This window comes from Oncorhynchus clarkii, unplaced genomic scaffold (genome assembly GCF_045791955.1).
Source record: "Oncorhynchus clarkii lewisi isolate Uvic-CL-2024 unplaced genomic scaffold, UVic_Ocla_1.0 unplaced_contig_12117_pilon_pilon, whole genome shotgun sequence".
Classification (NCBI taxonomy): domain Eukaryota; kingdom Metazoa; phylum Chordata; class Actinopteri; order Salmoniformes; family Salmonidae; genus Oncorhynchus; species Oncorhynchus clarkii.
This window is the reverse complement of record NW_027261150.1, coordinates 1-72,089: the sequence shown is the minus strand read 5'-3', so window position 1 is coordinate 72,089 and position 72,089 is coordinate 1. Positions and strand designations below refer to the sequence as shown.

The 72,089-nt window shown below is 44.3% G+C and overlaps 1 protein-coding gene across 1 annotated transcript; it reads right to left on the bottom strand.

Annotated features, from left to right (window-relative positions):
• Nucleotides 1–29,826: 29,826 nt before the first annotated feature.
• On the bottom strand, nucleotides 29,827–56,653 carry LOC139405472 (stromal membrane-associated protein 2-like; the record flags this gene model as incomplete). The annotated part of the gene is made up of 9 exons (XM_071147802.1): nucleotides 29,827–31,095; nucleotides 31,339–32,039; nucleotides 34,629–34,803; nucleotides 34,889–35,034; nucleotides 44,679–44,742; nucleotides 44,837–44,896; nucleotides 45,257–45,335; nucleotides 45,525–45,610; nucleotides 56,520–56,653. Coding segments are annotated over 9 exons (1,574 nt in total), but the record flags the coding sequence as incomplete, so codon positions are not given.
• Nucleotides 56,654–72,089: the final 15,436 nt, after the last annotated feature.

Below are 72,089 nucleotides of genomic sequence, written 5' to 3'. Positions count from 1 at the left end.
TCCCCTCTCAGAATCCCTGTCCCATCTCAGAATCCCTGTCCCCTGTCCCATCTCAGAATCCCTGTCCCATCTCAGAATCCCTGCCCCCTGTCCCCTGTCCCTTCTCAGAATCCCTGTCCCATCTCAGAATCCCTGTCCCCTGTCCCCTCTCAGAATCCCTGTCCCATCTCAGAATCCCTGTCCCCTGTCCCATCTCAGAATCCCTGTCCCATCTCAGAATCCCTGTCCCCTGTCCCATCTCAGAATCCCTGTCCCCTGTCCTGTATCAGAATCCCTGTCCCATCTCAGAATCCCTGTCCCCTCTCAGAATCCCTGTCCCCTCTCAGAATCCCTGCCTCCTGTCCCGTCTCAGAATCCCTGCCCCGTTGAGTGGATGCCCCATTCGACATTCCCTGATCCCAGAATTCCAAGGTTGTGTCCCAAAATGGCAGCCTATTCCCTCTATAGTTAACTACTACTGACCAGAGGGAAAAGGGTGCCATTTGGGACACAAGTCAAGGCACTACTTCTCATCCCAGGGTCAGGTCATTCCGAAACCAGTTTTTAAACTCTCTATGCCAAACTAAGAAGAAAAACGACTTTATTTTTTAAAACCAAAGCAATTTTTATTGTTACTATCAGGAGTGCTAGTTATACAATATCTACGTATTGATATGTAGCAGAGTCTATGAGTTAGAAGGAATGCAAACATTGTGTTTAAGCTCTTCTAAAAACACACAGGCTGAACAGGAGAAAGAAAGGCCACGTTATTAACACAAATCGACAGGATGTTTACATAATCACTATTATGTGAGGTAGCAGCGCTAATCTTCTCATTTTCACAAGCCAGAGTTAATAAGTATATAGATGTTAGATAGATAAAATATAGAGATGTGTGTTCATGTGTGTGTTGGCTGCATCCTACACGTTTGCTTGCAACCCTTATTGAGACATTTTAAAGTTTTTTTGTTGTTGTTTTTTTTGCTTGCCTTTAAGACTCTAATCAGATATGTAGATGCTACTTTATTTATTTAGCTAATCAGTCACTGTCTAAAGAACATGAAGAACGTAACACTCGAGTTTTAGGAGATGGAGGGACATCGTTTCCATACAGAACAAACAAATTCCAAACCTACCAGCAATCTCTCGTAAACAAGCGGCGTTGTGGGACACAGGAGGACCAACTGACAAACTGACAGGAACCATTCTCCTCCTTCCGCAAGAGCATTGAACTCAAAGGCTTCTGGGTAGTCTGGGCTATAGTCGTCGGTCATTGTAGACCCTGTTAGTACGAACCACACTGGACTTCATATCCCAGAGGCGATACTGTTTGCTTCTGCCCCACAACATGTCTACTGTAAAGACCAGCACCTTTTGGATCAACTTCCTCTTGATTTCCTGTTTAAGTTTCTTATCTTCACTTCCTGTTTCTGACCGTAATTAGGAAGTGGGAAGCATTGGTAAGATAGAAGTCTTTCTGATGTCTGTGGTAGGATCTCCCACCCAGGACACACCCACGCATGGATGTCCCCCAAAACACATAGGCCGGTGTCTGATTAATGGGTACTGACTGCCACCTGGGTCAACATTACACTTTAGCCCCTGAGGTTATGTGGTCACGTCACTGTTCTCTCAGCAATGTAAACCCCAGCAGCACAGATATATATTGTATTCTCAAGTACCTTCAACAACCAGTAGATGGCGTCTGATTAGTTCCTGTTCAACCAGTAGATGCCATCTGATTAGTTCCTGTTCAACCAGTAGTTGACATCTGATTAGTTCCTGTTCAACCAGTAGTTGACATCTGATTAGTTCCTGTTCAACCAGTAGATGGCGTCTGATTAGTTCCTGTTCAACCAGTAGATGCCATCTGATTAGTTCCTGTTCAACCAGTAGATGGCGTCTGATTAGTTCCTGTTCAACCAGTAGATGACATCTGATTAGTTCCTGTTCAACCAGTAGTTGACATCTGATTAGTTCCTGTTCAAACAGTAGATGACATCTGATTAGTTCCTGTTCAAACAGTAGTTGACATCTGATTAGTTCCTGTTCAACCAGTAGTTGACATCTGATTAGTTCCTGTTCAAACAGTAGATGACATCTGATTAGTTCCTGTTCAAACAGTAGATGACATCTGATTAGTTCCTGTTCAAACAGTAGTTGACATCTGATTAGTTCCTGTTCAACCAGTAGTTGACATCTGATTAGTTCCTGTTCAAACAGTAGTTGACATCTGATTAGTTCCTGTTCAAACAGTAGATGACATCTGATTAGTTCCTGCACAAGCTCAAACTCAAAGTGTATTGTGATCTCATTTGCTGATATGGACATTTCTCCTAGTCAACAGTTTCGCATATCATCATGGGATCTGGACACACCGATCACTTATTGGCCAGGACTCTTATACCTCTTCTTAAATCAGCCCTCTCTAAATTCTTATTGATTGCTGCTACACGCACACAATCATGTGATTATTGTGAATAAGTCAGATTAATATAATAGTTTGTTTAAGTGTTTACATGCTTTGTAAGAAGAACAATTTCCCTAATAATCCCGTTTACATGGACACATCTGAAATCAGACTAGACGATGGGATTTTGTTGATAAAAACAGGAACATTTCCAATCCAAATAATTGTTCTACCAGAGCAACCGGGTTATTTTTGCAAAAGCCAATTTGATTCTGAGCATGGACATATAACGTTTGTTTGTCAAAACCATTTCTAAGATGATACATACTACTACATAGGTTTTTCTGTGTTCACTCATACATAAAAGGAGGGCTTGAGCTGCTGGCAGATCAAATACACAGCTGGAACAACGCCGATTCAGCCGTCCCAATAATTTGAACGTTTGCTCAGAAAATCAGGAAATGCTTACTTCGATTTTAACCGTACACCGATTAAGATAGTAATGTGTGTACATGCTTTTTCCATACTCGACCTTCTGCCATAATGAGTTGAATATGGCATCTGTTCGGGCAATACTTTTTGGGGTGGAAGGTAGCCTAGTGGTTAGAGCAGGTAGCCTAGTGGTTAGTGGAAGGTAGCCTAGTGGTTAGAGGCAGGTAACCTAGTGGTTAGAGCAGGTAGCCTAGTGGTTAGAGGCAGGTAGTCTAGTGGTTAGAGGCAGGTAGCCTAGTGGTTAGAGCAGGTAGCCTAGTGATTAGAGCAGGTAGCCTAGTGGTTAGAGCAGGTAGTCTGGTGGTTAGAGCAGGTAGCCTAGTGGTTAGAGCAGGTAGCCTAGTGGTTAGAGGCAGGTAGCCTAGTGGTTAGAGCAGGTACCCTAGTGGTTAGAGCAGGTAGTCTGGTGGTTAGAGCAGGTAGTCTGGTGGTTAGAGCAGGTAGCCTAGTGGTTAGAGGCAGGTAGCCTAGTGGTTAGAGCAGGTAGCCTAGTGGTTAGAGGCAGGTGGCCTAGTGGTTAGATCAGGTAGCCTAGTGGTTAGAGCAGGTAGTCTAGTGGTTAGAGCAGGTAGCCTAGTGGTTAGAGCAGGTAGCCTAGTGGTTAGAGGCAGGTAGTCTAGTGGTTAGAGGCAGGTAGTATATTGGGTAGAGCAGGTAGCCTAGTGGTTAGAGGAAGGTAGTCTAGTGGTTAGAGCAGGTAGCCTAGTGGTTAGAGCAGGTAGCCTAGTGGTTAGAGGCAGGTAGCCTAGTGGTTAGAGGCAGGTAGCCTAGTGGTTAGAGCAGGTAGCCTAGTAGTTAGAGGAGACAGGTAGCCTAGTGGTTAGAGCAGGTAGCCTAGTGGTTAGAGCAGGTAGTCTAGTGGTTAGAGGCAGGTAGTCTAGTGGTTAGAGGCAGGTAACCTAGTGGTTAGAGCAGGTAGCCTAGTGGCTAGAGCAGGTAGCCTAGTGGTTAGAGCAGGTAGTCTAGTGGTTAGAGCAGGTAGCCTAGTGGCTAGAGCAGGTAGTCTAGTGGTTAGAGCAGGTAGCCTAGTGGTTAGAGCAGGTAGTCCAGTGGTTAGAGCAGGTAGCCTAGTGGTTAGAGCAGGTAGTCTAGTGGTTAGAGCAGGTAGTCTAGTGGTTAGAGGCAGGTAGCCTAGTGGTTAGAGCATTGGGCCAGTAACCAGCAGGTAGCCTAGTGGTTAGAGCAGGTAGCCTAGTGGTTAGAGCATTGGGCCAGTAACCAGCAGGTAGCCTAGTGGTTAGAGCAGGTAGCCTAGTGGTTAGAGCATTGGGCCAGTAACCAGCAGGTAGCCTAGTGGTTAGAGCAGGTAGCCTAGTGGTTAGAGTGTTGGGCCAGTAACCAGCAGGTAGCCTAGTGGTTAGAGGCAGGTAGCCTAGTGGTTAGAGGCAGGTAGCCTAGTGGTTAGAGGCAGGTAGCCTAGTGGTTAGAGCAGGTAGCCTAGTGGTTAGAGGCAGGTAGCCTAGTGGTTAGAGGCAGGTAGCCTAGTGGTTAGAGCAGGTAGCCTAGTGGTTAGAGCAGGTAGCCTAGTAGTTAGAGCATTGGGCCAGTAACCAGCAGGTAGCCTAGTGGTTAGAGCAGGTAGCCTAGTGGTTAGAGTGTTGGGCCAGTAACTGAAAGGTTGCTGGATTGAATCCCCGAGCTGACGAGGTAAAAAATAATGTCGCTCTGCCCCCTGAACAGGCAGTTAATTAACCCACTGTTCCTAGGCTGTCATTGAAAATAAGAATTTGTTCTTAACTGACTTGCCTAGTTAAATAAAACAACAAATTAAATATCACATTATTTGTGTGCATGTAAATGTACTCAATGTTTCTAATGTCCTATGCTAGTTGGCTGCAATGACCAAACTTCCATCGTGAAAAAATATTTCAACAAATGTTGTTAACGCTGTTGATTGACTGAATTTCAGTTCAGAGTTAAATTTATCACATGCTTTCATGGAGACATTGCATACTCAACAAATAATGTCATGAAGGAATTCTTCACGCAGTAGCTTTTATTTTGTGACCAGGAGGAATATCATTGAGACCAAACATGCCCATTTAAGATGAAGGCTGGCATACCGTAAACAATCTTTAGTGGTTCTGTAGATACCGGCCATTGGAACCTGTTGTGATGAGAGATTCTGGAGACACTGGCCATTGGAACCTGTTGTGGAGAGAGATTCTGTAGACTCTGGCCATTGGAACCTGCTGTTGAGAGAGATTCTGTAGACTCTGGCCATTGGAACCTGCTGTTGAGAGAGATTCTGTAGACTCTGGCCATTGGAACCTGCTGTTGAGAGAGATTCTGTAGACTCTGGCCATTGGAACCTGCTGTTGAGAGAGATTCTGTAGACTCTGGCCATTGGAACCTGCTGTTGAGAGAGATTCTGTAGATACTGGCCATTGGAACCTGCTGTTGAGAGAGATTCTGGAGACACTGGCCATTGGAACCTGCTGTGGAGAGAGATTCTGTAGACACTGCCCATTGGAACCTGTTGTGGAGAGAGATTCTGTAGATACTGGCCATTGGAACCTGCTGTGGAGAGAGATTCTGTAGACACTGCCCATTGGAACCTGTTGTGGAGAGAGATTCTGTAGATACTGGCCATTGGAACCTGCTGTAGAGAGAGATTCTGGAGACACTGGCCATTGGAACCTGCTGTAGAGAGAGATTCTGGAGACACTGGCCATTGGAACCTGCTGTAGAGAGAGACAGACAAAGACATTCCGGGAACGCTTTAAACTCTGTTCAAGAATAGCATTTGACATTCTTATCAAATGTCTTATCTCACAGTTTTGTCAGCACTTTATCGTTAGTGTTGATTGTTATATTTAGTCAGGGCTATGGAGCACTTTTTAACTCAATCAGTGAATAATGTACTGTCATGTTTATGAAGTAGTTTTAAATGTACTTTATTTATATATATATATATATATATTATGTGGACAGCTGGCACAACGTATTTGTATTTGTTTTCTTCAACGAAATGCACGAGTGACTGCTGATAGAAACACAAATATGTTTATTGGAAAGAGGAGAGGAAAGGAAAAAAGACAAACGCAACGAAACTTCTATTGAAATAACTTTAAAACTGTTTAAATGAAAACAAGAACAGCTGGATCTTTAGTCCCATTGAACTATTGAAAATGTCTCTATAGATATTTTGCGATTGACATGTTTGGGAACTCGTATGAGGTTGCATGGCTCCCGTAAATATATATTGAGTAGCTAGTAGCTACACAATTTTCACAACAGAACTTAAGAAGTTTGAAAAGAGGAAGAGTGTGAATGTATAGTACCAGTCAAAAGTCAAACGAGTCTACAAAAGCTGTCATCAAGGCAAAAAGGTGGCTACTTTGAAGAATCTCAAATATAAAAATTATATTTTGATTTGTTTAACACTTTTTTTTGGTTGCTACATGATTCCGTATGTGTTATTTCATAGTTTTGATGTCTTAAATATTATTATACAATGTAGAAAAATAGTAATAAAAAAAATTACGAAAAACTCTGCAATGAGTAGGTGTGTCCAAACTGTTGACTGGTACTATATGTGTCCCCTAATATAAAGAGACTGCTCCTTTTCATAAGTATATAAGGTCTTTTCCGAGCGTGTCCGAAATGGAGGCCATTATTGCTACCAACAAAGGAACAGTGTTGACATATTGCTTTTCTCCAAAAGTATAGTAGTAGTAGTGTGATTTGTCTTTGAAATGATATGTATTGCTTGAACTATGTGATGTTTATTAATTCAAAGATCAGACAGAAGGGCCAAAGGTCATATGTCAGCTACTGAAGAATGTGTAGTTATTTGTTATTAGGGCCACCTGTAAATTCTACTTCACTCGAGTTGTGGCACAATTACCTGTTAGTAGAAAACCCAAGCATTGATATATGCTGAGTTGCAGACGTGGTCAGGCATTGTTACGTTGGTTCATTTTACTTTACAGTCCACCTGGTGTATTCTTACATTTACATGGTCAAACGTTGGGTTTCTTTGGTACCAGTAACACAAATGTTTTGAATAATTTTTATTAAGTACCATGCAGAAAAACTGGCTTAACTGAAAGCACCAAGACTGTTAAAATGAAGCAACAGGACTGTAAAGTAAAGCAACATGACTGTAAAGTAAAGCAACAGGACTGTAAAGCAACAGGACTGTTAAAGTGAAGCAACAGGACTGTAAAGTAAAGCAACAGGACTGTAAAGCAACAGGACTGTTAAAGTGAAGCAACAGGACTGTAAAGTGAAGCCACAGGACTGTAAAGTTAAGCAACAGGACTGTAAAGTAAAGCAACAGGACTGTAAAGGGAAGCAACAGGACTGTAAAGCAACAGGACTAAAGTGAAGCAACAGGACTGTAAAGTAAAGCAACAGGACTGTAAAGCAACAGGACTGTAAAGCAACATGACTGTAAAGTAAAGCAACATGACTGTAAAGTAAAGCAACATGACTGTACAGTAAAGCAACAGGACTGTAAAGTACAGCAACATGACTGTAAAGCAACAGGACTGTAAAGCAACAGGACTGTAAAGCAACAGGACTGTAAAGTGAACCAACAGGACTGTAAAGTAAAGCAACAGGACTGTAAAGTAAAGCAACAGGACTGTAAAGCAACAGGACTGTAAAGTAAACCAACAGGACTGTAGAGTAAAACAACAGGACTGTAAAGTAAAGCAACAGGACTGTGAAGTGAACCAACAGGACTGTAAAGTAAAGCAACAGGACTGTAAAGCAACAGGACTGTAAAGTAAAGCTACAGGACTGTAAAGTAGAGCAACAGGACTGTTAAGCAGCAGGACTGTAAAGTAAACCAACATGACTGTAAAGTAAAGCAACAGGACTGTAAAGTAAAGCAACAGGACTGTAAAGTAAAGCAACAGGACTGTTAAGGTGAAGCAACAGGACTGTAAAGTAAAGCAACAGGACTGTAAAGTAAAGCAACAGGACTGTGAAGTGAACCAACAGGACTGTAAAGTAAAGCAACAGGACTGTAAAGCAACAGGACTGTAAAGTAGAGCAACAGGACTGTTAAGCAGCAGGACTGTAAAGTAAACCAACAGGACTTTAGAGTAAAGCAACAGGACTGTAAAGTAAAGCAACAGGACTGTGAAGTGAACCAACAGGACTGTAAAGTAAAGCAACAGGACTGTAATGCAACGGGACTGTAAAGCAACAGGACTGTAAAGTAAAGCAACAGGACTGTTAAGTAAAGCAACAGGACTGTTAAAGGAAAGCAACAGGACTGTAAAGTAAAGCAACAGGACTGTAAAGCAACAGGACTGTAAAGTAAAGCAACAGGACTGTTAAGTAAAGCAACAGGACTGTAAAGTAAAGCAACAGGACTGTAAAGCAACAGGACTGTAAAGTAAAGCAACAGGACTGTTAAGTAAAGCAACAGGACTGTAAAGTAAAGCAACAGGACTGTTAAGTAAAGCAACAGGACTGTTAAAGGAAAGCAACATGACTGTAAAGTAAAGCAACAGGACTGTAAAGCAACATGACTGTAAAGTAAAGCAACAGGACTGTAAAGCAACAGGACTGTAAAGTAAAGCAACAGGACTGTAAAGTAAAGCAACAGGACTGTTAAAGGAAAGCAACAGGACTGTAAAGTAAAGCAACAGGACTGTAAAGCAACAGGACTGTAAAGTAAAGCAACAGGACTGTTAAAGGAAAGCAACAGGACTGTAAAGTAAAGCAACAGGACTGTAAATCAACAGGACTGTAAAGCAAAAGGACTGTAAAGTAAAGCAACAGGACTTTAAAGTAAAGCAACAGGACTGTAAAGTAAAGCAACAGGACTGTAAAGTGAACCAACAGGACTGTAAAGTAAAGCAACAGGACTGTAAAGCAACAGGACTGTAAAGCAACAGGACTGTAAAGTGAACCAACAGGACTGTAAAGTAAAGCAACAGGACTGTAAAGTAAAGCAACAGGACTGTAAATCAACAGGACTGTAAAGTAAAGCAACAGGACTGTAAAGTAAAGCAACAGGACTGTAAAGTAAAGCAACAGGAATGTAAAGTAAAGAAACAGGACTGTTAAAGGAAAGCAACAGGACTGTAAAGTAAAGCAACAGGACTGTAAAGCAACAGGACTGTAAAGTAAAGCAACATGACTGTTAAAGGAAAGCAACAGGACTGTAAAGTAAAGCAACAGGACTGTAAAGCAAAAGGACTGTAAAGTAAAGCAACAGGACTGTAAAGTAAAGCAACAGGACTGTAAAGTAAAGCAACAGGACTGTAAAGTGAACCAACAGGACTGTAAAGTAAAGCAACATGACTGTAAAGCAACAGGACTGTAAAGCAACAGGACTGTAAAGTGAACCAACAGGACTGTAAAGTAAAGCAACAGGACTGTAAAGTAAAGCAACAGGACTGTAAATCAACAGGACTGTAAAGTAAAGCAACAGGACTGTAAAGTAAAGCAACAGGACTGTAAAGTAAAGCAACAGGAATGTAAAGTAAAGCAACAGGACTGTAAAGCAACAGGACTGTAAAGTAAAGCAACAGGACTGTAAAGCAACAGGACTGTAAAGTAAAGCAACAGGACTGTTAAAGGAAAGAGTTTTATGTATCAGGTAGAGCATCTCTGCTGAAAGGGGATGATGGTCTTTGTGAGTGAGTTGAGCTGGGTGACGTCATGACATCGAGTCCTAGTCAGAAGGATGACCTTAGCACACCCCCAGATGGATTGAATGGGAATAGGGTGAAGTTGCTCCTAGACACTGATCTTGGTTCAGTTTAGCATTTCCCCCACTAATGGTTAAGGTTAGGGAATGGGAAGCTGATCCTAGATCTGTACCCAGGGGAAACTTCACCTTGGAGCTGGATGGATGGTTGTAGAGTGTTGATGTCTTCATTCAAGCAAAAATGGATTGTCAACACAGGGTTTGATGAGAGTGATTTAGTGAGAAGAAGCATATGTGTGAGTGTGTGAGAGACATAGCAGAGAGGCTGACAATCAGAAAGGGGAAAAAGTGGATGGAATTACAGGTAGTTTGTTTGTATTTTCGTGCATGGCTTGGCATGTGACGGAATGTTGATGCTCCTGAACAGGGAGTTAGAATGAACGGGGTATATTGACTATTTGCAGCTATGCTTTGTCAATGTTGAAGAGCCAGATATATTCTCCTGCATCTGTTTAGCCACAGCTTTAAGATACTACACAGTGAAGTGGTGAATGTCTCCCCCATACACTGACGATGTCTCCTGTCGTGGTTAAATAAGAGCCATTTTTATAGAGATTATTTCATTGTTTTGTTTTGTTTTGTTGTTGCTTGAAATGTAACCGTTCACGAGCTTGCTCTCTTCTAGAATGTTCACTTAGACATGTTCTAGAACTTTTCTCAGTGTTCTGAGCGACTGGTTTATTAATGTCTGAAACCAACTACAAATGTTTTGTCTTTTAATGAGTATTATGCTGCCATTTTATTTTTGTAAATGATGGGAGAAAATCAATTTTAGATGAACGAGTTATGGAACCATGACTGCAAGGTGATGATGAGGAAATGTGTATTTATATTCTCGTTTAAAAAAAATTAGGGCTTTGTCCAGTTTACAGTGGCCTTATTTTCGTTAGGAGACGTTACTCTACTGTTGTAGCACTGGTACACGATTGAAAGTTTGAACAAAACACCTTTTTAAAAAGTAAACAAAACAAGTATTTTTCTTGAAATACTGTTACTGAAGTATCTCTCTGTAAATGTCTAGTTTTCTGAATGTATTTGTTCATCCTGACACCATAGTGTAGCTGTTTGTTATATGCCGTTTCACTGCAGTCTTTTTCTCCAGGCTGACTCACCTGTATCGGTTCAGTCGCTGTTATCCTGTATCTTTGGTTATTTATTTAACAAGAACAGGCTCTGTGGTTTGACCTTTAACCTAGGCATGAATAAGGCATATGATCTGGGCAAATGTAGTGATTTATTTAATGTTGAATTTAGACGATATCCGATCCACTGAATTAACACGTTTTATATTATTTATTTATTTTTTAAATCAAGATAAATTTACCATTTTATTATTTATTATTTATTTTTATTTTTTAAATCAAGATAAATTTACCATTTTATTATTTATTATTTATTTTTATTTTTTAAATCAAGATAAATTTACCATTTTATTATTTATTATTTATTTTTATTTTTTAAATCAAGATAAATTTACCATTTTATTATTTATTATTTATTTTAATTTTTTAAATCAAGATAAATGTACCATTTTATTTATGAAGTTGATATTAAGTGTACATTTAATACACATTTGTACTTTAGTAAACCTAACAATATTTACGGCATGGTTACTTTGAAGAATTTATTGTATTTAATGATATAACGATATGATACAGAGCCTACAGAAAATACTCATGGAACGTTGACGGATTCTACATTTTCTAGTGTTACAGAATTGATTGTATTTAATGATATAACGATATGATGACGATAATGGTGATTTAATCCATTTAGAAACACAGAGCTTTCAGAAAATATTCATAGCCGTTGGCAGATTCTACATTTTCTACAGCCTGATTAAATATTTTTAATTCTTCCATCGACACACAATAACCTATAATGGCAAATTGAAAATATACGTTTATTTACAAATGTCATCAAATGTATTGAAAATTAAATACAGAAATGTCACATTTACATAAGTATTCACAACCCCCTGAGTCAATGCATGTTAGAATATTTTACCCTGAGTCTTTCTGGGTAAGTCTCTAAGAGTTTTACACACCTGGATTGTACGAAGTTTTCTAATTATTATTTTTTTTAATTATTCAAACTCTGTCAAGTTGGTTGTTGATCATTGCTAGACAGACATTTTCAAGTCTTGACATAAATGTCCATGCCTATTTAAGTCAAAACTGTAACTAGGCCACTGATACATTCAATGTCGTCTTGGAAAGCAACTCCTGTGTATATTTGGCTTTGTGTTTAAGGTTATTGTCCTGCTGAAAGGTGAATTTGCCTCCCAGTGTCTGTGCTAGGATTTTGCCTGTGCTTAGCTCTAGTTTGTATATTTCTATCCCAAAAACAATTCCCTAGTCTTTGCCGATGACAAGCATACCCATAACATGACGCAGCCACCACCATGCTTGAAAATATGAAGAGTTGTACTCAGTGATGTTTTGTGTTGGATTTACCCTAAACATAACACTTTGTATTCATGACATAAAGCTAATTTCTTTGCCACATTTTTTGCAATTTTACTTTAGTGCCTTGATACAAACATGATGCATGTTTGGGACTATTTTATTCTGTTTAGGCTTTCTTCTTTTCATTAAGTCAATATTGTGGAGTAACTACAATGTTGTTGATCCATCCTCAGTTCTCTCCGATCACAGCCATTAAACTCTGTAACTGTTTTAAAGTCACCATTGACCTCATGGTGAAATCCCTGAGTGGTTTCCTTCCTCTCCGGCAACTGAGTTAGGAAGGACCCCTTTATCTTTGTAGTGACTGGGTGTATTGAAACACCATCCAAAGTGTAATTAAAAAGTTCCCCATGCTCAAAGGGATATTCAATGTCTGCTTTTTTTTTTTTTTACCCTTCCAATAGGTGCCCTTCTTTGTGAGGCATTGGAAAACCTCCCTGGTCTTTGTGGTTGAGTCTGTGTTTGGAATTCACTGCTCGACTGAGGGACCTTACAGATAATTGTATGTGTGGGGGTACAGAGATTAATTATTCATTTAAAATTATGTTTAATCACTATTATTGCACACAGAGTCCATGCATCTTATTATGGGACTTATTAAAGCACATGTTTACTCCTGAACGTGTTTATGTTTGCCATAACAAAGGGGTCGAATACTTATTGACTCAAGATTGGCTTTTAATTGTTTATTAATTTGCAAAAATGTCTACAAATTTCTATATTCCTCTTTGACATGATGGGGTTATTGTGTGTAGGCCAATGAAACAAAATAAATGCAGGCTGTAACAAAAACTAAATCTAAGAAACGGGGTTTTGAACACTTTCTGAAGGCACTCGGCACTGTGTCATGGGGAAATCTGTGAATTGAAAGAAATATGAACAATTGTATTTAATTGTAGCATTAATTTAGTCTTCCATCCTACTGATATAGAGTTCTTCTTCTGCCAATAATAATAACGTATGTTCTTGTGTCAGAGGACTTAGTTATGTCTGTTAGACCTTGACTAGTAGGGCTGGCCTAGATACCTCTGACTGTTTTCTATTCCAATGAGAACAAACATCACAACAGAGTGTGAACGGCAGGGGCACCCTTTCACAAATCAGAACAATGACATAGATGTTGAACATTTTAACATAGACGCTGCCATAGTGTTGAAGAACAAAACATTGGTCTAGCCCATTATTGAGAGTACCGTACAAAGTATCACTAGGCAGTATTTAAATCAAACTCTTGATAACATCTAGTTCAGCAGAAATCATATCAAATTTGACTGTTTTCAGATGCTCAGCACCATTGACTCACAAAGCACTCAATGCATTGAGAACAGAGAACATTTTTTACGATGAACCCTAAACTTTTCCATGAGAAAAATCAAAGAGACAAGTGCTGTGTGCTTGTCAACGATAAGAATATTGTGGGTTGTTTTTTTCTCTCTCTAATTTTACTGCTGCTGCTGTAAATGCTGTTTGTCAACATTGTCAAATGTTCTAATCGTCGTTAAATCACAGCACAAGTTCCTGAGCAGCCATTTTGTCTATAAACTTCTGACTGTCTGTCACAAAACACAGATGAGAATCTCCCAGAGCCATGTTGTAGACCACAGTAGCAAACCCTCTTTATAGACAGCCTTCACATGGACGTCCCCAGCCAGGGAACCTCCTCTCAAAAAAGGCAGCAACGTTAATGTTTCTGATAATCTTTTTTGGGTTATTTCGATTATCTAGATTAAAATGCTTCAGCCACACTTATTCACACACACATAAATGTATGTTGCCCTGCTATCAACTGTAAAGGTAGATTCTTAGGGAACATGGTGTGGTGTGGGGGGGGTCTTTACTTATTGGTTTGGACTATCTTCTAGACTCCATGAGACATTCACATACTGAGTTTGAAAAGAGCGAAGTGTAGCAGATTGTCTGATTGAAGGATGGCAAAGACAAGGAGCTGTACTTTTATACCTGATGCTTTGTAAATGTTTTCTATGTGCAGTATTTGATCATGTAAAACTGGTATTTTTTTTGTGGTTTGTAATGCTGCATAATTGATTACTTAGGGTGCACGTAGTTTTTGTACGAAAAATTGTACCAAATGGATGAAAAATAAACAACAACAACAACAATAACAAAAAAAAGTTCCACGTTTTTCGGGTTCAGAAGCCTGTAATTTGCCCCTTTACCGTCTGGACTCAAAGTCAATAAAGTTTTATTCGAATCACCACTTTGTTTGCCCATGATGTCATTGTGTAACTGATTTCTACTTTGTCACTTCAGGACGTATCAAGGGTGGAGAGAAATATGAAAATACAGTATTTCAACAAAAACATATTTTTATTACTTGATTTCCCCCCCCCCCCTCACACATAGACAAGCCTTTTATTTTTTTTAAATATATAACAAAAACAGATGATTGTCTGAAAACGAAACAAGCAGATGGAACATAACTAATACACATATTATTCATATAGATTAAGACTAAATATACAGGAGGGAAAAAAAAGTTTGTTTGATGATCGAGAAAATACTCAGGAAACATCCTTGTTGACATTTACACTCATTGTGTTTGCTGATACTTTACAAAGAAAGGAAAATATTATTTCAAGCATACCTGCAACTTCTCGCACAAATGTAAAAAAAAAAAAAAAAATTGAAGAGGTGTCATATCACTAATGATCAACACACCTGTAGAAGGTGATGGTGCTGAACTATGGCTGACGTGGTGTCATATCATTAATGATCAACACACCTGTAGAAGGTGATGGTGCTGAACTATGGCTGACGTGGTGTCATATCACTAATGATCAACACACCTGTAGAAGGTGATGGTGCTGAACTATGGCTGACGTGGTGTCATATCACTAATGATCAACACACCTGTAGAAGGTGATGGTGCTGAACTATGGCTGACGTGGTGTCATATCACTAATGATCAACACACCTGTAGAAGGTGATGGTGCTGAACTATGGCTGACGTGGTGTCATATCACTAATGATCAACACACCTGTAGAAGGTGATGGTGCTGAACTATGGCTGACGTGGTGTCATATCACTAATGATCAACACACCTGTAGAAGGTGATGGTGCTGAACTATGGCTGACGTGGTGTCATATCACTAATGATCAACACACCTGTAGAAGGTGATGGTGCTGAACTATGGCTGACGTGGTGTCATATCACTAATGATCAACACACCTGTAGAAGGTGATGGTGCTGAACTATGGCTGACGTGGTGTCATATCACTAATGATCAACACACCTGTAGAAGGTGATGGTGCTGAACTATGGCTGACGTGGTGTCATATCACTAATGATCAACACACCTGTAGAAGGTGATGGTGCTGAACTATGGCTGACGTGGTGTCATATCACTAATGATCAACACACCTGTAGAAGGTGATGGTGCTGAACTATGGCTGACGTGGTGTCATATCACTAATGATCAACACACCTGTAGAAGGTGATGGTGCTGAACTATGGCTGACGTGGTGTCATATCACTAATGATCAACACACCTGTAGAAGGTGATGGTGCTGAACTATGGCTGACGTGGTGTCATATCACTAATGATCAACACACCTGTAGAAGGTGATGGTGCTGAACTATGGCTGACGTGGTGTCATATCACTAATGATCAACACACCTGTAGAAGGTGATGGTGCTGAACTATGGCTGACGTGGTGTCATATCACTAATGATCAACACACCTGTAGAAGGTGATGGTGCTGAACTATGGCTGACGTGGTGTCATATCACTAATGATCAACACACCTGTAGAAGGTGATGGTGCTGAACTATGGCTGACGTGGTGTCATATCACTAATGATCAACACACCTGTAGAAGGTGATGGTGCTGAACTATGGCTGACGTGGTGTCATATCACTAATGATCAACACACCTGTAGAAGGTGATGGTGCTGAACTATGGCTGACGTGGTGTCATATCACTAATGATCAACACACCTGTAGAAGGTGATGGTGCTGAACTATGGCTGACGTGGTGTCATATCACTAATGATCAACACACCTGTAGAAGGTGATGGTGCTGAACTATGGCTGACGTGGTGTCATATCACTAATGATCAACACACCTGTAGAAGGTGATGGTGCTGAACTATGGCTGACGTGGTGTCATATCACTAATGATCAACACACCTGTAGAAGGTGATGGTGCTGAACTATGGCTGACGTGGTGTCATATCACTAATGATCAACACACCTGTAGAAGGTGATGGTGCTGAACTATGGCTGACGTGGTGTCATATCACTAATGATCAACACACCTGTAGAAGGTGATGGTGCTGAACTATGGCTGACGTGGTGTCATATCACTAATGATCAACACACCTGTAGAAGGTGATGGTGCTGAACTATGGCTGACGTGGTGTCATATCACTAATGATCAACACACCTGTAGAAGGTGATGGTGCTGAACTATGGCTGACGTGGTGTCATATCACTAATGATCAACACACCTGTAGAAGGTGATGGTGCTGAACTATGGCTGACGTGGTGTCATATCACTAATGATCAACACACCTGTAGAAGGTGATGGTGCTGAACTATGGCTGACGTGGTGTCATATCACTAATGATCAACACACCTGTAGAAGGTGATGGTGCTGAACTATGGCTGACGTGGTGTCATATCACTAATGATCAACACACCTGTAGAAGGTGATGGTGCTGAACTATGGCTGACGTGGTGTCATATCACTAATGATCAACACACCTGTAGAAGGTGATGGTGCTGAACTATGGGTGACGTGGTGTCATATTACACACCTGTAGAAGGTGATGGTGCTGAACTATGGCTGACGTGGTGTCATATTACACACCTGTAGAAGGTGATGGTGCTGAACTATGGCTGACGTGGTGTCATATCACTAATGATCAACACACCTGTAGAAGGTGATGGTGCTGAACTATGGCTGACGTGGTGTCATATTACACACCTGTAGAAGGTGATGGTGCTGAACTATGGCTGACGTGGTGTCATATCACTAATGATCAACACACCTATAGAAGGTGATGGTGCTGAACTATGGCTGACGTGGTGTCATATTACACACCTGTAGAAGGTGATGGTGCTGAACTATGGCTGACGTGGTGTCATATCACTAATGATCAACACACCTGTAGAAGGTGATGGTGCTGAACTATGGCTGACGTGGTGTCATATTACACACCTGTAGAAGGTGATGGTGCTGAACTATGGCTGACGTGGTGTCATATCACTAATGATCAACACACCTGTAGAAGGTGATGGTGCTGAACTATGGCTGACGTGGTGTCATATCACTAATGATCAACACACCTGTAGAAGGTGATGGTGCTGAACTATGGCTGACGTGGTGTCATATCACTAATGATCAACACACCTGTAGAAGGTGATGGTGCTGAACTATGGCTGACGTGGTGTCATATCACTAATGATCAACACACCTGTAGAAGGTGATGGTGCTGAACTATGGCTGACGTGGTGTCATATCACTAATGATCAACACACCTGTAGAAGGTGATGGTGCTGAACTATGGCTGACGTGGTGTCATATCACTAATGATCAACACACCTGTAGAAGGTGATGGTGCTGAACTATGGCTGACGTGGTGTCATATCACTAATGATCAACACACCTGTAGAAGGTGATGGTGCTGAACTATGGCTGACGTGGTGTCATATCACTAATGATCAACACACCTGTAGAAGGTGATGGTGCTGAACTATGGCTGACGTGGTGTCATATCACTAATGATCAACACACCTGTAGAAGGTGATGGTGCTGAACTATGGCTGACGTGGTGTCATATCACTAATGATCAACACACCTGTAGAAGGTGATGGTGCTGAACTATGGCTGACGTGGTGTCATATCACTAATGATCAACACACCTGTAGAAGGTGATGGTGCTGAACTATGGCTGACGTGGTGTCATATCACTAATGATCAACACACCTGTAGAAGGTGATGGTGCTGAACTATGGCTGACGTGGTGTCATATCACTAATGATCAACACACCTGTAGAAGGTGATGGTGCTGAACTATGGGTGACGTGGTGTCATATTACACACCTGTAGAAGGTGATGGTGCTGAACTATGGCTGACGTGGTGTCATATTACACACCTGTAGAAGGTGATGGTGCTGAACTATGGCTGACGTGGTGTCATATCACTAATGATCAACACACCTGTAGAAGGTGATGGTGCTGAACTATGGCTGACGTGGTGTCATATTACACACCTGTAGAAGGTGATGGTGCTGAACTATGGCTGACGTGGTGTCATATCACTAATGATCAACACACCTATAGAAGGTGATGGTGCTGAACTATGGCTGACGTGGTGTCATATTACACACCTGTAGAAGGTGATGGTGCTGAACTATGGCTGACGTGGTGTCATATCACTAATGATCAACACACCTGTAGAAGGTGATGGTGCTGAACTATGGCTGACGTGGTGTCATATTACACCATCACACCTGTAGAAGGTGATGGTGCTGAACTATGGCTGACGTGGTGTCATATCACTAATGATCAACACACCTGTAGAAGGTGATGGTGCTGAACTATGGCTGACGTGGTGTCATATCACTAATGATCAACACACCTGTAGAAGGTGATGGTGCTGAACTATGGCTGACGTGGTGTCATATCACTAATGATCAACACACCTGTAGAAGGTGATGGTGCTGAACTATGGCTGACGTGGTGTCATATCACTAATGATCAACACACCTGTAGAAGGTGATGGTGCTGAACTATGGCTGACGTGGTGTCATATCACTAATGATCAACACACCTGTAGAAGGTGATGGTGCTGAACTATGGCTGACGTGGTGTCATATCACTAATGATCAACACACCTGTAGAAGGTGATGGTGCTGAACTATGGCTGACGTGGTGTCATATCACTAATGATCAACACACCTGTAGAAGGTGATGGTGCTGAACTATGGGTGACGTGGTGTCATATTACACACCTGTAGAAGGTGATGGTGCTGAACTATGGCTGACGTGGTGTCATATTACACACCTGTAGAAGGTGATGGTGCTGAACTATGGCTGACGTGGTGTCATATCACTAATGATCAACACACCTGTAGAAGGTGATGGTGCTGAACTATGGCTGACGTGGTGTCATATTACACACCTGTAGAAGGTGATGGTGCTGAACTATGGCTGACGTGGTGTCATATCACTAATGATCAACACACCTATAGAAGGTGATGGTGCTGAACTATGGCTGACGTGGTGTCATATTACACACCTGTAGAAGGTGATGGTGCTGAACTATGGCTGACGTGGTGTCATATCACTAATGATCAACACACCTGTAGAAGGTGATGGTGCTGAACTATGGCTGACGTGGTGTCATATCACTAATGATCAACACACCTGTAGAAGGTGATGGTGCTGAACTATGGCTGACGTGGTGTCATATTACACAACTGTAGAAGGTGATGGTGCTGAACTATGGCTGACGTGGTGTCATATCACTAATGATCAACACACCTGTAGAAGGTGATGGTGCTGAACTATGGCTGACGTGGTGTCATATCACTAATGATCAACACACCTGTAGAAGGTGATGGTGCTGAACTATGGCTGACGTGGTGTCATATCACTAATGATCAACACACCTGTAGAAGGTGATGGTGCTGAACTATGGCTGACGTGGTGTCATATCACTAATGATCAACACACCTGTAGAAGGTGATGGTGCTGAACTATGGGTGACGTGGTGTCATATTACACACCTGTAGAAGGTGATGGTGCTGAACTATGGCTGACGTGGTGTCATATTACACACCTGTAGAAGGTGATGGTGCTGAACTATGGCTGACGTGGTGTCATATTACACACCTGTAGAAGGTGATGGTGCTGAACTATGGCTGACGTGGTGTCATATCACTAATGATCAACACACCTGTAGAAGGTGATGGTGCTGAACTATGGCTGACGTGGTGTCATATTACTAATGATCAACACACCTGTAGAAGGTGATGGTGCTGAACTATGGCTGACATGGTGTCATATTACTAATGATCAACACACCTGTAGAAGGTGATGGTGCTGAACTATGGCTGACGTGGTGTCATATCACTAATGATCAACACACCTATAGAAGGTGATGGTGCTGAACTATGGCTGACGTGGTGTCATATTACACACCTGTAGAAGGTGATGGTGCTGAACTATGGCTGACGTGGTGTCATATCACTAATGATCAACACACCTGTAGAAGGTGATGGTGCTGAACTATGGCTGACGTGGTGTCATATCACTAATGATCAACACACCTGTAGAAGGTGATGGTGCTGAACTATGGCTGACGTGGTGTCATATTACACACCTGTAGAAGGTGATGGTGCTGAACTATGGCTGACGTGGTGTCATATCACTAATGATCAACACACCTGTAGAAGGTGATGGTGCTGAACTATGGCTGACGTGGTGTCATATCACTAATGATCAACACACCTGTAGAAGGTGATGGTGCTGAACTATGGCTGACGTGGTGTCATATCACTAATGATCAACACACCTGTAGAAGGTGATGGTGCTGAACTATGGCTGACGTGGTGTCATATCACTAATGATCAACACACCTGTAGAAGGTGATGGTGCTGAACTATGGCTGACGTGGTGTCATATCATTAATGATCAACACACCTGTAGAAGGTGATGGTGCTGAACTATGGCTGACGTGGTGTCATATCACTAATGATCAACACACCTGTAGAAGGTGATGGTGCTGAACTATGGCTGACGTGGTGTCATATCACTAATGATCAACACACCTGTAGAAGGTGATGGTGCTGAACTATGGCTGACGTGGTGTCATATCACTAATGATCAACACACCTGTAGAAGGTGATGGTGCTGAACTATGGCTGACGTGGTGTCATATCACTAATGATCAACACACCTGTAGAAGGTGATGGTGCTGAACTATGGCTGACGTGGTGTCATATCACTAATGATCAACACACCTGTAGAAGGTGATGGTGCTGAACTATGGCTGACGTGGTGTCATATCACTAATGATCAACACACCTGTAGAAGGTGATGGTGCTGAACTATGGCTGACGTGGTGTCATATCATTAATGATCAACACACCTGTAGAAGGTGATGGTGCTGAACTATGGCTGACGTGGTGTCATATCACTAATGATCAACACACCTGTAGAAGGTGATGGTGCTGAACTATGGCTGACGTGGTGTCATATCACTAATGATCAACACACCTGTAGAAGGTGATGGTGCTGAACTATGGGTGACGTGGTGTCATATTACTAATGATCAACACACCTGTAGAAGGTGATGGTGCTGAACTATGGCTGACGTGGTGTCATATCACTAATGATCAACACACCTGTAGAAGGTGATGGTGCTGAACTATGGCTGACGTGGTGTCATATCACTAATGATCAACACACCTGTAGAAGGTGATGGTGCTGAACTATGGCTGACGTGGTGTCATATCACTAATGATCAACACACCTGTAGAAGGTGATGGTGCTGAACTATGGCTGACGTGGTGTCATATTACACACCTGTAGAAGGTGATGGTGCTGAACTATGGCTGACGTGGTGTCATATCACTAATGATCAACACACCTGTAGAAGGTGATGGTGCTGAACTATGGCTGACGTGGTGTCATATCACTAATGATCAACACACCTGTAGAAGGTGATGGTGCTGAACTATGGCTGACGTGGTGTCATATCACTAATGATCAACACACCTGTAGAAGGTGATGGTGCTGAACTATGGCTGACGTGGCATCCCAATGCTTTTCCACAGGTCCACTGCATTCCTTTGCACCATCTCTGCACATGAATCATCAATGTTAATCTAAGACGAGGCTGCCCAACCAATGATCATGGAGAGAGCTCTTCTGTAGGTATTCAGTCCCAACCATAATTTAAAATCACACCTGATTCTACTTACTGCCTGCTCACCAACGCCTTAACGAGCTAAATCGGGTATGTTAGGTTAGGGTCGGAGCAAAAACACGCAAGGAACGGCAGCTCTGATCTAAGAAGACCGTTTTATAACCTCTAAATAACCTCTAAACCTTTATAACCACTCACACTCTTCGGGATTGCACTGAGCAACATGAGCTGAGGTGTGTGGTTGTTTCAAGTAGAAACTGCGAGCTGCATCTAAGAAATATAATCACAATATAGAATTGGTTACTTAAGGACAAAGTGTCTGGTCTGGTCTGCAGTTGCTGTGTTGATGATAGGTCAAAACTGTGCTATAACTTAGTAATAATTGACCAAAAATAGCCCCTATCACTCTCTCTCTGTATCTCTCCCTCTCTCTCCCTCTCTCTGTCTCTCTAGCTCTCTCTCCCTCTCTCTCTCCCTATCTATCTCCCTCTCTCTCTCTAGCTCTCTCTCCCAATCTCTCTCTCTCTGTCTTTCTAGCTCTCTCTCTCTGTAGCACTCTCTCTCTCTGTCTCTCTCTCCCTATTTATCTCCCTATTGCTCTCTCTCTCTCTCTTTCTCTCTCTAGCTCTCTCTCCCTATCTCTCCCTGTCTCTCTAGCTCTCTCTCCCCATCTGTCTCTCCAGCTCTTTCTCTCTCCCTATCTATCTATCGCTCTCTGTCTCTCCAGCTCTCTCCCTATCTATCTCTCTCTCTCTCCCTGTCTCTCTCACTTTGTGTCTCCTTGCTTCTCTTACATTCCCTGCATATCTGCCCGTTTCTGCCCCTCTCTCTTTCACAGTGGCAACGTAATATTAATAACTAGCCCACATGCTGTACTCCCTATTTGTCACGCCCTGACCTTAGTTATCTTTGTTTTCTTTATTATTTTGGTTAGGTCAGGGTGTGACGAGGGTGGTATGTGTGTTTTTTGTCTTGGTATTGTCTAGGTAAATGTAGGTCTATGGTGGCCTGAATTGGTTCCCAATCAGAGACAGCTGTTTATCGGTGTCTCTGATTGGGGATCCTATTTAGGTAGCCATTTTCCCTTTTGGTTTTGTGGGTTATTGTCTATGTGTAGTTAGTTGCCTGTCAGCACTGGTGTCTTATTATAGCTTCACGTTCGTTTTGTTATTTTGTTATTTTGTTTAGTGTTTCTTCGTTAATTAAAGAAGATGTATTCATATCACACTGCGCCTTGGTCTCATCAATACGACGAACGTGACGATATCCAAACCGGTGCATCTCCCCCCGGGCCAGTGTCAGACGTGGTCCTTCAGAATATGGAATATGTCTTTTGTGAATTCATCTTTTACATTATTTACCTCATCATGCATTTATAATAATCATAATAATAGCCTAGTAATAACAATAATAAACAGACGCTATTTGTTTTTATTTGTTTGCGTGTGAGTAAACAGACCTGGGGGTCGGGCGCTGACTAAATAAGGAATGATTGGCATATACCCAGTGGCCAATCGCTGATAGTCAACAAAAAAAAGAAAGTTAAGCATAACAAATGTCTGCTGGTCAACAGGCTGGTCAACAGGCTGGTCAACAGGCTGATCAACAGGCTGGTCAACAGGCTGGTCAACAGGCTGGTCAACAGGCTGGTCAACAGGCTGATCAACAGGCTGGTCAACAGGCTGGTCAACAGGCTGGTCAACAGGCTGGTCAACAGGCTGGTCAACAGGCTGGTCAACAGGCTGGTCAACAGGCTGATCAACAGGCTGGTCAACAGGCTGGTCAACAGGCTGGTCAACAGGCTGGTCAACAGGCTGATCAACAGGCTGGTCAACAGGCTGGTCAACAGGCTGGTCAACAGGCTGATCAACAGGCTGATCAACAGGCTGGTCAACAGGCTGATCAACAGGCTGGTCAACAGGCTGGTCAACAGGCTGATCAACAGGCTGGTCAACAGGCTGGTCAACAGGCTGGTCAAACAGGCTGGTGGTCAACAGGCTGAACAGGCTGGTCAACAGGCTGATCAACAGGCTGGTCAACAGGCTGGTCAACAGGCTGGTCAACAGGCTGGTCAACACAGGCTGGTCAACAGGCTGATCAACAGGCTGATCAACAGGCTGATCAACAGGCTGGTCAACAGGCTGATCAACAGGCTGGTCAACAGGCTGGTCAACAGGCTGGTCAACAGGCTGGTCAACAGGCTGGTCAACAGGCTGATCAACAGGCTGGTCAACAGGCTGATCAACAGGCTGGTCAACAGGCTGGTCAACAGGCTGATCAACAGGCTGGTCAACAGGCTGATCAACAGGCTGATCAACAGGCTGGTCAACAGGCTGGTCAACAGGCTGGTCAACAGGCTGGTCAACAGGCTGGTCAACAGGCTGATCAACAGGCTGGTCAACAGGCTGATCAACAGGCTGGTCAACAGGCTGGTCAACAGGCTGATCAACAGGCTGGTCAACAGGCTGATCAACAGGCTGGTCAACAGGCTAATCAACAGGCTGGTCAACAGGCTGGTCAACAGGCTGATCAACAGGCTGGTCAACAGGCTGATCAACAGGCTGGTCAACAGGCTGATCAACAGGCTGATCAACAGGCTGGTCAACAGGCTGGTCAACAGGCTGGTCAACAGGCTGGTCAACAGGCTGATCAACAGGCTGGTCAACAGGCTGGTCAACAGGCTGGTCAACAGGCTGGTCAACAGGCTGTCAACAGGCTGGTCAACAAATGTCCCAAATGTCATTCTATCCCCTAGTGCACTACTTCTGTTGGCTCTGGTCAAAAGTAGTGCACTTGCAAGGGGATAGCATGCCACTTGGGACGAAGATATGAAGAGCTCTGCTATTGGTGGACTGAGAACAGAAGGAGTCCTAGAGCTCTGCTATTGGTGGACTGGGAACATAAGTAGTCCTAGAGCTCTGCTATTGGTGGACTGAGAACATAAGTAGTCCTAGAGCTCTGCTATTGGTGGACTGAGAACAGAAGGAGTCCTAGAGCTCTGCTATTGGTGGACTGAAAACAGAAGGAGTCCTGGAGCTCTGCTATTCGTCCCAAGCCTGACGGGCCTCAACATCAGATTAGGGCCGGGTAGGGCCGTTTTTTATTTTCTTCTCATCAATAACTAGGCTACTGGTATGGCTCGCGTATCATTAAATGATGATTAAAATGTTGAAGCTGAGCCATTTGCACGTGCTCTGCTGTGCAGTATAGTCATATCTGACTAAGATCATAACGCAACGTTAGAAGTGCTTCAACCTTGTCAAATATAAGACAGGAGAGATTATTTGACAGAAAATAATAATGTTCCTTGAGTGACAATTAGCTAAAAGCTAACTGCCCTCGTCATTGATCAGCCCAAAGCGGAGCCGTCGCTATAGTTACTCACAGACTCAGAGCGCCATGAGCAGAGCGCATGCAGAGCGAGCTGTGTGCAGGGAGTGAGTGACAGACAGAGCAGATAATGGATTTACTAACAGAGGAAGTGATTTCTGATTTTGGGCTTCGTGCAGGGCTGGGCCTTAAAGTTAGCAGAAGCAATTGGGCCTGGGCAGGGTAGGGCCTGAATGTTGCCTGGCATTGGTAGAGCTCTGGCTTAAAATGCATGCCTGTGCAGGGCTCTAAGTAGTCCTACGGAACCTGAAATAGATTCAGACACAGTCAGAGAACATTCAAAGACTTACATTCATTGACAGGCAGTCCGAGAATATTCAAAGACTTACATTCATTGACAGGCAGCCAGAGAACATTCAAAGACTTACATTCATTGACAGTCAGTCCGAGAATATTCAAAGACTTACATTCATTGACAGGCAGTCCGAGAATATTCAAAGACTTACATTCATTGACAGGCAGTCCGAGAACAACCAACCACTTAGATGAATTGACAATAACACTGATAGTATACTCATACATAGATAGCCTGAATACATTCATAGGAACAACATAATTAATGACATTGAGAGACGTTATTTTAGATTGAACTAACTACAGATGATAGTCAGGCAGTGAGAGGGGACAGAACAAAGACAGATTCAGTGCAGGGTTGTGCGCAGTTCAATTCTCAATTCAGGGGTTGAATGTTGTCCGTTTCAATTTTAATTCAATGCTTGAATTTGTTTTCTATAAGAATTCTTAATTTCATGAATTGGCGGAAGTGACCCCTTTGCCTAATTCAGAGATACACATACATTCATAGTGTGGTCATTGAGACATTCCTAGACGTGTGCACAAAGAGACAATAAATATACAGACATACTGTTCAGATAGTAGACATTCATAGATAAGACATTCATGTCATACAATCTCGAATAGACATCGATCAAATGTATAAACCTGTGTATTCTACAACTATCATACACACGACTGTCGGTGGTCAAATAGGTCGCGTCCTAAATGCCACGCTATTCCCTACATAGTGCACTACTTTTGACAGATCCCCTATGGGCCCTAAATACAGTAGGTGCACTAAATAGGGAATAGGTTGTAGTTTTGGACACAAAAAATTATTCTCTGTCCTCACAATGACCTAGATTCACAGTTAGGGGCCTTTCCAGAAAGCAGGATTAAATTAGCCAGCTAACTTTGACAAACAGTCAGATATCTCTCTTAATTTTCTGGTAAATTGTTTGGTTTTCTGTTTCATTTTGAAAGCTAAACTTGAATGGTTGTCAAGTCAATCTCTCTCTCTCTACATACATACATACATACATACATACATATACATATACATATATATATACATATATACATATATATATATATATATATATATATATATATATATATACACACATATATATATACACATATATACACATATATACACATATATATATATATATATATATATATATATATATATATATATATATACAAAACAAATTAAATGTAATTTCCGAATATTAAGGACAGTTCATTAAGGACAGCTGGCTAACTCATTTATCCTGCTTCCTGGAAGAGCCCCCTGTACTCAACACTTTATTTTTCTCCTTTCTTCCCTCCTTATCTCCTTCCCTCCTTATCTCCCTTCTCTCCTTCCCTCACTTATATGCAGTAAGGCCTTCACTTACATGTCATATTGAGGATGTGGCTAGGGTTACAAACTTTCCCCAAATTCCCAGATTTTCCAGAAATCCTGCTTGTCCGCTCCTGATTTCTGAGATCCTTCCAAACAGGATTTTGGGTAAATTCCTGGAATTTCAGGAACGTTTAGGTATTTTTGCCACCCTAGGCGTAGCACAGTGAGTGTTGATATGCTCAATAGATCATACTACAAAGAATCGTGATATAGCTAGCTAAGCTATAAAAAAAAACAATGTAACCAGAGGGGTTATTAGCTAGACTAGCATACCTGCTAATTTGATCCTTTAACATAAAAATGAATAGCCATCCTATACAGTAACGGTCAACAGTTTTACAACATCGACTCACTCAAGGGTTTTACTTTATTTTTTAAAACTATTTTCTACATTGTAGAATAATAGTGAAGACATCAAAACTATGAAATAACACATATGGAATCATGTCGTAACCCCAAAACGAAGTTTCAAACAATTTTATATTTGAGATTCGTCACACTTTGCTTTGATGACCGTTTTGCACACTCTTGGCATTCTCTCAACCAGCTTCATGAGGTAGTGACCTGGAATGCATTTCAATTAACAGGTGTGCCTTCTTAAAAGTTCATTTGTGGAATTTATTTACTTCTTAACGCATTTGAGCCAATCAGTTGTGTTGTGACAAGGTAGGGGTGGTATACAGAATATAGCCCTATTTAGTAAAATACCAAGTCCATATTATGGCAAGAACAATTCAAATAAGCAAAGAGAAATGACAGTCCATCATTACTTGAAGACATCACTCAATACAGAACATTTCAAGAACTTTTAAAGTTTCTTCAAGTGCAGTCGCAAAAACCATCAAGCGCTATGATGAAACTGGCTCTCATGAGGACCGCCACAGGAAAGGAAGACCCAGAGTTACCTCTGCTGCAGAGGATAAGATCATTAGAGGTACCAGCCTCAGAAATTGCAGCCCAAATAAATGCTTCACAGAGTTCAAGTAACAGACACATCTCAACATCAACTGTTCATAGGAGACTGTGTGAATCAATCCTTCATGTTCGAATTGCTGCAAAGAAACCACTACTAAAGGACACCAATGAGAAGAAGAGACTTGGTTGGGCCAAGAAACACGATCAATGGACATTAGACTTGTGCACATTTTTCCTTTGTTCTGATGAGTCCAAATTAGAGATTTTTGGTTCCAACCGCCATGTCTTTGTAAAATGCGGTGTGGGTGAACGGATGATCTCCGCATCTGGGGTTCCCACAGTGAAGCATGGAGGAGGAGGTGTGATGGTGTGGGGGTGCTTTGCTGGTGACACTGTCTGTGATTTATTCAGAATTCAAGGCGCACTTAACCAGCATGGCTACCACGGCATTCTGCAGCAATACACCATCCCATCTGGTTTGTGCTTAGTGGGACTATCATTTGTTTTTCAACAGGACAATGTCCCAACACACCTCCAGGCTGTGTAAGGGCTATTTGACCAAGAAGGAGAGTGATGGAGTGCTGCATCAGATGACCTGGCCTCCACAATCCCCTGACCTCAACCAAACTGTGATGGTTTGGGATTAGTTGGACCGCAGAGTGAAGGAAAAGCAGCCAACAAGTGCTCAGCATATGTGGGAACTCCTTCAAGACGGTTGGAAAAGCATTCCAGCATTCCTGGTTGAGAGAATACCAAGAGTGTGCAAAGCTGTCATCAAGGCAAAGGGTGGCTATTTGAAAAATCTCAAATGGATTTGTTTAACACTTTTTTGGGGTTACTACATGATCCCATCTGTGTTATTTCATAGTGTTGATGTCTTCACTATTATTCTACATTGTAGAAAATAATAAACATAAAGAAAAACACTTGAATGAGGCGGTGTTGTAAACCTCTTGACCGGTGGTGTATATATCACACTGCTTTAAATGTCCTCTACATGTTTGAAAGTAACTAATATTGTATAAATCACTAGTATGCTAATCGTGTAGTACAATAGCAATACAATACCCAACACATCTGCCCTAGCCATTACTAGCCATAATAAAGCTCTCCTGTCATCTTTGGTTTCTGATTAGCCGGTCGTTGTTTAAAGGACAATTGACTGATAATCCATTATAGTTCACTACTTTTTAGCAGATCCCTATGGGCCCTGGTCTAAAGTAGTGCACTACTACCCTATAGACCCTGGTCTAAAGTAGTGCACTACTACCCTATAGACCCTGGTCTAAAGTAGTGCCCTACTACCCTATAGACCCTGGTCTAAAGTAGTGCCCTACTACCCTATAGACCCTGGTCTAAAGTAGTGCCCTACTACCCTATTTAAACTGGTCTAAAGTAGTGCCCTACTACCCTATAGACCCTGGTCTAAAGTAGTGCCCTACTACCCTATAGACCCTGGTCTAAAGTAGTGCCCTACTACCCTATAGACCCTGGTCTAAAGTAGTGCCCTACTACCCTATAGACCCTGGTCTAAAGTAGTGCCCTACTACCCTATAGACCCTGGTCTACAGTAGTGCACTACTACCCTATAGATCTGGTCTAAAGTAGTGCACTACTACCCTATAGACCCTGGTCTAAAGTAGTGAATTACTACCCGATAGACCCTGGTCTAAAGTAGTGCCCTACTACCCTATAGACACGGGTCTAAAGTAGTGCACTACTACCCTATAGACACGGGTCTAAAGTAGTGCACTACTACCCTATAGGCCCTGGTCTAAAGTAGTGCACTACTACCCTATAGACCCTGGTCTAAAGTAGTGCCCTACTACCCTATAGACCCTGGTCTAAAGTAGTACACTACTACCCTATAGACCCTGGTCTAAAGTAGTACACTACTACCCTATAGACCCTGGTCTAAAGTAGTGCACTACTACCCTATAGACCCTGGTCTAAAGTAGTGCACTACTACCCTATAGACCCTGGTCTAAAGTAGTGCCCTATACAGGGAATATGGTGCCATTTGGAACACAACCCAGATCTATTCAAACTAGGGAGGAGACTAAACTAACTGAAGTCTGTTTCAAACCAGGAATAGTTTAGTTGGATGAGTTTTTCAGGAATAGTTGGAGGAGTTCTTCAGGAATAGTTCAGGAATAGTTTAGTTGGATGAGTTCATCAGGAATAGTTCAGTTGGATGAGTTTCAGGAATAGTTCAAGAATAGTTCAGTTGGATGAGTTCTTCAGGAATAGTTTAGTTCGATGAGTTCATCAGGAATAGTTCAGTTAGATGAGTTCTTTAGGAATAGTTCAGGAATAGTTCAGTTGGATGAGTTCTTCAGGAATAGTTCAGTTGGATGAGTTCTTTAGGAATAGTTCAGGAATAGTTCAGTTGGATGAGTTCTTCAGGAATAGTTCAGTTGGATGAGTTCTTCGGGAATAGTTCAGTTGGATGAGTTCTTCGGGAATAGTTCAGTTGGATGAGTTCTTTGGGAATAGTTCAGTTGGATGAGTTCTTCAAGAATAGTTCAGTTGGATGAGTTCTTCAAGAATAGTTCAGTTGGATGAGTTCTTCAAGAATAGTTCAGTTGGATGAGTTCTTCAAGAATAGTTCAGTTGGATGAGTTCTTCAAGAATAGTTCAGTTGGATGAGTTCTTCAAGAATAGTTCAGTTGGAGGGGTTCTTCAGAAACAGTTAAGCATGCACACACAACCACACACGCACACGCACACACGCACACTGGATATGAGATGTATTCTATGCTGTGGTCCCAGTTCAGTCTGACCTCTGTGATGTCTTCAACTCTGAGCCCTGTCCTTTGATTGGTCGTAGAATGATCTGAAGGCAAGCATGGAAACGGCTCTGAAATAAGGAGAGGAGAGGAGAGATCGAAAACGCGCCTAAGTAAACTACCCACCCTCCTTCTCTTCCTCATCCTCCTCCCATGTTATCTAAAATGTCTGATGGAAAGTTCATTCGAAAAGTCCCCCGAAACCTTCCCAAGCACCACTGCTGCTCAGTGACATCAACTTCCTCTTCGGGTGATGACATCACTTCCAGACGTGAAACGTCGTCATGTGGTTGGAGGTTTGAGTCTTTGGTCCGCCAATGTGCTGACTGCCGTATCCCGTCATGGTGTTGGTGCCGTAGAAGTTCACCCCCGCCATGTGCTGGGTCATCTGGTGTGGGGGGGAACCGCATGTGCACACACACACACACACACACACGCGAACACACAGACAAACACAGATTTGAATACTATAGTCAAATGTTATGTAAATATACAGTTACACACATATTGGCTCATAGAAACACAGTCAAACACAGTCATTTCCTCTCACACACGGTCCTCACAAGTATAGTAATACAAACACACACACACACACACACACACACACACACATTCCAGGTGTGTCTCTCACCTGAGTGATGGCGCACTGATCCTGCTGTACCTGCTGAGGCACGGACGCCACTCCGCCCGTCATGCCTTTCTGTTGACGTCCAATGATGCTTTGTTGCTGTGCTCCCATGATGCTGTTATGTTGCACTCCCATCATGCCGCTCTGCTGAGCTCCCATCATGCCGCTCTGCTGAGCTCCCATCATGCCGCTCTGCTGAGCTGCCATCATGCCGCTCTGCTGAGCTGCCATCATGCCGCTCTGCTGAGATCCCATCATGCCTCTCTGCTGAGCGCCCATCATGCCTCTCTGCTGAGCTCCCATCATGCCGCTCTGCTGAACTCCCATCATGCCGCTCTGCTGAGCTCCCATCATAACACTCTGCTGAGCTCCCATCATAACACTCTGCTGAGCTCCCATAATGCTTTGCTGATGATTTATCATGCTGTGTGGCACTCCTGCCATGAACGGGGATGTGTTGACTGCTTGCCCCATGACACCCTGTTGAGCCATAAAGCCATTCTGTTGTGCTAACACCATTCCATTCTGCTGAGCTCCCATAACGCTTTGCTGTTGCCCTCCCATCATGCCGTTCTGCTGCTGACCACTCAGGGCCATCATGGAGTGTGATGTCACCATGGCTCCTCCCATCGCTCCCCCCTCCGTGGCCAGGGAATGGTACGATCCGTAGTAACCCAGCTGGGCTGGGTTCATGTACAGGCCAGCTGGAGATACAAAGTTAAACCACTCAAAAAGTTGGGCAAGGACAGTTACTATAGGACAGTTAGGAAAGGACAGTTACTAAAGGACAGTTACTAAAGGACAGTTACTAAAGGACAGTTACTAAAGGACAGTTACTAAAGGACAGCTACTAAAGGACAGTTACTAAAGGACAGTTACTAAAGGACAGTTACTAAAGGACAGTTAGGAAAGGACAGTTACTAAAGGACAGTTAGGAAAGGACAGTTACTAAAGGACAGTTACTAAATGACAGCTACTAAAGGACAGTTACTAAAGGACAGTTATTAAAGGACAGTTACTAAAGGACAGTTACTAAAGGACAGTTACTAAAGGACAGTTACTAAAGGACAGTTACTAAAGGACAGTTAGGAAAGGACAGTTAGGAAAGGACAGTTACTAAAGGACAGTTACTAAAGGACAGTTACTAAAGGACAGTTACTAAATGACAGTTACTAAATGACAGTTACTAAATGACAGCTACTAAAGGACAGTTACTAACGGACAGTTACTAAAGGACAGTTACTAAAGGACAGTTACTAAAGTTACTAAAGGACAGCTACTAAAGGACAGTTAGGAAAGGACAGTTACTAAAGGACAGTTACTAAAGGACAGTTACTAAAGGACAGTTACTAAAGGACAGTTACTAAAGGACAGTTACTAAAGTTACTAAAGGACAGTTACTAAAGGACAGTTAGGAAAGGACAGTTACTAAAGGACAGTTACTAAAGGACAGCTACTAAAGGACAGTTACTAAAGGACAGCTACTAAAGGACAGCTACTAAAGGACAGTTACTAAAGGACAGCTACTAAAGGACAGTTACTAAAGGACAGTTACTAAAGGACAGTTACTAAAGGACAGTTAGGAAAGGACAGTTACTAAAGGACAGTTACTAAAGGACAGTTACTAAAGGACAGTTACTAAAGGACAGTTACTAAAGTTACTAAAGGACAGTTAGGAAAGGACAGTTAGGAAAGGACAGTTAGGAAAGGACAGTTTCTAAAGGACAGTTAGGAAAGAACAGTTACTGGAGGACAGTTACTAAAGGACAGTTACTAAAGTTACTAAAGGACAGTTAGGAAAGGACAGTTAGGAAAGGACAGTTAGGAAAGGACAGTTTCTAAAGGACAGTTAGGAAAGGACAGTTACTAAAGGACAGTTAGGAAAGGACAGTTAGGAAAGGACAGTTAGGAAAGGACAGTTAGGAAAGGACAGTTAGGAAAGGACAGTTTCTAAAGGACAGTTTTTTTAATTTAACCTTTATTTTACTAGGCAAGTCAGTTTAAGAACAAATTCTTATTTTCAATGACGGCCTAGGAACAGTGGGTTAACTGCCTGTTCAGGGGCAGAACGACAGATTTGTACCTTGTCAGCTCGGGGATTTGAACTTGCAAACTTTCGCCCAGTTTCTAAAGGACAGTTACTAAAGGACAGTTACTAAAGGACAGTTAGGAAAGGACAGTTACTAAAGGACAGTTAAGAAAGGACAGTTAGGAAAGGACAGTTAAGAAAGGACAGTTACTAAAGGACAGTTAAGAAAGGACAGTTACTAAAGGACAGTTACTAAAGGACTGTTACTAAAGGACAGTTACTAAAGGACAGTTACAAAAGGACAGTTACTAAAGGACTGTTACTAAAGGACAGTTACTAAAGGACAGTTACTAAAGGACAGTTACTAAAGGACAGCTGCTAAAGGACAGCTACTAAAGGACAGTTACTAAAGGACAGTTACTAAAGGACAGTTACTAAAGGACAGTTAGGAAAGGACAGTTAATAAAGGACAGTTACTAAAGGACAGCTAGGAAAGGACAGCTTCTAAAGGACAGCTACTAAAGGACAGTTACTAAAGGACAGTTACGAAAGGACAGTTACGAAAGGACAGTTAGGAAAGGACAGTTAGGAAAGGACAGTTAGGAAAGGACAGTTATGAAAGGACAGTTAGGAAATGACAGTTAGGAAAGGACAGTTAGGAAAGGACAGTTAGGAAAGGACAGTTTCTAAAGGACAGTTTTTTTAATTTAACCTTTATTTTACTAGGCAGTTAGGAAAGAATGATAGTGACCACTAAGAACAGGCCAGCTGGAAGTACAAACATATACAGACAAGAAACACAGTTAAGCCGTTCATTCAGAATGACAGAACCTAGGTTCATTTACAGCAGCTATAATAGATGTTGATAACAAGGTCCAGAGATGCTCTAATTAAGAAATAAGGCACGAGGGGGTGTGGTATATGGCCAATATATCACTGTGCTTAAGCATTGGGCTGTGCTTAATCATGACGCAACGCTGAGTGCCTGGACACAGCCCTATTGGCCATATCCCACAAACCCCCGAGGTGCCTTAATTGCAATTATAAACTGGTTACCAACGTAATTAGAGTAGTAAAAAAATATGTTTTTGTCATACACATGGTATACGGTCTGATGTACCACGGCTGTCAGCCAATCAGCATTCAGGGCTCGAAGCACCCAGTTTATAATTGTTGAAAAAACACAGATACTTTGACTTTGTAGAAAATCATCAAGGACATCAAAGATTATCAACACATAAACAACTATACAGTGACCTCTTACCCCGTGCAGCTAGGTTCTGGTGCGATGTGGGTGTGGTTGCATAGAGGGAGAGGATGGAGTCCTTAGACATCTTTGTCCTAGAGCCCTCCTGTCTGGGTGCTGAGTCCAGGAACAGGCTGAGGTTCTCGGGTACCGACGTGGCCACACAACCCCTGGGCATGGAGCTACCCACCGGCTGGAGAGAGGAGAGATTGTTACATAGGGTTAGTGTGTGTGTGTCTGTCTTGTGTATATCTGGTATAACTCTCTCTGAATCTCACCGTGGTGTTGGTGGAGGAAGAGGCAGGCAGAGAGCTGAATAGATTCAGGTCAGAGTGCACCGTAGCTGGCTTAGCCACCAGAGGACTCCCCCTCTCTCCAGAGCTGGACCTACCATTGGATATAGCAGCATGGGGAGCAGGATCATCTGAGAGAGAGAGACAGAGAGACAGAGAGAAAGAGAGAGAGAGAGAGAGAGACAGAGACAGAGAAATAGAGAGAGAAAGAGAGAGGGACAGAGAGACAGAGAGAGAGACAAAGAAACAGAGCTTATGAGAATGCTTATTTATTTTATTTTATCTTGTGTCCTTTAACCATTTGTACATTGTTAAAACACTGTAAATATATAATATGACATTTGGATTGTCTTTATTGTTTTGAAACTTCTGTATGTGTAATGTTTACTGTTCATTTTTATTGTTTATTTCACTTTATATATTCACTTTATATATTATGTACCTCACTTGCTTTGGCAATGTTAACACATGTTTCCCATGCCAATAAAGCCCCTTGAATTGAATTGAATTGAGAGAGAGAGAGAGAGAGCGAGAGAGAGATAGAGAAAGAGAGACAGTGAGACAGAGACAGAGAGAGAGAGAGACAGTGAGACAGAGACAGAGAGAGAGAAAGAGAGGGAGAGAGAAAGAGAGAGAGAGAGAGAGAAAGAGAGAGAGAGAGAGAGAGAGAGAGAGAGAGAGAGAGACAGAGAGACAGAGAGACAGAGAGAGACAGAGAGAGACAGAGAGAGAGAGAGAGAAAGAGGCAGAGAGAAAGAGACAGAGAGACAGAGAGACATAGAGAGACAGAGACAGAGAGAAAGAGACATAAAGAGAGAGCGACAGAGACACAGAGAGAGAGACAGAGACAGAGAAAGGTGTATCCCCTACCACCCCTTATCTACTACCACCACATCCAAGACCATGCTCTGTAGCATTGAGAGAGAATGAACAGCTCCTTCAGTACATCTGCACTAAACACACACACACACACACACACACACACACACACACACACACACACACACACACGGTTATTGTACTAAAAGTCTACATGTTCAATGAAAAGGAAGGACAAAAGAGTACAGATGAATTCTGTTATCCTGTTTATCATTCTGAATAACCCAGTAGTTACTGTATTTATGTTATCCTGTTTATCATTCTGAATAACCCAGTAGTTACTGTATTTCTGTTATCCTGTTTATCATTCTGAATAACCCAGTAGTTACTGTATTTCTGTTATCCTGTTTATCATTCTGAATAACCCAGTAGTTACTGTATTTCTGTTATCCTGTTTATCATTCTGAATAACCCAGTAGTTACTGTATTTCTGTTATCCTGTTTATCATTCTGAATAACCCAGTAGTTACTGTATTTCTGTTATCCTGTTTATCATTCTGAATAACCCAGTAGTTACTGTATTTCTGTTATCCTGTTCATCATTCTGAATAACCCAGTAGTTACTGTATTTCTGTTATCCTGTTTATCATTCTGAATAACCCAGTAGTTACTGTATTTCTGTCATCCTGTTTATCATTCTGAACAACTCTGTAGTTACTGTATTTCTGTCATCCTGTTTATCATTCTGAATAACCCAGTAGTTACTGTATTTCTGTTATCCTGTTTATCATTCTGAATAACCCAGTAGTTACTGTATTTCTGTTATCCTGTTTATCATTCTGAATAACCCAGTAGTTACTGTATTTCTGTTATCCTGTTTATCATTCTGAATAACCCAGTAGTTACTGTATTTCTGTTATCCTGTTTATCATTCTGAATAACCCAGTAGTTACTGTATTTCTGTTATCCTGTTTATCATTCTGAATAACCCAGTAGTTACTGTAATTCTGTTATCCTGTTTATCATTCTGAATAACCCAGTAGTTACTGTATTTCTGTTATCCTGTTTATCATTCTGAATAACCCAGTAGTTACTGTATTTCTGTTATCCTGTTTATCATTCTGAATAACCCAGTAGTTACTGTATTTCTGTTATCCTGTTTATCATTCTGAATAACCCAGTAGTTACTGTATTTCTGTTATCCTGTTTATCATTCTGAATAACCCAGTAGTTACTGTAATTCTGTTATCCTGTTTATCATTCTGAATAACCCAGTAGTTACTGTATTTCTGTTATCCTGTTTATCATTCTGAATAACCCAGTAGTTACTGTATTTCTGTTATCCTGTTTATCATTCTGAATAACCCAGTAGTTACTGTATTTCTGTTATCCTGTTTATCATTCTGAACAACCCATTAGTTACTGTATTTCTGTTATCCTGTTTATCATTCTGAACAACCCAGTAGTTACTGTATTTCTGTTATCCTGTTTATCATTCTGAACAACCCAGTAGTTACTGTATTTCTGTTATCCTGTTTATCATTCTGAATAACCCAGTAGTTACTGTATTTCTGTTATCCTGTTTATCATTCTGAACAACCCAGTAGTTACTGTATTTCTGTTATCCTGTTTATCATTCTGAATAACCCAGTAGTTACTGTATTTCTGTTATCCTGTTTATCATTCTGAATAACCCAGTAGTTACTGTATTTCTGTTATCCTGTTTATCATTCTGAATAACTCAGTAGTTACAGTATTTCTGTTATCCTGTTTATCATTCTGAATAACCCAGTAGTTACTGTATTTCTGTTATCCTGTTTATCATTCTGAATAACCCAGTAGTTACTGTATTTCTGTTATCCTGTTTATCATTCTGAATAACTCAGTAGTTACTGTATTTCTGTCATCCTGTTTATCATTCTGAACAACCCAGTAGTTACTGTATTTCTGTTATCCTGTTTATCATTCTGAATAACCCAGTAGTTGCTGTATTTCTGCTATCCTGTTTATCATTCTGAATAACCCAGTAGTTACTGTATTTCTGTTATCCTGTTTATCATTCTGAATAACCCAGTAGTTACTGTATTTCTGTTATCCTGTTTATCATTCTGAATAACCCAGTAGTTACTGTATTTCTGTTATCCTGTTTATCATTCTGAATAACCCAGTAGTTACTGTATTTCTGTTATCCTGTTTATCATTCTGAATAACCCAGTAGTTACTGTATTTCTGTTATCCTGTTTATCATTCTGAACAACCCAGTAGTTACTGTATTTCTGTTATCCTGTTTATCATTCTGAATAACCCAGTAGTTACTGTATTTCTGTTATCCTGTTTCCTTGCAAAACAAGATTTCATCAAATGGGACAAACACCCCATTGAAACCCTCCAAACGAGCTTCAATGCCATACAGCACTCCTTCCGTGGCCTCCAACTGCTCTTAAACGCTAGTAAAACCAAATGCATGCTTTTCAACCGTTCGCTGCCTGCACCCGCACGCCTGACCAGCATCACCACCCTGGATGGTTCCGACCTTGAATATGTGGACATCTATAAGTACCTAGGTGTCTGGCTAGACTCTAAACTCTCCTTCCAGACCCATATCAAACATCTCCAATCGAAAATCAAATCAAGCGTCGGCTTTCTATTCCGCAACAAAGCCTCCTTCACTCACGCCGCCAAACTTACCCTAGTAAAACTGACTATCCTACCGATCCTTGACTTCGGCGATGTCATCTACAAAATTGCTTCCAACACTCTACTCAGCAAACTGGATGCAGTTTATCACAGTGCCATCCGTTTTGTCACTAAAGCACCTTATACCACCCACCACTGCGACTTGTATGCTCTAGTCGGCTGGCCCTCGCTACATATTCATCGCCAGACCCACTGGCTCCAGGTCATCTACAAGTCCATGCTAGGTAAAGCTCCGCCTTATCTCAGTTCACTGGTTACGATGGCAACACCCATCCGTAGCACGCGCTCCAGCAGGTGTATCTCACTGATCATCCCTAAAGCCAACACCTCATTTGGCCGCCTTTCGTTCCAGTTCTCTGCTGCCTGTGACTGGAACGAATTGCAAAAATCGCTGAAGTTGGAGACTTTTATCTCCCTCACCAACTTCAAACATCTGCTATCTGAGCAGCTAACCAATCGCTGCAGCTGTACATAGTCTATTGGTAAATAGCCCACCCATTTTCACCTACCTCATCCCCATACTGTTTTTATTTATTTATTTTTCTGCTCTTTTGCACACCAATATCTCTACCTGTACATAACCATCTGATCATTTATCACTCCAGTGTTAATCTGCATAATTGTAATTATTTGCCTACCTTCTCATGCCTTTTGCACACAATGTATATATAGACTCCCCTTTTTTCTACTGTGTTATTGACTTGTTAATTGTTTACTCCATGTGTAACTCTGTGTTGTCTGTTCACACTGCTATGCCTTATCTTGGCCAGGTCGCAGTTGCAAATGAGAACTTGTTCTCAACTAGCCTACCTGGTTAAATAAAGGTGAAATAAAAAATAAAAAAAATAAAAATCATTCTGAACAACCCAGTAGTTACTGTATTTCTGTTATCCTGTTTATCATTCTGAACAACCCAGTAGTTACTGTATTTCTGTTATCCTGTTTATCATTCTGAACAACCCAGTAGTTACTGTATTTCTGTTATCCTGTTTATCATTCTGAACAACTCAGTAGTTACTGTATTTCTGTTATCCTGTTTATCATTCTGAATAACCCAGTAGTTACTGTATTTCTGTTATCCTGTTTATCATTCTGAATAACCCAGTAGTTACTGTATTTCTGTTATCCTGTTTATCATTCTGAATAACCCAGTAGTTACTGTATTTCTGTTATCCTGTTTATCATTCTGAATAACCCAGTAGTTACTGTATTTCTATGATCCTGTTTATCATTCTGAATAACCCAGTAGTTACTGTATTTCTGTTATCCTGTTTATCATTCTGAATAACCCAGTAGTTACTGTATTTCATCAACAATATCAACAATATATTCAGGCGAACGGCAAAAGAAGCTCAACTGAAATTGATAAAAAACCAAACAAAAAAAGACAACTGGTTTGAAAGGAAAAAAACAAAAGCACAGAGACCCAAATAATGATGAATTACACCATCATTACGGAGACTTTAAAACTCTATAAACGTGCACTCAGAACCAATAAAACAACAGCGAGCAACTGACACTCACTGAGGAGTCCGTAAACACAAACAACTTCTGACAAAATTGGACCCCCCCCCCCCCCCCCCAAAAAAAAGGAACTAGAGGAAATAGGGATACAAAATGGTGGACAACTCCTTTTAAAACCCTCTACAACACCGTTCAAATTGATGCAACCGCAGAACAACGCCAAATTCATGAGAAGGTAAATAGACTAGAGAAAGATATAACAGACAATCAAAATCCACTGGACTCCCCAATTACTGACCAGGAGCTCTTTAAGAGACTTCAGGCCCTCAAATTTAAAGAAGCATGCGAACCTGATGGCATCCTAACTGAGACTGCTTAAACGCAACATTTCAATTGGCTATATTAAAACGGTTTAATTTGAGCCTGATGTAGGTTATTTCCCTGACATCTGGAATAGAGGACTCATAACCTCAATCTTTAAGTAAGGAGACAAATTTGACCCTAACAATTACAGAGCTATTTGTGTGAACTGTAACCCGGGGAAGGTTTTCTGTAGATTTATACATTTAAGAGTTATACGTACAATATAATAAGTACAATGTCTTGAGTAAATTGGATTTATACCAAAACATCGCACGACTGATCATATTTACACCCTACACACCCTGATAGATAAACAAGGCCACCACTTTATGGCAGCGAGGTGTGGGGTCCACTTGCAAAACAAGATTTCATCAAATGGGACAAACACCCCATTTAAACCCTGCATGCAGAGTTCTGTAAGATTCTCCTACATGTCCAGAGGAAAACTACAAAAAATGCATGCAGGGCAGAATTAGGCCAATATCCACTAATAATAAAAACTCAAAAAAGAGCAATTCAGTTTTGGAAACATATAAAATAAAGTGACCCCCACTCATATGATTACCAAGCCCTGCAATGTCAAGAGCTGAGCAAAGAACAGAGTCGCCTCATCCAGCTGATCTACTAACACACTGAAGCCTCAGTCCCCTCATCCAGCTGGTCCTGGGGCTGAGTTCACAAACCTGTTCTTACTAACACACTGAAGCCTCAGTCCCCTCATCCAGCTGGTCCTGGGGCTGAGTTCACAAACCTGTTCTACTAACACACTGAAGCCTCAGTCCCCTCATCCAGCTGGTCCTGGGGCTGAGTTCACGAACCTGTTCTACTAACACACTGAAGCCTCAGTCCCCTCATCCAGCTGGTCCTGGGGCTGAGTTCACGAACCTGTTCTTACTAACACACTGAAGCCTCAGTCCCCTCATCCAGCTGGTCCTGGGGCTGAGTTCACAGACCTGTTCTACTAACACACTAAAGCCTCAGTTCCCTCATCCAGCTGGTCCTGGGGCTGAGTTCACAGACCTGTTCTACTAACACACTGAAGCCTCAGTCCCCTCATCCAGCTGGTCCTGAGTTCACGAACCTGTTCTACTAACACACTGAAGCCTCAGTCCCCTCATCCAGCTGGTCCTGGGGCTGAGTTCACGAACCTGTTCTACTAACACACTGAAGCCTCAGTCCCCTCATCCAGCTGGTCCTGGGGCTGAGTTCACTAACCTGTTCTACTAACACACTGAAGCCTCAGTCCCCTCATCCAGCTGGTCCTGGGGCTGAGTTCACTAACCTGTTCTACTAACACACTGAAGCCTCAGTCCCCTCATCCAGCTGGTCCTGGGGCTGAGTTCACAAACCTGTTCTACTAACGCACTGAAGCCTCAGTCCCCTCATCCAGCTGGTCCTGGGGCTGAGTTCACAAACCTGTTCTACTAACACACTGAAGCCTCAGTCCCCTCATCCAGCTGGTCCTGGGGCTGGGTTCACTAACCTGTTCTACTAACACACTGAAGCCTCAGTCCCCTCATCCAGCTGGTCCTGGGGCTGAGTTCAATAACCTGTTCTACTAACGCAATGAAGCCTCAGTCCCCTCATCCAGCTGGTCCTGGGGCTGAGTTCACTAACCTGCTCTACTAACACACTGAAGCCTCAGTCCCCTCATCCAGCTGGTCCTGAGTTCACTAACCTGTTCTACTAACACACTGAAGCCTCAGTCCCCTCATCCAGCTGGTCCTGGGGCTGAGTTCACAAACCTGTTCTACTAACACACTGAAGCCTCAGTCCCCTCATCCAGCTGGTCCTGGGGCTGAGTTCACAAACCTGTTCTACTAACACACTGAAGCCTCAGTCCCCTCATCCAGCTGGTCCTGGGGCTGAGTTCACTAACCTGTTCTACTAACACACTGAAGCCTCAGTCCCCTCATCCAGCTGGTCCTGGGGCTGAGTTCACAAACCTGTTCTACTAACACACTAAAGCCTCAGTCCCCTCATCCAGCTGGTCCTGGGGCTGAGTTCACTAACCTGTTCTACTAACACATTGAAGCCTCAGTCCCCTCATCCAGCTGGTCCTGGGGCTGAGTTCACTAACCTGTTCTACTAACGCAATGAAGCCTCAGTCCCCTCATCCAGCTGGTCCTGGGGCTGAGTTCACTAACCTGTTCTACTAACACACTGAAGCCTCAGGACCAGAACATCCAATCAATCAGAATAAACCAAATTACAACACAGTCAAAACAAAACTACATTGCTTATTGGGAAACACAAACACAAACACAAAGCCAAATGCAGTGCAATCTGGCCCAAAATCAACAGTACACCGTGGCTAACTATTTGACCAGGGTTACTGATCAAAGCCTTAGAAAAACCTTGACAAAGTACAGGCTCAGTGAGCACAGCCATGTCATTGAGGAGGATAGACACAGGAAAACCTGGCTCCCTGTAGAGGAAAGGCTGTGCAACCACTGCACCACAGCAGAACCTGGCTCCCTGTAGAGGAAAGGCTGTGCAACCACTGCACAACAGCAGAACATGGCTCCCTGTAGAGGAAAGGCTGTGTAACCACTGCACCACAGCAGAACCTGGCTCCCTGTAGAGGAAAGGCTGTGCAACCACTGCACAACAGCAGAACCTGGCTCCATGTAGAGGAAAGGCTGTACAACCACTGCACCACAGCAGAACCTGGCTCCCTGTAGAGGAAAGGCTGTACAACCACTGCACCACAGCAGAACCTGGCTCCCTGTAGAGGAAAGGCTGTGCAACCACTGCACCACAGCAGAACCTGGCTCCCTGTAGAGGAAAGGCTGTACAACCACTGCACCACAGCAGAACCTGGCTCCCTGTAGAGGAAAGGCTGTACAACCACTGCACCACAGCAGAACCTGGCTCCCTGTAGAGGAAAGGCTGTACAACCACTGCACCACAGCAGAACCTGGCTCCCTGTAGAGGAAAGGCTGTACAACCACTGCACCACAGCAGAACCTGGCTCCCTGTAGAGGAAAGGCTGTACAACCACTGCACCACAGCAGAACCTGGCTCCCTGTAGAGGAAAGGCTGTGCAACCACTGCACCACAGCAGAACCTGGCTCCCTGTAGAGGAAAGGCTGTACAACCACTGCACCACAGCAGAACCTGGCTCCCTGTAGAGGAAAGGCTGTACAACCACTGCACCACAGCAGAACCTGAGACGGAGCTGCATTTCCTGACAAAATGTCCAAAATATAAAACAATTAGAGAGTGTCATCTCCCCAAATTTGAAACCTTTATTCAAGGTTTCAAAGACCTCTCTGATGAGGATAGGCTACCCGTCCTGTTGGGGGAGGGACAGGTTACCCGTCCTGTTGGGGGAGGGACAGATTACCCGTCCTGTTGGGGGAGGGACAGGCTACCCGTCCTGTTGGGGGAGAATATAGAGAACTGTGGGTTGGCAGCGCACTACATTGGTGCCTGCCATAAGATGAGGGACAGTGTCTGACAGACCAACCAACCTGCACATGTCCTCTTCTGTATGCTTATTGTTGTTGTTGAATGTATGGTTATTTTTACCCTTGGTTATTGTTGTTACTGTTGTCCCGTTGACAATTTTGATTCTTATTATTTTAATATTGTAAATATCCAGAGTAAGCTTTGGCAATATGTATATTATTACGTCATGCCAATAAAGAGAATTGAATTGAATTGAGAGAGAGAGAGAGAGAGAGAGTAGAGTAAGAGAGAGAGTAGAGTAAGAGAGAGAGGAGAGAGAGCGCAACAGAGAGGAGAGAAAGAGCAACAGAGAGAGAAAGACAGACCAGTTGTTTGTGCTTGACAATGAATAATGGAGATGGCAAGAGCACAAACAGATCTGGGACCAGGCTATAGAAGGAGACAACAGATCTAGGACCAGGCTATAGGAGACAACAGATCTGGGACCAGGCTATAGAAGGAGACAACAGATCTGGGACCAGGCTATAGAAGGAGACAACCGATCTAGGACCAGGCTATAGGAGACAACAGATCTAGGACCAGGCTATAAAAGGAGACAACAGATCTGAGACCAGGCTATAGAAGGAGACAACAGATCTGAGACCAGCTTACAGAAGGAGACAACCGATCTGAGGCCAGGCTATAGGAGGAGACTACAGATCTGGGACTAGGCTATAGAAGGAGACAACAGATCTGGGACCAGGCTATAGAAGGAGACAACAGATCTGAGACCAGCTTACAGAAGGAGACAACCGATCTGAGGCCAGGCTATAGGAGGAGACTACAGATCTGGGACTAGGCTATAGAAGGAGACAACAGATCTGGGACCAGGCTATAGAAGGAGACAACAGATCTGGGACCAGGCTATGGAAGGAGACAACAGATCTGGGACCAGGCTAAAGTCGCTACAACTGTTGACCATTTATGTTGAAATCTATTTGTATGTGAGTATGTGTAGAGAGGTGTACTAATAGCATACCAAGTCCTAGGAGGTCTGAGATAGACGGAGACTGGGTCTGTGTCTTTGGGCTGTTTTCTCTCTTCTGAAAGAGTCAACAACAAGGACAGTATGAATAACTGAAGACAACCAAACCAAGAAGATACCTGGGAGATGCTTTACATAAACTAACCACTCACCAACTTCATCTTCTCAAACACCACTGGCTCCTTGGGGATGTTTTCACAGCTCTTCTCTTTCTAAAGGAGGGGAAGCAGAAGTCAGGAGAGAGAGAGAGAGAGAAAGAGAGAGAGAGAGAGAGAGAAAGAGAGAGAGAGAGGCAGAGAGAGAGTAACAGAGAGAGTGGCAGAGAGAGAGGGAGAGAGAGAGAGAGAGAGAGAGAGAGAGAGAGAGAAAGAGAGAGAGAGAGAGAGAAAGAAGGACAGAAAGGAAACAGTTTATTGTATTTGCATCAAAAGGCCTTAATCAATTATTCAAATGATGTGTGTGTGTGTGTGTGTGTGTGTGTGTGTGTGTGTGTGTGTGTGTGTGTGTGTGTGTGTGTGTGTGTGTGTGTGTTTGTGTGTGTGTGTGTGTGTGTGTGTGTGTGTGTGTCTCACTCTAAGCCTGTTGACATCTAGGATCTTGTCCATGTACTTCTTCTTCTCATATTTGTCCCTGATGAACATCTCTGCTGACCTACACAGGGGGGTTAAGGAGAGAGACTGCAGGTCTGCATCACACACACAAACAAACACACACACCCACACACACATACCCACCCACACACAAACACACAAACACACCCACACACACACACCCACACACACTTACACACACACACACACACACTTACACACACTTAAACACACAGTGCTGTAAGGATACTGGTCAGTCTCTGGTCGTATGAAACATTCTGGTAGGAAAGCTTCATAGAGTCGTCTGGCCTTGGCATTCCCCATCTCCTGAACACACTGCAGACAGACAGACACAGAGAGACAGAGAGACAGAGAGACAGAGAGAGAGAGAGAGAGACAGAGAGAGAGAGAGAGAGAGAGAGACAGACAGACAGACAGACAGACAGACAGACAGACAGACTTAGTTAATAACACATCTCCTACAGAAGCCCTGAAGCCCAAGGCAACAGAAGCCCTGAAGCCCGAGGCAACAGAAGCCCTGAAACCCAATGCAACAGAAGCCCTGAAGCCCGAGGCAACAGAAGCCCAGAAGCCCAATGCAACAGAAGCACTGAAGCCCGAGGCAACAGAAGCCCAGAAGCCCAAGGCAACAGAAGCCCTGAAGCCCGAGGCAACAGAAGCCCTGAAGCCCGAGGCAACAGAAGCCCTGAAGCCCAAGGCAACAGAAGCCCTGAAGCCCACTGCAACAGAAGCCTTGAAGCCCAAGGCAACAGAAGCCCTGGAGCCCAAGGCAACAGAAGCCCTGAAGCCCAATGCAACAGAAGCCCTGAAGCCCAAGGCAACAGAAGCCCTGAAGCCCAATGCAACAGAAGCCCTGAAGCCCAAGGCAACAGAAGCCCTGAAGCCCAATGCAACAGAAGCCCTGAAGCCCAAGGCAACAGAAGCACTGAAGCCCAAGGCAACAGAAGCCCTGAAGCCCAAGGCAACAGAAGCCTTGAATCCCAAGGCAACAGAAGCCCTGAAGCCCACTGCAAAAGAAGCCCTGACGCTCAAGGCAACAGAAGCCCTGAAGCCCACTGCAACAGAAGCCCTGAAGCCCAAGGCAACAGAAGCCCTGAAGCCCAAGGCAACAGAAGCCCAAGGCAACAGAAGCCCTGAAGCCCAAGGCAACAGAAGCCTTGAAGCCCAAGGCAACAGAAGCCCTGAAGCCCAATGCAACAGAAGCCCTGAAGCCCAAGGCAACAGAAGCCCTGAAGCCCAAGGCAACAGAAGCCCTGAAGCCCAAGGCAACAGAAGCCCTGAAGCCCAAGGCAACAGAAGCCCAAGGCAACAGAAGCCCTGAAGCCCAAGGCAACAGAAGCCCTGAAGCCCAAGCCAACAGAAGCCCTGAAGCCCAAGGCAACAGAAGCCCTGAAGCCCAATGCAACAGAAGCCCTGAAGCCCAAGGCAACAGAAGCCCTGAAGCCCAATGCAACAGAAGCCCTGAAGCCCAATGCAACAGAAGCCCAGAAGCCCAAGGCAACAGAAGCCCTGAAGCCCAAGGCAACAGAAGCCCTGAAGCCCAAGGCAACAGAAGCCCAAGGCAACAGAAGCCCTGAAGCCCAAGGCAACAGAAGCCCTGAAGCCCACTTAGTATCTTGTTCAAATGAAATAAATACTTGAGCGTGGAGCGAGGAGCAGAGAGTAACTGAGCAGATATTTTTTGAAATGCTGTCGGCGTTCTCCCCAGCACCAATTTCACTCTGATGCTAGTCAGCCACAAGCTTTGGGCTCTGCCTGCAATATTGTGTTTCTATAATCATTTTTACTTCATTAGGCCTATTAAGTTGTAATTATTTATCCTACCAAACCCACAGTAGTCCTAGTATCTAGTGCATATTCTGATATGTTGCTTCTGTTTGGAAGAACTGTGTAAAAATGTATTAATGGATCTTTTAGGTGGACAAAACATAGTCAAATGTATTTTACATTTTTATTGGAATAGAAACACCATACAATATAAGTCAATTTAATTAAGTTAAAATATCAAACATACAAAAATAATAAAAGAACAAAAGGACAGTAATATTTCATAAATAGAAGTGAATATATAAGTACAGAGACTGGTGTTTAAATACACATCAATAGGAAATGTCAGAAATAACACGCTCAGAGAAACAAGCACTTAAATCTCCAGAATGACACATCATCATAGTCATCCTACCAGAGGACAAGGGAGGGCACTAAAACTATACACGACTACACTGTCTAGAAGACTGAAGTGGCAACTGATCGATCCGACGTCCTAAAAGAGACTCACTACAAACCAAAACAAAAATAGCTTTTTTAATCAAACAGACTGTCAACAAGGGCACAATAGCGAAATCTACAGAAGACAACACGGCATATTGATGCGTAAAAACAGGCAGAAATCTGCAGTTCCTAAAATACTGTTTAATTATCTAAATCTCCAAAGGGAGGAAGAAACAATGTCAGTTTTGGCAGAAGCATGAAGATCTCTGCTTTAAATGCCCTGAATTCCCTCACCCATATGCATTGACACCTTTGTCTACCAAACATACAATTAGACATTAGTAAGTAAAAATAACTCCACACAAAACTCTACCCGCACACCGACTGGACTCTACCCACACACCGACTGGACTCTACCCACACACCGACTGGACTCCACCCACACACCGACTGGACTCTACCCACACACCGACTGGACTCCATCCACACACCGACTGGACTCTACCCACACACCGACTGGACTCTACCCACACACCGACTGGACTCCACCCACACACCGACTGGACTCCATCCACACACCGACTGGACTCCACCCACACACCGACTGGACTATACCCACACACCGACTGGACTCCATCCACACACCGACTGGACTCTACCCACACACCGACTGGACTCCATCCACACACCGACTGGACCCCATCCACACACCGACTGGACTCTACCCACACACCGACTGGACTCCATCCACACACCGACTGGACTATACCCACACACCGACTGGACTCCACCCACACACCGACTGGACTCCACCCACACACCGACTGGACTCCACCCACACACCGACTGGACTCCACCCACACACCGACTGGACTATACCCACACACCGACTGGACTCCATCCACACACCGACTGGACTCCACCCACACCGACTGGACTCCATCCACACACCGACTGGACTCCACCCACACACCGACTGGACTCCACCCACACACCGACTGGACTATACCCACACTCACTAGACTCTACCCACACATTCACTATACTCTACCAACACATTATCTAGACTCGACCCACACACACACTCAATAGACTCTAACCAACCACCAGCTAGAATCTACCCACACACCCACTAGACTATACCCACACTCACTAGACTCTACCCACACACTGACTAGACTCTACCCGCACACCGACTAGACTCTACCCGTACACCAACTAGACTCTACCCGCACACCAACTAGACTCTACCCGTACACCAACAAGACTCTACCCGCACACCAACTAGACTCTACCCACACACTAACTAGACTCTACCCACACCCTGACTAGACTCTACCCACACACTCACTAAACTCTACCCACACACTCACTAAACTCTACCCACTCACTCACTGGCCTCTACCCACACACTGACTAGTCTCAACCCACACCCTGACTAGACACTACCCACACACTCACTATACTCTACCCACACACTCACTAAACTCTACCCACACACTCACTAGACTCTACCCACACAGTATCTAGACTCTACCCACACACTCACTAGACTCTACCCACACACTCACTAGACTCTACCCACACACTCACTAGACTCTACCCACACACTCACTAGACTCTACCCACACACTGATTAGACTCTACCCACACACTGACTAGACTCTAAACACACACACACTAGACTCGACCCACACAATGACAAGACTCTACCCACACACACACTAGACTCTACCCACACACAAACACTCACTAGGCTCTACCCACACACTAGCTATAATCTACCCACACACTAACTAGACTCTACCAACACACTCACTAGACTATACCCACACTCACTAAATCAAATCAAATCAAATTTTTATTTGTCACATACACATGGTTAGCAGATGTTAATGCGAGTGTAGCGAAATGCTTGTGCTTCTAGTTCCGACAATGCAGTAATAACAAGTAATCTAACTAACAATTCCAAAACTACTGTCTTGTACACAGTGTAAGGGGATAAAGAATATGTACATAAGGATATATGAATGAGTGATGGTACAGAGCAGCACAGGCAAGATACAGTAGATGGTATCGAGTACAGTATGTACAAATGAGATGAGTATGTAAACAAAGTGGCATAGTTTAAAGTGGCTAGTGATACATGTATTACATAAGGATACAGTCGATGATATAGAGTACAGTATATACGTATGCATATGAGATGAATAATGTAGGGTAAGTAACATTATATAAGGTAGCATTGTTTAAAGTGGCTAGTGATATATTTACATCATTTCCCATCAATTCCCATTATTAAAGTGGCTGGAGTTGAGTCAGTGTCAGTGTGTTGGCAGCAGCCACTCAGTGTTAGTGGTGGCTGTTTAACAGTCTGATGGCCTTGAGATAGAAGCTGTTTTTCAGTCTCTCGGTCCCAGCTTTGATGCACCTGTACTGACCTCGCCTTCTGGATGATAGCGGGGTGAACAGGCAGTGGCTCGGGTGGTTGATGTCCTTGATGATCTTTATGGCCTTCCTGTGACATCGGGTGGTGTAGGTGTCCTGGAGGGCAGGTAGTTTGCCCCCGGTGATGCGTTGTGCAGACCTCACTACCCTCTGGAGAGCCTTACGGTTGAGGGCGGTGCAGTTGCCATACCAGGCGGTGATACAGCCCGCCAGGATGCTCTCGATTGTGCATCTGTAGAAGTTTGTGAGTGCTTTTGGTGACAAGCCAAATTTCTTCAGCCTCCTGAGGTTGAAGAGGCGCTGCTGCGCCTTCTTCACGATGCTGTCTGTGTGAGTGGACCAATTCAGTTTGTCTGTGATGTGTATGCCGAGGAACTTAAAACTTGCTACCCTCTCCACAACTGTTCCATCGATGTGGATAGGGGGGTGTTCCCTCTGCTGTTTCCTGAAGTCCACAATCATCTCCTTAGTTTTGTTGACGTTGAGTGTGAGGTTATTTTCCTGACACCACACTCCGAGGGCCCTCACCTCCTCCCTGTAAGCCGTCTCGTCGTTGTTGGTAATCAAGCCTACCACTGTTGTGTCGTCTGCAAACTTGATGATTGAGTTGGAGGCGTGCGTGGCCACGCAGTCGTGGGTGAACAGGGAGTACAGGAGAGGGCTCAGAACGCACCCTTGTGGGGCCCCAGTGTTGAGGATCAGCGGGGAGGAGATGTTGTTGCCTACCCTCACCACCTGGGGGCGGCCCGTCAGGAAGTCCAGTACCCAGTTGCACAGGGCGGGGTCGAGACCCAGGGTCTCGAGCTTGATGACGAGCTTGGAGGGTACTATGGTGTTGAATGCCGAGCTGTAGTCGATGAACAGCATTCTCACATAGGTATTCCTCTTGTCCAGATGGGTTAGGGCAGTGTGCAGTGTGGTTGAGATTGCATCGTCTGTGGACCTATTTGGGCGGTAAGCAAATTGGAGTGGGTCTAGGGTGTCAGGTAGGGTGGAGGTGATATGGTCCTTGACTAGTCTCTCAAAGCACTTCATGATGACGGATGTGAGTGCTACGGGGCGGTAGTCGTTTAGCTCAGTTACCTTAGCTTTCTTGGGAACAGGAACAATGGTGGCCCTCTTGAAGCATGTGGGAACAGCAGACTGGTATAGGGATTGATTGAATATGTCCGTAAACACACCGGCCAGCTGGTCTGCGCATGCTCTGAGGGCGCGGCAGGGGATGCCGTCTGGGCCTGCAGCCTTGCGAGGGTTAACACGTTTAAATGTCTTACTCACGGCTGCAGTGAAGGAGAGACCGCATGTTTTCGTTGCAGGCCGTGTCAGTGGCACTGTATTGTCCTCAAAGCGGGCAAAAAAGTTATTTAGTCTGCCTGGGAGCAAGACATCCTGGTCCGTGACTGGGCTGGATTTCTTCCTGTAGTCCGTGATTGACTGTAGACCCTGCCACATGCCTCTTGTGTCTGAGCCGTTGAATTGAGATTCTACTTTGGCTCTGTACTGGCGCTTAGCTTGTTTGATAGCCTTGCGGAGGGAATAGCTGCACTGTTTGTATTCGGTCATGTTACCAGACACCTTGCCCTGATTAAAAGCAGTGGTTCGCGCTTTCAGTTTCACACGAATGCTGCCATCAATCCACGGTTTCTGGTTAGGGAATGTTTTAATCGTTGCTATGGGAACGACATCTTCAACGCACGTTCTAATGAACTCGCACACCGAATCAGCGTATTCGTCAATGTTGTTATCTGACGCAATACGAAACATCTCCCAGTCCACGTGATGGAAGCAGTCTTGGAGTGTGGAGTCAGCTTGGTCGGACCAGCGTTGGACAGACCTCAGCGTGGGAGCCTCTTGTTTTAGTTTCTGTCTGTAGGCAGGGATCAACAAAATGGAGTCTACCAACACACTGACTCTACCCACACACTGACTAGACTTTACCCACACACTCACTGGCCTCTACCGACCCACACTCACTAGACTCTACCCACACACACTCACTAGACTCTACCCACACACTCACTAGACTCTACCCACACAGTATCTAGACTCTACCCACACACTCACTAGACTCTACCCACACACTCACTAGACTCTACCCACACACTCACTAGACTCTACCCACACACTGATTAGACTCTACCCACACACTATCTAGACTCTACCCACACACTATCTAGACTCTACCCACACACTATTTTCTACCCACACACACTATACTCTACCCCCCCCACACACTATACTCTACCCACACACTCACTAGACTCTACCCACACAATCACTAGACTCTACCCACACACTCACTAGACTCTACCCACACACTCACTAGACTCTACCCACACACTCACTAGACTCTACCCACACACTGACTAGACTCTACCCACACACTGACTAGACTCTACCCACACACTGACTAGACTCTAAACACACACTGACTAGACTCTACCCACACACTGACTAGACTCTACCCACACACGGAATAGACTACCCACACACACACTAGCTAGACTCCACCCACACACTATCTGGACTCTACCCACACAGTATCTAGACTCTACCCACGCACACACTCACTAGACTCTACTCACAGACTAGCTAGACTTTACCCACACACTGACAAGACTCTACCCACACACTCACTAGACTCTACCGACACACTCACTAGACTCTACCCACACAGTATCTAGACTCTACCCACACACTCACTAGACTCTACCCACACACTCACTAGACTCTACCCACACACTCACTAGACTCTACCCACACACTCACTAGACTCTACCCACACACTGATTAGACTCTACCCACACACTATCTAGACTCTACCCACACACTATCTAGACTCTACCCACACACTATTTTCTACCCACACACACTATACTCTACCCCCCCCACACACTATACTCTACCCACACACTCACTAGACTCTACCCACACACTCACTAGACTCTACCCACACACTCACTAGACTCTACCCACACACTCACTAGACTCTACCCACACACTGACTAGACTCTACCCACACACTGACTAGACTCTACCCACACACTGACTAGACTCTAAACACACACTGACTAGACTCTACCCACACACTGACTAGACTCTACCCACACACTGACTAGACTCTAAACACACACTGACTAGACTCTACCCACACACTGACTAGACTCTACCCACACACTGACTAGACTCTACCCACACACACACTAGCTAGACTCCACCCACACACTATCTGGACTCTACCCACACAGTATCTAGACTCTACCCACGCACACACTCACTAGACTCTACTCACAGACTAGCTAGACTTTACCCACACACTGACAAGACTCTACCCACACACTCACTAGACTCTACCGACACACTCACTAGACTCTACCCACACAGTATCTAGACTCTACCCACACACTCACTAGACTCTACCCACACACTCACTAGACTCTACCCACACACTCACTAGACTCTACCCACACACTCACTAGACTCTACCCACACACTGATTAGACTCTACCCACACACTATCTAGACTCTACCCACACACTATCTAGACTCTACCCACACACTATTTTCTACCCACACACACTATACTCTACCCCCCCACACACTATACTCTACCCACACACTCACTAGACTCTACCCACACACTCACTAGACTCTACCCACACACTCACTAGACTCTACCCACACACTCACTAGACTCTACCCACACACTGACTAGACTCTACCCACACACTGACTAGACTCTACCCACACACTGACTAGACTCTAAACACACACTGACTAGACTCTACCCACACACTGACTAGACTCTACCCACACACTGACTAGACTCTACCCACACACACACTAGCTAGACTCCACCCACACACTATCTGGACTCTACCCACACATTATCTAGACTCTACCCACGCACACACTCACTAGACTCTACCCACAGACTAGCTAGACTTTACCCACACACTGACAAGACTCTACCCACACACTCACTAGACTCTACCGACACACTCACTAGACTCTACCCACACACTCACTAGACTCTACCCACACACTATCTAGACTCTACCCACACACTCACTAGACTCTACCCACACACTATTTTCTACCCACACACACTATACCCCCCCACACACTATATTCTACCCACACACTGACAAGACTCTACCCACACACTCACTATACTCTACCAACACATTATCTAGACTCGACCCACAGACACACTCAATAGACTCCACCCACACACTGACTAGACTCTACCCACACACTGACTAGACTCTACCCACACACTATCTAGACTCTACCCACACACTATCTAGACTCTACCCACACAAATCACTAGACTCTACCCACACAAATCACTAGACTCTACCCACACAAATCACTAGACTCTACCCACACACTCACTAGACTCTACCCACACACTCACTAGACTCTACCCACACACTCACTAGACTCTACCCACACACTCACTAGACTCTACCCACACACTCACTAGACTCTACCCACACACTGACTAGACTCTACCCACACACTGACTAGACTCTAAACACACACTGACTAGACTCTACCCACACACTGACTAGACTCTACCCACACACTGACTAGACTCTACCCACACACACACTAGCTAGACTCCACCCACACACTATCTGGACTCTACCCACACAGTATCTAGACTCTACCCACGCACACACTCACTAGACTCTACCCACAGACTAGCTAGACTTTACCCACACACTGACAAGACTCTACCCACACACTCACTAGACTCTACCGACACAATCACTAGACTCTACCGACACACTCACTAGACTCTACCCACACACTCACTAGCCTGGCGGGCTGTATCACCGCCTGGTATGGCAACTGCACCGCCCTCAACCGTAAGGCTCTCCAGAGGGTAGTGAGGTCTGCACAACGCATCACCGGGGGCAAACTACCTGCCCTCCAGGTCACCTACACCACCCGATGTCACAGGAAGGCCATAAAGATCATCAAGGACATCAACCACCCGAGCCACTGCCTGTTCACCCCGCTATCATCCAGAAGGCGAGGTCAGTACAGGTGCATCAAAGCTTGGACCGAGAGACTGAAAAACAGCTTCTACCTCAAGGCCATCAGACTGTTAAACAGCCACCACTAACACTGAGTGGCTGCTGCCAACACACTGACACTGACTCAACTCCAGCCACTTTAATAATGGGAATTGATGGGAAATGATGTAAATATATCACTAGCCACTTTAAACAATGCTACCTTATATAAATGTTACTTACCCTACATTATTCATCTCATACGCATACGTATATACTGTACTCTATATCATCGACGGTATCCTTATGTAATACATGTATCACTAGCCACTTTATACTATACTATGCCACTTTGTTTACATACTCATCTCATTTGTACATACTGTACCCGATACCATCTACTGTATCTTGCCTATGCTGCTCTGTACCATCACTCATTCATATATCCTTATGTACATATTCTTTATCCCCTTACACTGTGTACAAGACAGTAGTTTTGGAATTGTTAGTTAGATTACTTGTTATTACTGCATTGTCGGAACTAGAAGCACAAGCATTTCGCTACACTCGCATTAACATCTGCTAACCATGTGTATGTGACAAATAAAATTTGATTTGATTTGATTTGACTCTACCCACACACTATCTAGACTCTACCCACACACTCACTAGACTCTACCCACACACTATTTTCTACCCACACACACTATACCCTCCCACACACTATCTTCTACCCACACACTGACAAGACTCTACCCACACACTCACTATACTCTACCAACACATTATCTAGACTCTACCCACACACTATCTAGACTCTACACATTCACTAGACTCTACCCACATACACATTCACTAGCTCTACCCACACACTGACTAGACTCTACCCACACCGACTAGACTCTACCCACACACCGACTAGACTCTACCCACACACCGACTAGACTCTACCCACACACCGACTAGACTCTACCCACACACACACTATCTAGACTCTACCCACACACACACTATCTAGACTCTACCCACACACACACTATCTTAGACTCTACCCACACACACACTATCTAGACTCTACTCACACACTGACTAGACTCTACCCACACACACTGACTAGACTCTACCCACACACCGACTAGACTCTACCCACACACCGACTAGACTCTACCCACACACCGACTAGACTCTACCCACACACTGACTAGACTCTACCCACACACTGACTAGACTCTACCCACACACTGACTAGACTCTACCCACACACACACTAGACTCTACCCACACACTGACTAGACTCTGCCCACCACACACTAGACTCTACTCACACACTCACTAGACTCTACCCACACACTCACTAGACTCTACCCACACACTATCTAGACTCTACCCACACACTATCTAGAGTCTAACCACACACTATCTAGACTCTACCCACACACACACTGGACTCTACCCCCCCCCCCCCCACACACACACACACACACCTTTTGTGAAATTCACTCTAGTAAATGATCACAATGACCAGTTTGACCTCCGACCTGTATCTGTTCCTGTGTCCATTGGTCCAGATTGACAGACTTGACCCTGGAGATGTGGACGCCCAGGTTCCTGTGGATCCCAGCACAGCGGATACAGATGAATATACCCAGGTTCCATGACGCCCATCTGGGACCTGAAAGAAAGAGAGGGTAGAGAGAGAGGGGGTGGAGAGAGAGAGAGGGTAGAGAGAGACAGAATGTAGAGAGAGAGAGGGTTGAGAGAGATCATGCGTAGAGAGAGAGAGGGTTGAGAGAGAGGGTAGATAGAGAATGCGTAGAGAGAGAGAGAGAGGGAGAGAGCGGGAGAGAGAGAGAGAGAGAGAGAGGAGAGAGAGAGAGAAAGAGAGAAAGAAACAGAGAGAGAAAGAAACAGAGAGAGAAACAGAGAGAGAAAGAGAGAGACAAATGGTTTTATGAGGAATGCAAAAATCTAAGAAAGAAATTGAGAAACCTGTCCAACCAAAAACATAGAGACCCGGAAAACCTGAGTCTAAAACCATAAAACACTAAAACAATACAGAAATACACTACGGAAAAAGAAGGAACAGCACGTCAGAAATCAGCTCAATGCAATTGAAGAATCCATAGACTCTAACCACTTCTGGGAAAATTGGAAAACACTAAACAAACAACAACACAAAGAATTATCTATCCAAAATGGAGATGTATGGGTAAATCACTTCTCCAATCTGTTTGGCTCTATAACAACGAACAAACAGCAAAAACATATACATGATCAAATACAAATCTTAGAATCAACTATTAAAGACTACCAGAACCCAGTGGATTCTCCAATTACATTGAATGAGTTACAGGACAAAATAAAAACCCTCCAACCCAAAAAGGCCTGTGGTGTTGATGGTATCCTTAACGAAATGATCAAATACATCTTCCCCAATATTTGGCACCAAGGACTGATCACACCCAATCCACAAAAGTGGAGACAAATTTGACCCCAATAACTACCGTGGAATATGCGTCAACAATGTACTGAGTAAATGTAAACATGTCTTTTTACCAAATTACCGTACAACAGACCATGTATTCACCCTGCACACCCTAATTGACAACCAAACAAACCAAAACAAAGGCAAAGTCTTCTTGTGCTTTGTTGATTTCAAAAAAGCTTTCGACTCAATTTGGCATGAGGGTCTGCTATACAAACTGATGGAAAGTGGTGTTGGGGGTAAAACATACGACATTATAAAATCCATGTACACAAACAACAAGTGTGCGGTTAAAATTGGCAAAAAACAAATGTCTACTGTTTGCTGATGATCTGGTGCTTCTGTCACCAACCAAGGAGGGCCTACAGCAGCACCTAGATCTTCTGCACAGACTCTGTCAGAACTGGGCCCTGACAGTAAATCTCAGTAAGACCAAAATAATGGTGTTCCAAAAAAGGTCTAGTCACCAGGACCACAAATACAAATTCCATCTAGACACTGTTGCCCTAGAGCACACAAAAAACTATACATACCTTGGCCTAAACATCAGCGCCACAGGTAACTTCCACAAAGCTGTGAACGATCTGAGAGACAAGGCAAGAAGGGCATTCTATGCCATCAAAAGGAACATAAATTTCAACATACCAATTAGGATTTGGCTAAAAATACTTGAATCAGTCATAGAGCCCATTGCCCTTTATGGTTGTGAGGTCTGGGGTCCGCTCACCAACCAACTTCACAAAATGGGACAAACACCAAATTGAGACTATGCATGCAGAATTCTGCAAAAATATCCTCTGTGTACAACGTAGAACACCAAATAATGCATGCAGAGCAGAATTAGGCCGATACCCACTAATTATCAAAATCCAGAAAAGAGCCGTTAAATTAATACAACTACCTAAAAGGAAGCGATTCCCAAACCTTCCATAACAAAGCCATCACCTACAGAAAGATGAACCTGGAGAAGAGTCCCCTAAGCAAGCTGGTCCTGGGGCTCTGTTCACAAACACAAACACACCCCACAGAGCCCCAGGACAGCAGCACAATTAGACCCAACATAATCACGAGAAAACAAAAAGATAATTACTCGACACATTGGAAAGAATTAACAAAAAAACAGAGCAAACTAGAATGCTATTTGGCCCTAAACAGAGAGTACACAGTGGCAGAATACCTGACCACTGTGACTGACCCAAACTTAAGGAAAGCTTTGACTATGTACAGACTCAGTGAGCATAGCCTTGCTATTGAGAAAGGCCGCCGAAGACAGACATGGCTCTCAAGAGAAGACAGGCTATGTGCTCACTGCCCACAAAATGAGGTGGAAACTGAGCTGCATTTCCTAACCTCCTGCCCAATGTATGACCATATTAGAGAGACATATTTCCCTAAGCTTACACAGATCCACAAAGAATTCGAAAACAAATCCAATTTTCATAAACTCCCATATCTACTGGGTGAAATACCACAGTGTGCCATCACAGCAGCAATATTTGTGAAATGTCCTATTATATATATATAATATGTTCTACATGATAATATAATAAATGTATATATTGTTATTGTTTTGAAACTTCTGTATGTGTAATGTTTATTGTTAATTTGTATTGTTTATTTCACTTTTATATATTATCTACCTCACTTGCTTTGGCAATGTTAACACATGTTTCCCATGCCAATAAAGCCCCTAGAATTGACTTGAATTGAGAGAGAGAGAGAGAGAGAGACAGAGAGAGAGAGAGAGAGAGAGAGAGAGACAGAGACAGAGACAGAGACAGAGACAGAGACAGAGACAGAGACAGAGACAGAGACAGAGAGAGAGACAGAGAGAGAGAGAGACAGAGAGAGAGACAGAGAGAGAGAGAGACAGAGAGAGAGAGACAGACAGACAGACAGACAGACAGACAGACAGACAGACAGACAGAGAGTGTGTGTGTGTGTGTTTTGTATGTATGTATGTATGTATGTACAGTGTGTGTGTGTGTGTATTTTTATCTGCAGAGCTCTAGTCTCCGGATAGAGCCTGATGAGGGAGCTCAGGGGAAGAAGATTCAACATCTCTCTCCCACTATTTTTCTGCTTCAATTTATGCAACAGTCCTCTTCAGAGAATACGGAGAGCTTCAAAGAGAATACTGACGCTTCACGCCACCTCTCTCTCTCTCTCTCTCTCTACCCCTCTCTCTCTACCCCCCCCCCTCTCTCTCTCTCTCTCTCTCTCTCCCTCTCTACCCTCCCCCCTCTCTCTCTCTCTCTACCCCTCTCTCTCTACCTCTCTCTCTCTCTCTCTCTCTCTACCCTCTCTCTCTCTACCCCTCTCTCTCTCTCTACCCCTCTCTCTCTCTCTCTACCCCTCTCTCTCTCTCTACCCCTCTCTACCCCTCTCTCTCTCTCTACCCCTCTCTCTACCCCTCTCTCTCTACCCCTCTCCCTCTCCCTCTGGAGAGAAATACATCTTGACAGCAACAACAACTAATGTGTATTTCTATGGAAATACCAAAATAAATCCCTCCTTCCTTCCGTCCTCCTTTCTCAATTCAAAAAAAATTCAATTGGCTTTATTGGTATGGAAAACATATGTCAACATTGCCAAAGCAAGTCAAGTAGACAATAAGCAAAAGTGAAACAAATAAGAAAAAATTAACATGAAACAAAGTTCCAAAAGAATAAAGACATTTATTTTCTTACCCCCTTTTCCTCCTCAATATTTTGTGGTGTTAGTAGTTACTATCTTGTCTCAACGCTCGGGTACGGACTCGGGAGAGACGAAGGTCGAGAGCCGTGCATCCTCCGAAACAAAACAAAAAACAACCAAGCCGCACTGCTTCTTAACCGAGAGAGAGCCGCGCATCCAACCCAGAAGCCAGCCGCACCAATGTGTCGGAGGAAACACCGTGCCCCTAGCGACCTGGTCAGCGTGCACTGCACCCGGCCCGCCACAGGAGTGGCTAGTCGCTGCGATGTAGGGCCTTAGAACACTGCGCCACCCGGGAAGACATTTCAAATGTCATATTATGTATACAGTTGAAGTCGGAAGTTTACATACACTTAGGTTGGAGTCATTAAAACTAGTTTACATACACTTAGGTTGGAGTCATTCAAACTAGTTTACATGCACTTATGTTGGAGTTATTAAAACTAGTTTACATACACTTAGGATGGAGTCATTAAAACTAGTTTACATACACTTAGGTTGGAGTCATTAAAACTAGTTTACATACACTTAGGTTGGAGTCATTAAAACTAGTTTACATACACTTAGGTTGGAGTCATTAAAACTAGTTTACATGCACTTAGGTTGGAGTCATTAAAACTAGTTTACATACACTTAGGTTGGAGTCATTAAAACTAGTTTACATACACTGGTTGGAGTCATTAAAACTAGTTTACATTCACTTAGGTTGGAGTCATTCAAACTAGTTTTTCAACCACTCCACAAATGTTCTTGTTAACAAACTATAGTTTTGGCAAGTCGGTTAGGACATCTGCATTGTTCATGACACAAGTCATTTTTCCAACAATTGTTTACAGACAGATTATTTCACTTATAATTCACTGTATCACAATTCCAGTGGGTCAGAAGTTTACATACACTAAGTTGATTGTGCCTTTAAACAGCTTGGAAAATTCCAGAAAATGATGTCATGGCGTTAGAAGCTTCTGATAGGCTAATTGACATCATTTGAGACAATTGGAGGTTTACCTGTGGATGTATTTCAAGGCCTACCTTCAAACTCAGTGCCTCTTTGCTTGACAGCATTGGAAAAATCTAAAGAAATCAGCCAAGAACTCAGAAATAAAAATTGTAGAAGTCTGGTTCATGCTTGGGAGCAATTTTCAAACGCCTGAAGGTACCACGTTCATCTGTACAAACATTAGTATGCAAGTATAAACACCATGGGACCACACAGCCGTCATACCACTCAGGAAGGAGACGCGTTCTGTCTCCTAGAGATGAACGTACTTTGGTGAGAAAAGTGCAAATCAATCCCAGTACAACAGCAAAGGACCTTGTGAAGATGCTAGAGGCAACGGGTACAAAATATCTATATCCACAGTAAAACGAGTCCTATATCGACATAACCTGAAAGGCCGCTCAGCAAGGAAGAAGCCACTGCTCCAAAACCGCCATAAAAAAGCCAGAATACGGTTTGACACTGCACATGGGGACAACGATCGTACTTTTTGGAGAAATGTCCTCTGGTCTGATGAAACAAAAATAGAACTGTTTAGCCATAATGACCATCGTTATGTTTGGAGGAAAAAGGGGGAGGCTTGCAAGCTGAAGAACACCATCCCAACCGTGAAGCACGGGGGTGGCAGCATCATGTTGTGGAGGTGCTTTGCTGCAGGAGGGACTGGTGCACTTCACAAAATAGATGGCATCATGAGGAAGGGAAATTATGTGGTTATATTGAAGACATCAGTCAGGAAGTTAGAGTTTGGTCGCAAATGGGTCTTCCACATGGACAATGACCCCAAGCATACCTCCAAAGTTGTGGCATATTGGCTTAAGGACAACAAAGTCAAGGTATTGGAGTGGCCATCACAAAGCCCTGACCTCAATCCTATAGAACACGTGTGGGCAGAACTGAAAACTGAAAAAGTGTTCTCTTGAGAGCCAGGTCTGCCGACGGCGGCCTTTGTCAATAGCAAGGCTATGCTCACTGAGTCTGTACATAGTCAAAATATTTCCTTAATTTTGGGTCAGTCACAGTAGTCAGGTATTCGTTCTCTGTTAGAGCCAAATAGCATTCTTGTTTGCCTTTTTGTTGTTGTAATTTCTTTCCTATGTGCAAAATAATTATCTTTCTGCCACTGAGTTGGTCCAGCATTATTAACACTAACCACAAGGCCACTGAGTTGGTCCAGCATTAGCAACACTCTAACCAGAAGGCCACTAAATTGGTCCAGCATTAGCAACACTCTAACCAGAAGGCCACTAAATTGGTCCAGCATTAGCAACACACTAACCACAAGGCCACTAAATTGGTTCAGCATTAGCAACACTAACCACAAGGCCACTAAATTGGTCCAGCATTAGCAACATGCAGGCTAATAATAGAGGAATTACTCAGCAAAGCCTATTTCACTGTAAACACTGGGACAAAGCCACTCTGTGTGTGTATTTACACTGTCAGTGGTGTGGCTTGAGGGATAGCCCCAATAGAGAGAGTATAGACTTGTATCTCTCTCACACAGTTCTAATCCTACTATCCCGCCCTTTTCCCTGCTTCCCTTGCTCTCTCTTTCTCTCTGCTTCCCTTGCTCTCTCTTTCTTCCTGCTTATCTCTCTCTCTCTTTCTCCCTTCCCTCTCTCTCTGTCTCTTTCTCCCTGCTTCCCTCTCTCTCTCTCTCTCTCTCTCTCTCTCCCTGCTTCCCTCTCTCTCTCTCTTCCTGCTTCCCTCTCTCTCTGTCTCTTTCTTCCTGCTTCCCTCTCTCTCTGTCTCTTTCTCCCTGCTTCCCTCTCTCTCTGTCTCTTTCTCCCTGCTTCCCTCTCTCTCTGTCTCTTTCTCTCTGCTTCCCTCTCTCTCTCTCTCTCTCCCTTCTTCCCTCCCTCTCTGTCTCTTTCTCTCTGCTTCCCCCTCTCTCTCTCTCTCTCTCTCTCTCTCTTCCTTCTTCCCTCTCTCTCTGTCTCTTTCTCCCTGCTTCCCTCTCTCTCTGTCTCTTTCACTCTGTTTCCCTCTCTCTCTCTCTCCCTTCTTCGCTCTCTCTCTGTCTCTTTCTCTCTGATTCCCTCTCTTTCTCTCTGCTTCTCTCTCTCTCTGTCTCTTTCTCCCTGTTTCCCTCTCTCTTTCTCCCTTCTTCCCTCTTTCCCTGTCTCTTTCTCCCTGTTTCCCTCTCTCTCTTTCTCCCTACTTCCCTCTCTCTCTGTCTCTTTCTCTCTGCTTCCCTCTCTCTGTCTCTTTCTCCCTTCTTCCCTCTCTCTGTCTCTTTCTCTCTGTTTCCCTCTCTCTCTTTCTCCCTGCTTCCCTCTCTCTCTGTAAATCCCTTTCTCTGTCCTATGATAATCTCTTTCTCCCTCTGTCTCTCTCTCTCTCTCTCTCTCTCTCTAACCTACTTGTTCGGCATTACAGCGTGTTGTTGGCATGAGGTCTAGTTCTCCAGGCATGTTAGGGAGCATGGTACTGGGTCATCCCGGGGAAATGTCCTCTCTGTCAGGCATGAGTAGAGAGGACGGGCGGGATGGGGTGGAGTTGGAGAGGGATGAATGACAGCACAACACTTACCAATGGATTAAAGAGATGGTGACGGTGTACAGACAGTTTCCATAATCCGATATCGGCTGTCATGTTGTTTATGACATTTGTTATGTCATTATTATCAGAATGTTATGAGGATTACAAGTAAACCCAAAAGAAGGAGGGTCAGTCACGATCTCAAGTCTACAGAGAGCGATCTCTTTGTCAAAAGCAGGGGACATATTTGTCCTGTTGACTAATATTTTATTTATTTTACCTTTATTTAACTAAGCAAATCAGTTAAGAACAAATTCTTATTTTCAATGACGGCCTAGGAACAGTGGGTTAACTGACTGTTCAGGGGCAGAACGACAGATTTGTAAAATTGTCAACTCGGGGACAACACTCTAACCACTAGGCTACCTGCCTCTACCCTCACACTGGCCGTGTGTAAACCTCCTCTTTAGACAAACGATGTAGTTCAATCAGGTAGGTTGGTCTGAACACTGGTTTAAAGTCATCAAGCAGCATAACGTAATTCACTTCCTGTTTCTACGGATATCGTGGGAGTGACTACAAACATGTCATCATCAGCACAGGGTGTCGTTTCTCCTCCTCTTTCCTGTTAGCCATGTGTGGAATGTCCTTCACCTATTGTCCTTTCTGGCCTATAAGCACGGCACAATAATGCACATTCCTCATGATTGCTGTTCAACCAATGGGCTCACTCTGGAGATGATAACCTACTTCTCTCTTAACCAATGGGCTCACTCTGGAGATGATCACCTACCTCTCTCTTAACCAATGGGCTCACTCTGGAGATTATCACCTACTTCTCTCTTAACCAATGGGCTCACTTAGAGATGTGATCACCTTCCTCTCTCTTAACCAATGGGCTCACTCTGGAGATGATCCCCTTCCTTTCTCTTAACCAATGGGCTCACTCTGGAGATGATCACCTTCCTCTCTCTTAACCAATGGGCTCACTCTGGCAATGATCACCTTCCTCTCTCTTAACCAATGGGCTCACTCTGGCAATGATCACCTTCGTCTCTCTTAACCAGTAGGCTCACTCTGGCAATGATCACCTTCCTCACTCTTAACCAATGGGCTCACTCTGGAGATGATCACCTTCCTCACTCTTAACCAATGGGCTCACTCTGGAGATGATCACCTTCCTCTCTCTTAACCAATGGGCTCACTCTGGCAATGATCACCTTCCTCTCTCTTAACAAATGGGCTCACTCTGGAGATGATCACCTTCCTCTCAACCAATGGGCTCACTCTGGAGATGATCACCTTCCTCTCTCTTAACCAATGGGCTCACTCTGGAGATGATCACCTTCCTCCCTCTTTACCAATGGGCTCTGGGAATGATCACCTTCCTCTCTCTTAACCAATGGGCTCACTCTGGCAATGATCACCTTCTTCTCTCTTAACCAATGGGCGCACTCTGGAGATGATCACCTTCCTCTCTCTTAACCAATGGGCTCACTCTGGCAATGATCACCTTCCTCTCTCTTAACCAATGGGCTCACTCTGGCAATGATCACCTTCCTCTCTCTTAACCAATGGGCTCACTCTGGCAATGATCACCTTCCTCTCTCTTAACCAATGGGCTCACTCTGGCAATGATCACCTTCCTCTCTCTTAACCAATGGGCTCACTCTGGCAATGATCACCTTCCTCTCTCTTGACCAATGGGCTCACTCTGGCAATGATCACCTTCCTCTCTCTTAACCAATGGGCTCACTCTGGCAATGATCACCTTCCTCTCTCTTAACCAATGGGCTCACTCTGGCAATGATCACCTTCTTCTCTCTTAACCAATGGGCGTACTCTGGAGATGATCACCTTCCTCTCTCTTAACCAATGGGCTCACTCTGGCAATGATCACCTTCCTCTCTCTTAACCAATGGGCTCACTCTGGCAATGATCACCTTCCTCTCTCTTAACCAATGGGCTCACTCTGGCAATGATCACCTTCCTCTCTCTTAACCAATGGGCTCACTCTGGCAATGATCACCTTCCTCTCTCTTAACCAATGGGCTCACTCTGGCAATGATCACCTTCCTCTCTCTTAACCAATGGGCTCACTCTGGCAATGATCACCTTCCTCTCTCTTAACCAATGGGCTCACTCTGGCAATGATCACCTTCCTCTCTCTTAACCAATGGGCTAAATGTTGGGATGTATTTACATGTTCTGTCACTTTCTGTTTTTCAGCCACATTGTCAACAACCATCCCCCTCCCCACCACCTCCCCCTCCCAGGAGTTGAGGTCAGTTCCCCTTAAGGGAGTAATCAGGGTTTAGTATCTGGTTACCTTCTTCCTGTAGAACCATAAGATGTAAGGATTGGAGAGAAGGAGTGAGTCATTTACTCTGAACAATAAGAACCTAACAACGTAATGACATTTGAAATGTCTATTATTTTTTTAAACTTTTGTGAGTGTAATGTTTACTGTACATTTGTATTGCTTATTTCACTTTTGTTAATTGTTTTCTTGCTTTGGCAATGTAAACATATGTTTCCCATGACAATAAAGCCCTTGAATTGAATTGAGAGAGAGAGAGAGACAGAGACAGAGAGAGACAGAGAGAGAGAGAGCGAGAGAGACAGAGCGAGAGAGACAGAGACAGAGACAGAGACAGAGACAGAGACAGAGAGAGAGAGAGAGAGAGAGAGAGAGAGAGAGAGAGAGAGAGAGAGACAGAGACAGAGACAGAGACAGAGACAGAGACAGAGACAGAGACAGAGAGAGTGAGAGAGAGAGAGAGAGAGAGAGAGAGAGAGAGAGAGAGAGAGAGAGAGAGAGAGAGAGAGAGAGAGAGAGAGAGAGAGAGAGAGAGAGAGAGAGAGAGAGAGTGAGAGAGAGAGAGACTGATTTAGAGTAAACAAACAGTGGACTTTGGTTGTTTGATCACCTGCTAGGGAAGAGAGAAGTGAAGACACACACACAAAAACACACTTACGAAACAGGGTTACTCTAATTAAACAGTAATTACTACACACAGCACAATCAATATATTTCTTTATGCCCAGAAGTTAGTCTCTCTCTCGGATGGTTGAGCATGGCGTACTTCTTAAAGAAGAGTGTCTGGTTGATTGGATGGTTGAGCATGGTGTACTTCTTAAAGGAATGTTTATTCAAGTTACGCCGCTTTTTTCTCCGTCAACAAGGGTAACGATTTCAAATGTATCACCGTTTATTCCAGATGAGCTGTTGGAGCGCGAGTTATTGGGCTTTGGGAAGTTCGCCAGTTCAATTAAGGTTGTCCGGTTGGGTTTCAAACACCCTGCGTTGAAACAGGTTAGGTCGTTTCAAACACCCGGAGTTGAAACAGGTGAGGTCGTTTCATCACCCGGCGTTGAAACAGGTGAGGTAATTTCAAACACCCGGAGTTGAAACAGGTTAGGTCGTTTCGGCGACAGGTGTTTATGTTTTTGGACTCACCGGAGCAGACTTTAGAGTTATCGTTTAAAATCAAGTATGACAATAGATTGTATATGGCTTATGCTAGTACGGGTAGTCAACTGTGTTTTGAGTGTGGGGATGTTGGTCATAAGCGACATGCTTACCCGAAAAGGGAGAAGGCCGAGGGAGGGGCGCAGGTGGTCATCGCAACGACTGGGCCCACTGATGTAGGGAGAGGTGGACCGACAGCGGTAGAGCAGCCACAAGCACCTGTTGCTGAGGAACAAGTTATCCCTGTTGAGGGCACGGAGTTGCAACTTGTATTAGAGGGAAATGTTATGCAGCAGAAAAGTATTGTTGTAGAAGGTAAGGATGGATCCGAAGAGCCAGTTCCTCAGACTGGTGAGCAGGTGCTCAGAACGAGTGCTGGGGTAAAGGAGGGGGTTCATGTGGAGCTAGGCTCCAAGGGAGTGGAGGAGATGCCCACTACGAGTAATGAGGTACAGGAGGGTTTTCATGTGGAGCTAGGCTCCCAGGTAGTGGAGGAGAGGCCCACCACGAGTGCTGGGATTCATGTGGAGCTCCCAGGTAGTGGAGGAGATGCCTGGTACAAGTGATGGGGTGCAAGTGGGGCTAGTCTCCCAGGTAGTGGAGGAGATGCCCACTACGAGTAATGAGGTTCAGGTGGGGCTAGTCTCCCAGGTAGTGGAGGAGATGCCCACTACGAGTAATGAGGTTCAGGTGGGGCTAGTCTCCCAGGTAGTGGAGGAGATGCCCACTACGAGTAATGAGGTTCAGGTGGGGCTAGTCTCCCAGGTAGTGGAGGAGATGCCCACTACGAGTAATGAGGTTCAGGTGGGGCTAGTCTCCCAGGTAGTGGAGGAAATGCCCACTATGAGTGCTGGGGTTCATGTGGAGCTAGTCTCCCAGGTAGTGGAGGAGATGCCTGGTACGAGTGATGAGGTGCAAGTGGGGAGTGTTGAAAGGGATGTGGTAGAGGGGAGTCAGTTGTCTGTGGTCTCAGCTGAGGATCAGGAGAAGGATATGGATATCTCTTTTGATATGATAGCAGCTGGTGACGACTCAATTTACGATCTAGAAGAAGTAAATTAGTTTCTGGACTTTTGGGAAATCTGTCAAACTGGCAGAATATTTTGATGTTGATAAGTTTGTGAGGTCAGCTGTAATGTTACAGAAGACGGTGGAGTTAGTCCAGCTGAGTGAGAAGAAGCGGTTTCGCTTGAGAAAATGTATTACTGCTGTTGCAGCAGCAAAAGGTGGTGGGAAACGTGTTCAGGTTAAGAGAAGATTAAAATAATGATGATGATCATGCTTCATAGGCTGTCTTTTTTCTCCTTGGTTTCTCTGTGGTTTCTTCTGCTTTTCTTTTCTCATTTCTAGTTGGAGGTACTAAGGATAGGTTCTCTCAATATTAATGGGGGAAGGGACAGGAATAAGAGGGCTTGGGTATTAGAAGTAATAAAACAGAAAAGGCTTAATGTAGTTTTCCTACAGGAGACACATAGTGATGAGGAAAATGAGGTTGACTGGGGTATGTGGTGGGCGGGGCAGCATGTACTCAGTCATGGTACTAATTTCAGTGCTGGGGTGGCAATCTTGTTTTCCTCAGGCTTAGGGGTGACTGTGGTATCTACAACAGAGATTGTCAAGGTTCGGGTTTTATTGGTCAAGGTGGATGTTATGGGGTTTCTGTTTGTTTTTTTGAATGTTTATGCTCCTAATGAGGGTACAGAGCGTGTTGCTGTATTTGATCAAATAAAGGAAACCTTAAGACAGTGTGATCAAGAGGGGTGTATGGTTTTAGGGGGTGACTGGAACAGTGTGACCAAGAGGGGTGTATGGTTTTAGGGGGGGACTGGAACTGTGTGATCAAGAGGGGTGTTTGGTTTTAGGGGGGGACTGGAACTGTGTGATCAAGAGGGGTGTTTGGTTTTAGGGGTGGGACTGGAACTGTACAGTGGATTTTACTGTTGATCGCACCGCTGAAGAACCTCACCTGCGGTCAGCCACTTGCCTGTCTGGTCTATTAACTGAGTTTGAGCTTTCTGATGTGCGGAGAGTAAGGAATGCAACAGTTAGGCAGTACACATGGTTAAAAGTTAGTGAAGGTTGTGTCAGTGCAGCAAGGTTAGACAGGTGGTATGTATCTGAGCTCTACTGTAGTAGGGTTGGAAGGTTAGACAGGTTGTATGTATCTGATCACTACTGTAGTAGGGTTGGAAGGTTAGACAGGTTGTATGTATCTGAGCTCTACTGTAGTAGGGTTGGAAGGTTAGACAGGTTGTATGTATCTGATCACTACTGTAGTAGGGTTGGAAGGTTAGACAGGTTGTCACACCCTGACCATAGTTTACTTTGTATATTTCTATGTTGTGGTTGGTCAGGGTGTGATCTGAGTGGGCATTCTATGTTACATGTCTAGTTTGTCTAGTTCTATGTTCGGCCTGATATGGTTCTCAATCAGAGGCAGGTGTTCGTCATTGTCTCTGATTGGGAACCATATTTAGGTAGCCTGGGTTTCACTGTGTGTTTGTGGGTGATTGTTCCTGTCTATGTGTTTTCACCAGATAGGGCTGTTTAGGTTTTCGTTACGTTCTTTATTTTGTAGTGGTTGTATTAATTTGTGTTTTACGTTTGGTTATTAAAACATGGATCGCAATCTACACGCTGCATTTTGGTCCGACTCTCCTTCTCATACGGAAAATCGTTACAGAATCACCCACCACCAACGGACCAAGCAGCGTGTCAACAGGCAGCAACAGCAGCGTAAAGAGGAATGGACATGGGAGGACGTTATGGACAGCAGGAGTATGGACTATACTACTTGGGAGGAGATCGACAGGTGGGCGGCCGACCCAGGGAGAGTGCCGGAGCCCGCCTGGGATTCGCTGGAGCAGTGCGAGGAAGGTTATCGTAGAATGGAGGCGGTGAAAGCAGAGCGGCGCTGGTATGAGAAGGCAGCACGGCGACGCGGATGGAAGCCCGAGAGGCAGCCCCAAAAATTTCTTGGGGGGGGGCTAACAGGGAGTATGGCTACGCCAGGTAGGAAACCTGGGCAGACTCCCTGTGCTTACCGGGGGGCTAGAGAGACCGGACAGGCACCGTGTTATGCAGTGGTGCGCACGGTGTCTCCAGTGCGGGTGCATAGCCCGGTGCGGTATATTCCAGCTTCGCGTGTCGGCCGGGCTAGATTGAGCGTCGAGCCTAATGCCATGAAGCCGGCTCTACGCAGCTGGTCCCCAGTGCGTCTCCTTGGGCCGGCTTACATGGCACCAGCCTTGCGCTCGGTGTCTCCGGTTCGCCTGCATAGCCCAGTGCGGGCTATTCCACCTCGCCGCACTGGCAGGGCGACCGTGAGCATTCAACCAGGTAAGGTTGGGCAGGCTCGGTGCTCAAGAGCTCCAGTGCGCCTGCACGGTCCGGTCTACCCAGTACCACCTCCACACCCCAGCCCTCCGGTAGCAGCTCCCCGCACCAGGCTTCCTGTGCGTGTCCTCGGCCCAGTACCACCAGTGCCAGCACCACGCATCAGGCCTACAGTGCGCCTCGCCTGTCCAGCGCTGCCTGAGCCTTCCTCCTCTTCAGCGCTGTCGGAATCTCCCGCCTCTACAGCGCTGTCAGAGCTTTCCGCCTCTACAGCGCTGCCGGAGTCTCCCGCCTGTTCAGAACTGCCAGTTTGCAAGGAGCTGCCAGTTTGCAAGGAGCTGCCAGTTTGCGAGGAGCTGCCAGTTTGCAAGGAGCTGCCAGTTTGCAAGGAGCTGCCAGTCTGCAAGGAGCTGCCAGTCTGCAAGAAGCTGCCAGTCTGCATTGAGCTGCCAGTCTGCATAGAGCTGCCAGTCTGCATAGAGCTGCCAGTCTGCATAGAGCTGCCAGTCTGCAAGGAGCTGCCAGTCTGCAGGGAGCTGCCAGTCTGCAAGGAGCCGCCAGAGCTGCCAGTCTGCAGGATGCCGCCAAAGCTGCCAGTTTGCAAGGAGCCGCCAGAGCTGCCAGTCTGCAAGGAGCCGCCAGAGCTGCCAGTCAGCATGGAGCAGCCAGGGCCGCCAGTCAGCATGGAGCAGCCAGGGCCGCCAGTCAGCATGGAGCAGCCAGGGCCGCCAGTCAGCATGGAGCAGCCAGGGCCGCCAGTCAGCATGGAGCAGCCAGGGCCGCCAGTCAGCATGGAGCAGCCAGAGCAGCCAGTCAGCATGGAGCAGCCAGTCAGCATGGAGCAGCCAGGGCCGCCAGTCAGCATAGAGCAGCCAGAGCAGCCAGTCAGCATGGAGCAGCCAGTCAGCATGGAGCAGCCAGAGCTGCCAGTCAGCATGGAGCAGCCAGAGCTGCCAGTCAGCATGGAGCAGCCAGAGCTGTCAGTCAGCATGGAGCAGCCAGTCAGCATGGAGCAGCCAGAGCTGCCAGTCAGCATGGGGCAGCCAATCAGCATGGAGCAGCCAGAGCTGCCAGTCAACCAGACTCTTCCAGATCTGCCAGTCAACCAGACTCTTCCAGATCTGCCAGTCGACCAGACTCTTCCAGATCTGCCAGTCGACCAGACTCTTCCAGATCTGCCAGTCGACCAGACTCTTCCAGATCTGCCAGTCGACCAGACTCTTCCAGATCTGCCAGTCGACCAGACTCTTCCAGATTCTCCAGTCAGCCAGGATCTGCTAGATCCAACTACCTGCCTGGGCTTCCTCTCAGTGCTGAGCTTCCTCTCAGTGCTGAGCTTCCTCTCAGTGCTGAGCTTCCTCTCAGTGCTGAGCTACCCATCAGTCCCGAGCTACCTCTGTCCCGAGCTGCCCCTCTGTCCCGAGCGGTCATTAAGGAGGGTAACCTATCTAGGGACGCTAAGGAGGTGGACTAAAACTATTATGGAGTGGGGTCCACGTCCAGCGCCAGAGCCGCCACCGCGGACAGATGCCCACCCAGACCCGCCCCTATAGGTTCAGGTTTTGCGGCCGGAGTCCGCACCTTGGGGGGGGGGGGGGTACTGTCACACCCTGACCATAGTTTACTTTGTATAT